Genomic DNA, 72,089 nt, shown 5'->3' with positions numbered 1-72,089 from the left:
TTTAAATAGGCCTAGGTTACAAAGGATGTTGCGTAATAATTCAGTTTTGAAATACTGTAAAATATAATAATATAACCAAAGTTATTAAAAAATAGTAAACTCTCAGAGAACATTTTACCATACACATAAACTTTCATTGTGTAAATATAAATATAAAAGTGCTTACATTAGTGATGTCAGAGGTTGAAGGGTTCTAGAGATGACGGAATTTTCACATTCAAATAACGACCAACACGAACACAGTCCAGAGAAAGCAGGTCCTTCCTCGTCAATGGCTTGATGCAGAGAGATTGTGATGTGAAGTGAAGTAGTGAAGAAGGAGAAGAAGAAGTTAACGAGAAGGGAAGGGGTAAATGTGGCGCAGTGCAAAAAAAGTATGATGCGAGTCAATACTATATTATATGTTTATAGTTTGTATGCATCCTGCGACGCAAATACATTTGGAAAATTGGAAAAACATGCTTCATAAATTTGTAAAGCTATTTAGCGGACATATTTTAAGATGCATTGCTACATCTATTCTCGCTGTTTATATATTCATACTATAAATGTGTGTATTAATATTCTATATATTTCACGCCCTAATCAAAACTAGTGTAACATTAAAATGTGATGATAAATAAAAGAATAATTACTACTGTTTAATAAATTTACTGTATAATTAGTCTGACAATACATAACAGTACAATTAATTAATAAAATAAATAATTATAACGTTAATTCTATGTAAAACATGTTTCTATAGAATCGCATGATTTTCGATTTATTTTATACTACACATTAACATACTCTCGTTAAACGTACACATAGCGCTTGGTTATATCCATCTATAAAAGATCGTCGTTTTCAAAATCAGCAAACCGAACAAGGATCCGCCTATTAGAATTGTTAACAGAAGCGTTATCAAAGAGGATATACCTTGTCAGTGATACGAATCGAAACTAAAACTACTACTGACCGCCTTAAGGTATACAGTAACTTGAATAGTAGCGTCATTAATTTTGATACTGTAAGTACACTTCTCTTCCACTTTAAGCATTGAGTATATTTTTAATCTGTGTCTGAAGACTGTTTCGACGTGTGCTCAATATCTAGAAACGCTTGGGTGTATTGATGTTGACTTATATAATTCCTTAATCAATAAATTGCCTTTGCCAACCAGCTCAAAAAAGGTGTTATGGCCGTTTCAACATCACTGTGTTCCGCACTCGAGCAAGTAGTTGACTAGAGCCATCCTTGCCTTGTCCTGTCGACATTATCACCTGTACTTAGCCTTTTTGGTCTTGGTTCCCTCCTCTGATTTAAAATACTATTGAAAATGAAGTGTCATTTGAATTATAGTGTATCTTTTAAAATAAATACACTATTGTCAAATTTTATGTGGGATTTTTTAATCTAAAATTCTTCCAGGGTGTATGATTTAGTGTCTTTTGTACTGCTGTGAAGGAATTCCAAGATTATTTAAGTCGTGATTTTCATTCATAAGGTGTTGAGAAAATGAAGTTTTTTTGTCGGCTTTCAGGTTATGACTGAATATGGCTCAGTAATGCTGAAACGGTCATAACATTTGTACACCTATTTGGAGCTGATTGGAAATAGCTATTTGTGTATTAAGAGCACAAAGTAAGACATTGCCGCTTGAAACTGAGTGTTGCCATACATTTTGAGAACGGTGATGACGGTATGTGCTCACCATAATTTACTTTTCAAAACACAGAGATTAAATTATTAGAAGTATATACCGGGGACTATATTTTTGAAATAGTTGACTGTTGAGTTGAGTGTTGAGTCACTCACTTTCCAATCGTTTCGTATTTTTCAAACGATTGACAGTTGACTTATTCAACCAAAGCCACTCACCTATAGAGCTGTGGAGTGGACGGTTGACTGCACTTTTTTCTTCCTTTTCTTGGCTATCATTGATTTTTTCGAGTGAACGCCGTATTGTAATTTGTAATTGCTTTGTTTACCAACTTCTATTAGAAGTTTAGGTGGGGAGCGAGCTGGTCTAGTAGTTAGAGCGCGGGACTTCAGTCCCTAGGGTCCCGGGTTCATATCACACAAAATCGCCAATGGATTTTATCTAAGTTTTAATGCCGCAACCACTAGGCCTAGCCTGAAGTAATGTGAAAACCAATCCCAGCCTCGTGCCTAATGGCCTAGGTCAAAAGAAAAAAAAATAGAGGTTAGGTATTTGATGTTATAGCGCCCAATACTTTATTCTATTTATTTTCTGTAAAATAAATTGTATTTATATTTACTTTGTCAATACTAGACTATCAACTCAAAGACTTTTTCCTAGTTGGAAACAGTTATTTAAGCTCAAAGGCGATACTTTGAAATATATTAGGCCTACTAATTAAACTTATTATAAGATAATTTTTATTATGACTTATTAAAGATTGTGGTAAAGATAAACATCATAGTTAGTTTGTTTCAATACCATAATTCACCTAATAAAGGCATACAAATTGTTGAAGTTACGGTATGGTTTCAATGCAATGGCAAATATCCATTAAAGCTTTAACACAAACACAAACACAACTCAAAATAACATGAAACAAACCGATGAAGGGAATTAAGAAAGGTGATTTGTCATTAAATAGAGACGAAGAAAGGTAATAATACATTGTACGTGTGTACCTGTAATGAGGCATAGCCTAAAAAAGCACCCATAATTAATTTTATTTCGAATACTTAAACAATGTACTTTTGCAATTACAATCACTATAAGATATAACCAGACAAAACCTCAATATTTATGGAAGGAGCTGGCAGATTATCTCAGTTTCTCGAAATATGACGGATTCAGTTTAGCTGAAAAAATATCAGAAATGTAGAAGAGAGGTTAGCTGGACTGCGATTGGTTCAAAATGATGTCATCTGTATTTCGTGCGGTGTTGCCGCTTTCATTTCCAAACAAGCCATTAAACTAGTGACTACCAACTCACTTCTCAACTGTTGGATTTCAAAAATACTAAATCCTGTTGTTGGTTGAGTTCAATGTGTCAACCATTTTTTAAATAGGGCCCCGGCTTTGTAGCTGTAGTTGGCGTAGAAACGCCAACTGCGAAATCAGCCGATTTATTGATTTAGCGAATGATCCAGTGGTTAGAGGGAATGATCTATTTCCACTCTAGAGCAGAAATGAACTATTTTGCGTACTTTTTACAGGTGTGGCAATGTGATAATTTCCGTGCAGTGGTGGGAAATAAATTATCTCCCCTCTGAAGGCTTAACCACACTGATTGCCTCCGTCTTGGGCTTTTTGGACGGCGCCTTTTTAGAATGAGGAGCCAAGCCAGGCCCAGCCCAGCTTACGCCGGGGTAGAGGATATCTATTCCCCTGGAATTCTACCCCCTGGGCGAACGTGACGTCACAAACCAGGGTTTCGCGACATCATTTCGATGGATTAAATGCGGAACTAAACGTATATTTTCACGGTTGTGAATTTAATCAGAACAAATCGAATGATAAAAACCTAAAGTGTACGGGTCGGAATTTCACCCCCGGACTTTTACCCCCCAGATTTTTACCCCCAGATTTTTACCCCCGGAATTTTTCCCCATGGCCAGATATGTAAATTAGTGAAAATGGTTAATTATCTTCATTCAGTTTTAATTTAATAGTAAACATTTTATTATTAAGTAGTATCTCTTAATTTATTTGCAACATCAACTAATCGAACAGGTTTTTAAATTTAATTTTGGTATTCGAGTATCAGGATTCGATCTTTGAAGGCAACTGTTGGGTAATATGACGTATAAACAAACATCCGAATGGTAATTGATTCGAAGATTTTTTTAACGATTTATTATACAAACGTGGTAAAACAAAGTGTTTCGTTTGTATTGTAACAATAACAAAATATGCCTTATTGTTTCTTTACGAAGAAATGTTCACCAAATTATCATTTAAATGAGCTACTCAGTTTATCTTACATACTTATTAACCAACAGTTGGTCCCCAAAACGCAAACCCCGAACATCAAAATTAAACAGCGAATTCTTTTTGCTTAGTTGAGATTACAAAATAAATAAATTAAGATAGGCTTCTTAATAATAAAATGTTTACAGTTAAATAAAAACAGAAATAGGAAAATCAATCTTTCTTAATAATTTCTATATCCGGCCAGGGGGTAAAATTCTGGGGGGTAAAATTCTGGGGGTAAAATTCCGGGGGTAACAGTCATGAGGGTAAAAATTCGGCTCGTACCTCTTCAGTTGTCTAAACGCTACTTATATCGACAGGGGGTAAAATTCCGGATTTTCCAAATCCGCGAGGGTGAATTTCCGCCCACGAACAAACCTTTAAGCACTCAGGTTACTACGTCATAGTGACGTCAGCTTTGCCCAGGGGGTAAAGTTCCAGGGGGGATAAATTTCCGGCGACCCGGCCCGCGACTTCACTATTTTAAGCTCAAAATATTTGTTTGACGGACAAAGTTAATTTTGCCTGGACATTAATACAGTAAATTCGACAGTTGTGTAGTTTTTTAAATCAAGTTTTTGCTATCTCTCAATAAAACTTTTGTACGTTTCATTCTTTTCACACAAGAAGTCGAATTAAATCAAATCAAATTATCATTACTGTGCACAGAAAATCTGTATATATCGTCACAAGGATTAAAAGACAGAAGAATAAAATAAAACTTAACTCTAAAAAATACTAAATCTCGACAGAACAGTATGTCTTAATTTGTTCGGCAACTTAAAAACTTTTAGATGAAGTAGGGAGGAGGCGTTTCACCACTCTCCCATATTTGTCAGTGTCTTTCTCCATTTTAAGGTGTTCAGGTAGCAGGTTAAAGAACCTAATATTGTAAAGAGGTGACTTTCAAAGAATGTTGTAAATTTTTAACGGCCCACTCTAGACAAACTAAACTATGCACACCTTCATGGCATGTTATGAAGTACTTTTTGGGCATAACCGCCACTTCGTGTACATCTAAAAAATGGGGGATTTTGGGAGAAACACGAAAACTTTCAAAGGGCAAGACCCATCTCGTGACCTCTCATTTTAAAGGTATTGATAAAAGAAAACCAACAACGCAAACTAGGGGTCTCAACTCAGTAAAAATGGCAGTCTCTCTCAGAAAATTCTCTCAAAAAAATTCTCAGAAGTGAAATTTAACATACTTATTTAACTTCTGGAGACCCCTGTAAATTTTGTAACGGCTCAAACTAGAAAAACTAAATTCTGCACACCTTTATGGCATGTTATGAAGTACCTTTTTAGCCAAATTGCTACCTGGTTCGCAAACCCAAAATAAGGGATTTTGGGGAAAACAAAAAAAATTTTAATCGTTAAGCAAGCCCTATTGAGTGACCCCTCATTTTGAAGGTCATTAGTTTAAAAGAATATCGGTGAAAACTAGAGATATCTTTCTCAACCCAATACAAAATGGTGGTAGTGTTTAGTTTTCATCCACCTCAGAGACCCGACTAAAACATTTACATTAATATCCCCTATTAACATTTTATCGAGTAGTACCAGGAAAGCATATCACTCCATAATAAAAACAGTGTACCCTCTAGTTGGTATCAGGTTTCCTTTCTGGGAACCCAAAATGAAGCATATTGGGTGGGGCAGCTTGAAAACGTTAAATGTAATCTCTAAAAAAATAAAACTGCCGCCATTTTGAACTGGGTTGAGATAGGACCCTTTGGTTTTCACCGATATCCTTTTAAACTAATGACCTTTAAAATGAAGTGTCACTTGATGGGATTTTACATTTCAAATCTGTGAGCATTCCCCAAAATAACCCATTTTGGGTTTTTGGACAAAGTTGTGATTATTAACAAAAATGTTTCTATTATGCTATATAGAGGTGTGCATAGTTTGGCTTTCTTAAGGTAACCCATTAAAAAGTTGATAGTTCAAGTTAAAAATGGTGGTACGAACTGTTCATAATACAAGAACAAACAAACTGGATGGTTTGTAACAGAACAGAGAACAAGCAATGGTGTAAACAACGAGACGGACGATCACGCACAACACGTGTGCATTCCAACTGATAACAACACATGGTGGTGATAACCTCGCCCCACCACTCCCACACACCACACACCACACCACGGCCAGCTAGAGCCAAACTCAATTATACAACTATGAAACATTTCTAGCGAAATTCATCCAATAGCAGAAATCATTATTATCCTTTAAAGACGTACTATGGCGTGATCAAAAATACGATTTCAATGTCTATACGTCTTCGTAATTAATTGTAAATAGTACAAATATTAACTAATCAATTACTACTCTATAAGGGCATAAAGGATAAGAATCGTACGAGTTTAGGCCTATTAGTTTATTAGTTCATTTTCTAATGAAGTAAACTAACTATGGTACAAGCGACATAGTAAAGTTTTGCTTTACGGATATTCTAGGGAACAATCTCTAACTACAATTTCTGGTATGCGAGGTTAGTACATAAAGATAACAACATATTATTAGTTACTATTTCAGAGTCCGGCGCATTAACATAAGTAGGCTTTGTTGATGAATGATGATACATCCACCTTTATTAATTGAGATTACTTTTATCATTGCATTATTGGTTCTATCTCTAATACAGTAGCAAACAAAAACAGTCATAATTTAAAATACTGTAATAACATAATTACAATCTAAAATAAACCTTAAGACTTGTTGCAAGACTTTGCTCTTAACTGCATAGAATATTAAGACAATGTTTTTTTCTCATCTAGTAAAAAATATATATATATTTTGTATATTCATTAACCAGCTACTAATAATGTACTAATTAACCATTTTTTGTCCTAGGCACGAGCCTAGGATTGTTTTTCACATTACTTCAGGCTATACCCAGGGGTTGCGCTTTTATCACTTAGATCAAATCCATTGGTGATTTGGCAGGATTTGAACCCGGAACCTTTTGGGCCGAAGTCCTGCGTTCTAACCACTACACCAGCTCGCTCCCCCACTAATTTACTAATAATATACAAATATATACATAGTCGCATTCTTTCATTTGGATTGGCAGTGCATTAAAAAAAACTTGGCCCTAGATGTACAAAGAGATGTAATAGTTGTTGATTACTGGTTTGACAAACATGCTTTGGCTGTTGCTACGCACATTTTAATGTACCTTTGCGGGTTCCCTGTTCCCACATTTGTTAAAAAGTCGTAAGGTTTTAAAATCAAAGAATTGAGAAAATTGTGAAATCTTTAATTACTCATATAGAAAGAAGAAAACAACTCTTACTCTTACTTATATTCTTTCACAGAAAAATCCTCGTGAACTTATTTTGAATGTTTTTAAAGTTTTCAATAATTGTTTTCAACCCCATTACAAAAGTAAAGCTCTAAGCTGACGTCTCTATTAAATAACACAAGATTTAAGTGAATGGGAAAGGTTGGTTACGTAAGGATTTTTTTTATTAGAATCTTTTTAGATTTGATTTTAGCTGTACATGCAAGCAAGATGTGTCCCCGACAAAACTTCACCGAGGAAAATCTCTAGTAGCCTATTTTACATAGCTATTCGATAAGTGTACAGTCGCAAGCCATGTGCTCAACCGCGGTCTTCATTAAACCTAAAATGTGCATGTTTATTAAACAAAATATAACCAGAAAGTCCTATAACTAATCGATTGTAAACTAAAAACATGTTCGTAAAACTAGAGAGGCGTTGTGGAGCACAAGATTGTCAGTGTAATTTCTTTATAATTTTACAATAGAATATAATGTGTCAGGGAATAACGGCGAGACTGACTACAGAGGAATGCCGCAAACGGTGCAGACACACTCTAACATGACAAAACTGTACTTTGAGGTTGTGAAAGTTGAAGAATTGGTCGTTCGATACAAATTAAAATTAAAGCCTTGCCGGCAAAACGATGGTAGCATATTATACATTTGATACCAGCAGTCTGTACTAAATAAACTACTAGGCCTCTAAGACTATAAGGACCTAAAGGCCTTTTTCTTTTCATTAAAGATTCATCAAAAACATCCAGAACCTTGGAAAAAATCAAAACGAGGAACCAATAAACTTGTAATAAAGAATACTTAAAATATAGCTCGATCTTAAATCTGGCAAAAACAATGTTATGTACCTTAACCACCAGCCAAAGTCGGACTATGTGTATCGTTCCTTTGACTACATTACATAGGGAATCAAAATCAAAATGAATTGGTCAAATCACGGATAATAATTACAGCTTTTTTACCGATGATGCTGGGATTGGGATGTAACAAGATGTATAGAGTAAAGGGGTTAGAAGGGCAAATAAATAGGTTGGGAGGGAAAGTAGCCAAAAGCCTACACATTATTAGGGATGACAATAAATCTACTATTCATAATCTAAGCAGAATATTTTTGATGATTTACAAAACTCCACATAATTTCTTACTACTTGCAAAACATTGGGGAGCGATGATTGGAACCTTACTTTAGTTTTCAAGAACACCTAAGCACTGTTTAAACGAGCCTACGGATTAAAGGAGGAGAAGAAGGAAGGAGGTTAAGTCCTATCTTATAGGATTGATCAAAGCAGGGCCCCAGCTTTGATTGACAACTATTTTTGACTTGACTTCAGCATACGGTTACAATCAATGGCGAGACACGACTTAGGCTAGTTGTGGTTTACGGGGAAGGTCTGTGCTGGTATCTCGTCTGTCCTAAAAATGAACTTCAATATTTTGTGTGACCCATTGCAACACATTATTTTTCACAGCACCATCCCAGGATATTTTGCTGATTCTTTTAAATTAGCCAAAGTATTCCTTCCATCTTTATAAATCAAATTAATTGTAAAACAAAAACATTTTTTTGACAAAAATCCTTGCTCAATGTCTCAACTTAAGTAATCTAGAAAATATTAAATATAAGGTGGTTTCTTATCCCCAAATGGACATCATCCTCAGTGAGTGGCAGTGTGAGTTTCCTGGACAAAGAATCAGACGATTTGTTTGACTAAACAACGTGATCTCCGATAAAAATCTGCCAATGTAAATTTTTCTTCATCTAAAAACATTTTGATTCGGTAGATCGTTCAAAATGACTGAGTGAAATAGAAAGATTTGCAATTCATGGCATAGCACTTTATCGGCTTAAAAGTCTTCTCAATAATAGATCCCAGGTTGTTTCAATTGCTCGTTAATGCGATGTTATGCATTAATGACATAACTAAGTTATAGCCTCACTTTCCTCCAGGGAAAGTTTTCGAGTAACGGCTATGCATAATCTTATAATTAGTAATAAATGGTTAAATCGACATTTACTTCCCCTAAACAAAATACATAACAATGATATTGATAAGATTACAGATTATAATATACATGAAAATGTTATTCACGAGTGAGAAGATCGATATAGCACTGAATGTGACTGCATTTGAGAGCATAGAAAAAGTAAATGTTTACACACACTTGTTGTGTATTTTGACGAGAGTTAAAAATGGAACGTTGATAGGCTATTAATTAAAAATATATATATATATATATTTTTGCTTATAAACAAATTAGTGACATACTAACATTCAAAGAATCAAGGCTGGTACATAACGCGTATGTCATATCGTTGTTGTTTCCCGGTATCATAGCATAGCGTGGTGGTTACAAAACGTATTGTGAAACCTATGAATGTCGCTCAAAAACAATTACAAAGGTAGGATTTGGGAGGTGCATACGATACTCGATACTCGACTGTCACCAGAGGAAACGTCTCTTCTTTCTATTATAACAATTTCTTAATTCATACCTATTTTCAAAAATAGCAAAGATTTTGGTACCATTACATTACAAATATGTATTCTTTTGCTTCAATAACTCCTTCACATATCTCATAAATGTTTCGTAATATCTGTTCTTAAAAATGTAACAATTTTTTATTCTCCTTCTCTCAACTTATTTTAAATCTGGGTCAAAGAATGTCTGTCTAGGGACGGACACCGAAGTTATCACCACAGCTGATTACCAGCTTGTTTGACATGACCCTTGTACTGTGCTGCCCCCCCTCCCCCCGCATAACCACAGCCTTGAGCTCAGCTCCTCGCCGTTACAACTGTATGGTTACACTTGCTCCTACAGAAATTATCACTACACGTCCATCATTTTTAACCAACCTCCGTTTCAATATTCAAATTAACCAATTAACGTTATTAACAGACTGTAGAAACCTAGCAGACGCACTGGCAGAGTTTGTCCATGCCTGCTGAGTTCCAAAGACAAATTTTAAAATTAGCTACAAAATTATAAAGTTGATTTATGTTCCTTTCGTTTGGTTGATAACATTCAACATTTGTTTTTTTATTAATTTCTTACCATTTGTATAATCTTTGTTTAGTTACTTTCTGTTTGTTATAATTATAGTTTTTTGCTAAATTGTCAATTTGTGTATCATGTAGCGATTGTTGTGGAATATTTATTCATGCATTTATTCACTTTACTCTAGAAAATAGAGAAAGTGTAAAATAGAAACTTTTCCGACTGGCCAGTGTTAACATAATTATCATTGCTTATAATAAAACTTAAGTTAGCCAACCTTTCTATTACGTCTCTATTAGTTATGAAAAATGTATTGTTAACATATTTTACAAAGATAATTAAATGGTCTTGCTTGCTATGATAAACGTCTTAAGCGATGACTTGAAGCAGATCGTCCGTTGTGGCAATGCCGAACAAAAACTGCTACAATTTCTCCTGTATAATAAGCCCATCCTCAAACTGTTGTCTAAATATAAGACAACATTCTAAGTCAGGTTTATAGGAATTCACTATCAGCCTTTAATTACCTTGTTCTCTACATATTAAGCTAAACCTAAGCGACTCTCGTCATGTGTAACTTGAATTAAACAACTAACTTCATACAGACTGTTGAGTCTATCGGCATCGTCACTTAGACCAACGTTGTTTGAATCCAATAATACGCACCATCAGTTCTCGTCGATGAAGAAAGACGACCCCTCCCGCTTTATTACTTTGTCAAAAGCAAATTCTGCAACTCAACCCCTTGTTTTCAGTTGACGTTCCAGACATATCAACCACACCACTTCAAAATCTACTACAAGGAAGTGTATATACATAAATATCGAACTTAATAAAATCGTCACAATGTATGTGATTGTCATGTGAACTATAGCTGCTCCCTGGGCACTGGCAGGTCAACGCATTGTATACTGCAGAGCTGACTCAGGCTGACTCAGCGCGTATCGTCTTTCCTCGGCACGCTCGATCAAGTGTGGTGTACTCCTGGTGTACTCATTCTCCTAGTATCTTTGTCACGATGAATAATAATCATTTTTTTAAATAATTTAAGCTTTAATTAGTATCTGATTCATATAATATATCATACATCTCTAGTATTATCAGTTCTTCTATCTCTCCTCTCCAGAAAACTATCTAAATGCTGATTTATAGCTAGGAGTACGTTGTTAATACACTCCAGCGTCTGAAAGAGCCCTCAGCAATATATCGCATTTCATCCTTACTGGTGTACCCTAGGAAAATACACTGTTAAAACTATTAATTCAATTATCTAAACATAGCTAAATTCTCCTAAAACCAGATTCATACTAAAAAGTATGCTGCTTTTAAGACGTGAGGCAAAAGAAGTAAAATATGCAGTATGATAAAAATACCTGGATATTACGCTCTCCTGAAAACATCTATAAACTAAATGGTATGCATTGATACTGACAAAATCAATCGAAATATGATTTCATTATCCCAGCTTAGATATAATTCAATAATAATTGCTTGTAAACTAATATTACAGCTTTAATTGGAAATTCAATATCGGAAATACGCTTAGTAAGCGTCTGCCCAGGGACGGTGTTCATTTCACAATTACTGTAATTACTTTGCTAAATCATTCGCTTTTAGCAAATTACCCATATATGGATAAATCTATTACCGTACCGTAGGTCTCATGGTAAGACCTAGACCCGGGGCTGATTTACTTACTTTTTTGTTTAGATGCCACAAGGGGCAAAAGACAACATCAATTCAATTATATTATATCTGTTAAAAATCCAATTTGTATGAAATACGGTATACACGTGTAAAACTAAATTTATATGAAAGAGTTCGCAAACCAGGTTGATTGGACCACGGGATCGGGATTTATGGGGAGTTTTATGGGGAAAAAGCGTTTTCCCATGTATAAAAACGCTGCAAAATAAAAATGATCGTGTTAAAATCAACATACTTTTCTAACATTTTTTGATCATTAGTAATAATATAAATAATATATTAGTACTATATTAGAAATAATATTCCATACACTCTATATAATACAAAAGTCTAAAATGGTTATTTGTGTAATTAGTGTGCGAATTGACACTTTGCTGCACATGAGAGAAATGTTTATACACGAGCCGCAGTCGAGTGTGGAAAGTTTCTGGAGTGCAGGAAAGAAACTTTGCACTCGCGTTACACATTATATTTTTCCTACAGTTTCTATAGAGCATATAAATAATTAGTCTTTCAAACACGGTACAGCACGTTTTTAGGTTAGGTTAAATCCAAACGCTGAATGATATGGAACACGCTGCACCAGGTGATCGTAATCTACATCTTTGAGGGTTGCTAACTTATTTTCAAGCATGCACGTATTATGTGCCTAATATATATTTAAGTGTCATTTTCTGCACGCTGTTTTGTGTTATTTGGTTTGAATACTAGAGTGCGACAAAAAATATTTGTGCGTCAAATGTAAGTTAATGCAGCAATTAGCTACTAAGCGTGCTATAATCAGTGTAAGAAAGCCCAATTTGTCAAGTAAATGTAGGAAAAAGTCTTATTCTATCAAGTTTATTAGGTTTCTGTTTACGATGCAACGGTTGCAATATATTATTTGAACGTTTGAAGAATGACTAATGGCACTAGCCCATGATAAATGATGTAGCGCTGTCGCTCTTAAGGTAATAGATGTCAACTTAAAGCTACAAGAATTATCTCTAACACTTAGATCGTCTAATACGCTATATGCTTCTCGCCACTGCCTATTCAATAAGCTATGGAAAACTCATACATTTTAGAAAAGAAACACTATAGGCAATACTACATGATAATAATGGTTCCTCTTTCCAATCACAATACGATTTTAAGAAGGGAATTGTGTGTGTTCCAGCAAGTAGCTAAATGCAATGAAAATTCTAGTTTTCTTAAACGTTATCTTGTAATTGTACTGTTTAACTGCGCAGGTAAGCTCCCATCTCCATAGTGCTGAATACTATTACAAGGAAACCAGTTTACAAGGAGTATTATGTACAAAGGGCAAAAGAGACAGTCCAGACCTAAGCTGATTTATCTGTACAATTGCTTGTGCCTAGTGGTTATGGTCACGGACTTCGATGCTAGAGGGAGTCTTTTGAACCCTACCATCCCCACAGAAATTAGTGTAAAGAGGACAATTAGTTTTAAGAGGATTTTGACCATTTTGCTTTGAAAACGTGGATCTTACATAAAAATTCCAGTAGCGCAGACATTACTGACAATTACGTGCAAATGGTTACCATGAGGCCACGTATAGGTTAATTATTTTGTATACTTATATTTTACTAGAATTATCTTGGCCGGAAAGGTGGTGAAATCGTATTTTTATCAATGTCATCTTATTTTAAGGGCAGTAAATTATACAAATATCGTTAAGGGCAAACGGTCCAAGCCCATGTTTTGTGGATATGGTGGGAATCGAACCTGTCCCTCTTACAAAGAGAGACTAACCACTTGGCTCACAACACGCCCAACCTTTTATAGACTGGGACGGGTGGCGTCGTCCTGTAATCTAGCTACTTGGAGGTCACGAATTGTGGATATTTATAGGGATGCACTGTGGATGCAATGCTCCCTGGTGTGGATTAACGTCCGCACTAGTGAGTACTACGACTATCCGCAGTACTATCCTGATAATTAGACCAATTTGTAAATTACAAGGAAAAAATGTGGTTCGGATTCCACTATAAACTGTAGGTCCCTTAGTTGCCATTAGCTGTATGGGCTATTAATTAACAGCTGTGTCTAAGGAACATGTCGGCCTTAGTCACTAACAAGACTGCAAGATCGCGCCACTCATCCAACACTCATCCTTCACTCTTTGGGTTAAAGAGCACTATTTGGGTTAAAATACGCACATAGTGGCGTCCCCATCTTAAATAATTGATAATTGATAATTGATACATACACATCTTATTGCTTAAGATACAGTTTGCAATGTCTCCTTGGAGAAGTTGTACCGTTTACAGTGATACAATAATACCCCACCGCAGCAAACCTGCAGACCAAGTGGATTTTCATTTACTGTACCTGACTGGATTTCTACTAAAATATTCCCTTAAAATTGTCAAATTTACTTTTCTTAGATTTTAAGATAGTTAATTTTAATGAGTGCTTACAGGGAAGGTAGTAAGGAGTGTTTTATTGAAATGTTGATAGCTTAATATGCAGAGCAGCTTAAAAGAGCAGTTAGAGTGATGCTTAATGTTAGATCCAGGACTCATTGTCAGCCTTTGTTTAGGGAGCATAAAATATTAACTGTTGTGTCTTTGTATATATTGGATTGTTTAATGTATATCAGAAATAACTTTGATGATTTCCCTACAAATGAATCTGTACATTACCACAACACCAGGCAGAACTCTTTTCTCAGAATAAACCAGTGTAATTTTAAGTCTAAAATTGTAAGTTTTTGTGAGTTTGGAAAAAAGCTTTTAACTTGTTGCCAAGTAATATCAAATGTCTGAATTCTAAGTCTTTCAAGAACAGCATAGTATCAATGTTATGTAGTTTAGCTGTATACAATGTTGATGAATTTTTAGATCATCTAAGTTCCTTAAAATAGTGTTTAAACTTTTACCTTGACGTTGCTATACAATGTATTATTTGTTTGGGCAATGAATGATTTGATTTGATTTTTTGATTTGATTTTTATGAAATAAACAAATCCGCCAAATTCGATCAAAGTACCCACAAACAAGCAAATTAACAAAGTTGAATTATTCTTCATATAAATAACATAGGAATTTTAAATTTACAGTTTTTTTCATTTTCCCGTAACCGTTAGGCATACAAAACGCTTCAATGTTGGCCTTTTAAATTAATAGATTTTTGGCTCTACAAAATGGTTTAGGAAGACCATCTTCGTTTCGATGGTCAAAATTGGAAAATGTTTAACCCCACAAAAAACTCTTGTTCCCATAGTCCGATAGTGCTAGTTTACGAACTCCTTCAAATAAATGTGGGTTTACACGTTTTTACACAATTTCAGCAATTTAGACAATTTATTATAGCGTTTACAATAAACAGCTGATTCTATTCATCATATGTCTTTATGTAATCTATGTTATTTGTTTTTCTCTATTATTGTTTCAAGTAACTTTGGCAGATGAATGACCTATAATTATTGACTTTTAAAGGTAGAAAAATGTTTCAACAAATGTTTCAGACAAAAGTTATGTATTTTTTAACGTAGAATCCGACTCTGTGATCAAAATTGGTAGTTTACATTAAAAAAAGTAAACTTCCGGTCTGAAAAAGCCACTTCCGGTGTGATTTTGGATTTGAAATTGACACCATTTGGTAGACCGTGCAAAATTTATTTGGTTCTGTATTATTTGTTGTTTGTAAGAAAAGGTTTCTCTCGATTTTAAAGGGGTTTTGGTTACCCTGTATACAGGGTGTATATAAAGTCCCGCATGGGCTTAATATTTTCTAAACGACAACAGATAAATCAATAAGGTTTGGTACATCAACACCACACCTAAAAATCGACTTTTTCAAGGAACTATGAATTTTCTGCCATATCACGGGGATGTCTCGCAAGGAGTCAGAAGGAAATCCTAAATTGGAGCATAGGTCAATATACACATCAAATGAAAGGTCTTTTTTAGTAGAATACAATGCCGCAAACCACACTTCAAAAGGTTGATCCTGCGCAAAATGGCGGCCGTTCAAAGATTTCTTGAATCCGCCATTTTGAATCTTTGAACGACTGCCATTTTTTACTCAGGCGTTCTTTTGAGCTTGAATTTACGGCATTTTAATCTACTAGTGAAGACCTTTAATTTGATGTGCATATTGACCTATGCTTACGTTAACAATTTTCTTCCGATTCCTAGGGCTGTGCCCCCTGAGGAGTAAGCGTATAATAGACATATAATAGACACATAATGAACAACTGTCATTATTGAGTCGGTTGTCCGTTTGAGTTCAAATTTGCGGCATTATATTCTGCTAGTAAAGACCTTTAATTTGATGTACATGCCAACCTATGCTTCTATTTAAGATTTCCTTCTGACTCCTTGCGGGACGTCCCCATGATATGACAGAAAATTAATAGTTCCTTGAAAAAGTAGATTTTTAGGTGTGGTGTTGATGTACCAAATCTTATTGATTTATCTGTTGTCGTTTAGAAAATATTAAGCCAGTGCGGGATTTTATATACACCCTGTATATCAACACCTCTGGGCACATCAAAAAGAAAAAGTAAATTGGTCCCGGGTCTAGATCTGACTATGAGACCTACGGTAATAGCTCATTCTCTATATGATAAATTTGCTAAGAGATGCTTTCTCAGTCTATTAATCCTAATATTCCTGTATAAAATAAGTCCCGAAAAAATCTCAACTATCATCAAACTGTGATTACAATGCAAATATTTTTTCTTATTTTTTACCTCATTGTAAGCATTATAAAATGAGTTCTTACAATGTGCGTACAGTTGGTAATTTAATTTTAAGCACATATTGAATATTTAAGTAAGGATTTGAATATTTAAATTATGTTAGCTTACAAGCTCTTAACACAAAAAGACCTCCGCCGCAGCAAACCTGCAGACTAAAAGAATTTCCATTTGCCTCATTAGCTTGTCATTAAAGTATTTTCTTAATAGTATCTAATATATTTCCAATAAAAATACATAAGGTTTAATACGTACTTAGGTTTGCCGTTACAGAAAAGTTAGTAAAGTGTTTTTTTTTTTTTTTTTTTTTTTTTGTTAGATATTAAATTAACTTTAATTTAAATTTTCAAGGTGTTTTAATTACCTTATGGTCGGTTGGTATAAGGTTAATGTTTAATTACGTCAATAAATAATATATCAAGATCATCGCTGTTAATTACAGCTAAACTCGTTTCATAGCAGTTAGAACTTTTTATAACAGTTTGCTTCAATAGGGGTTAAAATAACGGTTTAAAACTATATTTCAAAAACAGTTTGGTAAAGTTTTCTCGTTATTCATATAATTTAGGTTTCATAATCGATGTCACCTGGCGAGAACTATGGATTATCTTGGTTTATTTCAGTTGTAAGGTCAACTGCCAACACAAATCCATGTCTGGTTAGGACAGATGACAGACATGGACACAAAGGGGTTAACCCTTACTTTTACATCAAATCCGCCTGAATGTGACATAGTTGTCGTGGAGTGGTTTATTTCACTGCACGATTCAAAAATTTTCTGAAAGTACATAAAACGACTTCAAATGTATATTCCTGAAAAAACAAAATCTGTAGATGTTTTAAGACAAAGTTTAATTTAATAAAGGTCTAAATCATCTTTGTCTTAATCCAATCACTTTATCAAGCTATGACTCGAGTTATCCTAGCCACATTAAATAGAAGAACACACAACTACAAAACGAATATCCACGAACTAATGACACTAAAAAAACCTACAGCCAGTTGAGTTTATTTATTCTTTCAAACTATTGAGCACTGTATGACTTTTTGACTTCTAAATAATTAGATTTTTTCATATCTACAACATGGTATAGAAAAAATGCAAACTTTATTTTTTGAGAGTTTATGTTTGTAACTTAGATTATATTTTTATTTATGATTTTTTTATTTTTGATACACTTTTACATGTTGAATTGTATATGTTCAAATTTTAACTAAAAACATTTTTGATGTTGGAATTTAAATCAAACGTTTAACTGAAGATGTTCATGCAATAACTATCAACTCTACGAGAAGTTGTTATTTCAGTCTTGGCCTCATGATACCACACAATGAACGCCACATCTGACCTCGGAGATAGTGGATATCTATTTGATAAACTCCCTGATATTGGTTGACGACGGATATTCAAGTACAACTGTAATAGTACGCCTTTGTCTATTCCTGACTGAAAAACTGCCGATGGACTGAACTCTTACTTTGTCGACTGTGTTGAAAACCTGAGAAGTAACCTCACCTCTTCTAATGGTCCTGAGGAATATCTAAGTAATTTGACCTCATGCAGCGTTCTTCCGACTATTAAGGACAAAGATGCTTTTAGGATTGCACTATTTACTGTAGAGGAGCTGTATGCAGCCATAAACAGTCTTAACAACAACTCTTTTTTAGATATTTAAAGAATAAATGTCCCCATCTTGAAGTTAGCTTCTAGTTATATAAGTGAAGTCTTGACATACCTATGTATAACACAAGGTTGCTACCCAAACAAGTTCAAGATTTTTAAGGTTATACCAGTCCATAAAAAAGGGCCTGAAATGTTATTTGCTAACTATAGGCCTATATCTATTATTCCTGCAGTGTCAATGGTCCTGGAACATCAGGAACGATATGAGTACATCGTAGATTTTCTCAGTATCTTGAGGATAGTAACCTTTTAGCAAATAGTCAGTTTGGCTTTAGGCCCGAACACAGCACTTTCCAAGCAACCCAGGCATTGATATAAAATTGCTTTCAAAGTTTTGAGGCCAAAAGTGGTATAGTGTTTAGATCGTACGACATGTCTAAGGCCTTTGACACAGTGGCTCATGATATCCTTGTGGATAAGCTTTCTTGCTATAATCGTGATGCTGTTTTGGTAAGGTTTTTTACATCTTATCTTAGTGACGGATTGCAAAAATTCTATCTAAACTACACTTATTCTAGCTCTGTTCGAGTGATACACGGAGTGCCCTAAGACTCTATATTGGGCCCTACCCTGTTTATACTGTATATGAATGACTTACCTTGTAATAAAATTACTTATCTGTAAAAAGCTCTCTTTTTGCTGATGACCTAGCCTTGTGTGTAAAGGGTAACTCTTTGAATACCATTACAGATACATTGTATACAAAATTTGCTGTTATTAATGACTGGTGTAATGCAAACAAGTTATGCCTCAATGCTGATTAGACCCAAGACCTTACTATTAGTCTTAGCAGTAATGACAATTATGTTAGCACTCTGAAGGATTTGGGCTTTCACTTGCAGTCAAACTTGAAGTGGTTTTCTCATGTGGATTTTGTAGCATCAACAATGTTTAAAGGAAAATTTATGATAAGAGCACATAGATCCACTGTTTCACTTGATGTCCTTATTTGTATATATTATGGGCACATTCATAGCTATTTATCTTATGGTACCTCACTGGGGTCAACAATTTTTATGCTAAAAGGTTGCTGTTTACTTAACAAAAGGGCGAGGTTAATTAGAAGTGTAAAGAGAAGAACACATTGTAAGCCCCTTTTTGTAGGGCCTTAACACTCCCACATTTTAATCTTTGTATGTTTTGGCAAGTTTGTTGTATTTAAAAGGAAACATTTCTCACTTTGAAAAGATATCTGATGTGCACAACTATTTTAGGTACTAGGTCTAAAGATAATCTGTCCACACTAAGGCCTAAGTATACAGCCACTCAAAATAGTTTTGAGTACCAAGGTGTTAAAATGTACAATTTGCCTGCCTCGACATCAAAAACCTGTTGTTTTAAAACTCAAACATCTCTTGAAAACTCCTGTAACCAATGCTTTCCAGGAACAAAACATAAAAACAATGTTATATTGCTAAATAAAATCAAAAATATCTATTAATAATTGCCACATTCCTAATTACTAAATCATCAGGCATAATAAGAGAGGAGAAACGACATAAGTAATTAAATCACTGTCAACGCTTTTTATTGGCATAAGACAGGTTTTAAGATTCATTTGTAATCTTAGTATAAAATTATAATTCATTATTAAGGTAGGTTCCTAGTCTTAGTAGTATCACAGAACATTGGTCTGAAAATATTGTTAATCCGGCAGACGGTCTTATGGCCATTGCTGTTTAAGTGCTATTTTATATGTATTTTGTTCTTTTGTGTTAATAAAGCATTTTTACATTCATTCATTACTGTATTCTAAAATAGGTAGTTTATACAGAAATAACAAAATTTGATATATATTGGTGGTCTAAAATGGGAAAAAAATTTTAACCATTTTAATAACCCCCATAAGACACCGTCACCTTAGCCAGATCATGCTGATTCACAAACTCGTCCTAATAAACGTAGGTTAACTCGTTTGTCCCAGATATAATGATCCACATCTGATGACTGTTACTTGAGGTAGGGTTCTAATGGACTTCACACAAACATATACCAACACACACTCATGCATTTGTATCTGAATTTGAAGGATGGTCTTTTAGCCTCTTGAGACATCAAACGGTATGTATGTAAATGTAAATTGGTCCCAGATCTAGATCTTAACGCGAGACCTACAGTAGTAGCTTATTACCTATATGGGAAATTTGCGAAAACTTATTATATACAGGTTAAAACGTCTGGGCGTCCGTCCTTCTGCATAGTTCGATCGTCACACTAAAAAACATCCAGTATATATCCAGTGTATACACATCCAGGCCACGCAATACATCCTTTAAAACCAGCAAACTATATAGTCGTTCCTCCCTCAAGATTTACTAAACCTGACTTCATGGTGATACACTTTCATTTAGGGTACATTGAAGCAGTATTTAAACAAAAGATCAAAGGATTAATAAATCAACATCCGATTACTCAGTAGTAAGTGTAGATATATTTGATTATACTCTAACTGGTGCCAACATATTCATCAGGTATGGAAGGAGCACCAGCAGAGTCATTGCAGTGAGGAGGTTGGCACCACTTCCGCTGGGCAATGTGTTTGTCTGGAGGGCTTCAATCAGCTGAGTCTTGTTGTTGGTTGAGAGCCAGCTGACCCTGTTAGAGATCAGACTCCTTGTGGTTTGAACCGCTTCCACCACCACTGCATCAGCGTTTGTCACACTATCCAGCTGAAAGTGAAACTTTGAAAATAAACTCTAGTTTAATTAAAATATATCCAATACGTCTTCATTAGGCTCTACGATTATTCTGATTTCATCTCTTAAACCCAACTAATTAATTCTTTGTCCTTGCAAGATGTACACTTGCAGTAGTCTCCAACTATTATAGATAGTTTGACAGCTTCAGCCATAAATGAGTGCTGTGGAGTAAACAGTGCTGTTCTAGTTGATATGTATCACCGTTTTTTTATCACTACTGTCCCTTTACCATTTCAACATTTTTCAACAACAGTTTGCTGTGATTGATTGCAGTTTATCACTTAAAAGGGTTATGTGTAACAGGGATTTTTCCATTTGATGCCACAAAAATCCCAAAGATTTACATCTTGACATGAAGCGTATTCATGTTGTATTGAGACATAGTGATAATCAGTCACTCAAACGGACGATGAATGCCATTCGACACATCGCGTATTAGTAACCACTGATTATAATCAGTCACAGTGTACGACGTGGGGCCAGGCTTAAGATTGCGCTTAGCCATCCAAAAACTAAATAATAACAAATAGTTGGAATTAACTAGGAGTGTGTGTGTGTTGATTGCTTGGTAATAAATGACCGGCAACTACAAATGAAAAGCGTATATTTATTTCAGTTCTATTCATTTTGCTCCATACTAACAGTTTATTTGTGGAAATTCAGTGCTCGCATGTTTAATGTGTGTTAAATGTATGTGTTTTATACGAATAGAAATTAATAAGTTAACGTGTGTAACAGGTAAACAAATCACCACGTTCAACTTGTAAATTGTACTTCTTAATCGTGGGCTTGTATTGGTTCATATAAAATGTAGGCCTATTCCCACTAAACACCGCTAATGCGTTTATTTCAATTCATACAAACCGATTATACTGCAAAGGGGTCTTAAAACTACCTTTGATGCTGGGTCAATCATTAGCACAGCAGTTGATTAGTCTGGATTACGAATGCCTGTAATGTTAGGCAAAATATGCTTCAGTAGATCTGGTAGGTGACACATTTAACTGTAGGTGACAATATCTATTCAGATGAACAAACTTGGCCACAATAATTATGAGTAAAATTAAACGTTAGAATGTAGTTGAAGGTTGATACAGCCAACACAGGTTGGACCATCCAACCAACGTTAGAATGTAACAATATGGCTAATGGTTAAAATTGTACTAATCGTTTGTGGACAATCTGTATACTTATTCTTGTATCGTCAGTTAATATTAAATCATTGGTACAACGATAAGTATACACGTATTTCTCAGTTCAAACGTGTTACAAATTAAACTTACCACTGAAGCCTGGGTGTTGTTATTTATTTTTCGACCAGCCGTAGTGATCAGAGATGCTACTGACACCGAACCCAATCTGTAAAATTTCATACCGAAATAACAATAAAAGAATTAATATTTGTTAAATAACCTTACCCCTTACAATTTGATTTATTTTTCGTATATAAATATATATTTATATTTCGTATCACAGCATAGTGGATACAACATTACTTCAAAATATGTAGGAAACATTTAAACATAAATCTCATTTATGTTAAGTATTCACTTTTCTTTCGAGTTTACTGGTTCGATGGATATAAAGGGATCGCCCGAGTTTCTAAGCTGTGGCCATGTTGTCAATATTTTCTTTTGTGATTAGTACTTATCTGGTTTTCAGATTATAAAAGAAATAGTTGGATTTGTTCAAGTGGAGGAATCTTAAACAAGCGAGCAAACGTCAATTTTGTTTGAGTATATAATTTTTAATTTTACACTACATTTCCTGTGCATGTTAATAAATAGTTTTTGGCTTTATTATTGAAACTAAACTGAAAATCTTAAACAATTTTACAGTAGGAATATCCAGACTTAAAAACTCAATACTTACTTTGATTGGAACTTGTTGATTCGCTGGGTAAAGTTTGACAAGAAGGCGAATGGATTTTTCTCAGCCAGATTTTCCAATGTGATTTGAATGTAATGTTTAAGTCGGGAATTCGCCTCAGTCATTGTGTCAAAGTATCTAAAAAAAGAGATGTGTCTGAATAAGTAAAGTGATGGTTAACCTAAATTAATAATTTATTATATAAACTGTTAGAAAGTTTAATCAGCAAAATTCTTGTATTGGTTAACATACTTTTGAAATTTTAAGCTTTTAAACTAAATGCTTTTGAAACCAATATTAACGTTTCATACTTAGCATTAGTCATTATAATTGGTCTTTACCTAATTTTTCTTATTTGGATTCTTCAGTTTTTTTATATTTTAAACACAGAAATAACCCACAACATATGATATTATATTTTATAATAATTTGATCCGTCAGCATAATAATTGTATTTTATTCTTAAAATATTGGTGAAGTTTTTATTTCAAATTTATATTCATTCCAATATTACCAGTTCACAATTTTCACAAATTTGTAAAATTGGTTTAACCGTGGGAAATAAATAAATAAACCTGTTCTTCTTGAAGATAATAATTGTAGTTTATTGATTAGGTAAATATTGTTTTATTGATAATGCAAAAAGCAAGTTAATTTACCTAAATCTTATTAACGAGTGTACTAATTAAAATTCAAGATGAAGTTAATATCTAAATTATTCCTTTTTTAAGTTTGAAAATAAATTGAATATTCAAAATGTATAAACCATGTTTTTCTTTATAGCATCCTTTTGAAACAGCAACAATTATAGCTTTCAGGGTTGTTATCTAACCTTTCTTCATCTCTATTGACGGTTATTTGTTTTTTAATGTAATCTACTCCACTAACGCGAATGTTTTTTTCAGACTGAATAGAGGGTACACTTATTTACTCTAGATCATAACGTTTTAAAAGTGATACCTAAACCTAAACATTACGCCACAATTAGTTGTAACTGCTTGTAAAGGCAGTTTGCACTCGTGTTACACATGCTATTTATGCTTAAATGCTACAGTTACTATAAATCATATAAATAATTAGTCTTTCAAACACTGTACAACACATTTTTAGGTTAGGTTAAATTCAAACATTCAGTGAAATGGGAAACGCTGCACCAGCTGATCGTAGTCGTATTATCTCTAAGTGTTGCCAACCTATTTCCAAGTACAGCGTACATGGATTACGTGCATAATAAAAGCACACTGCTTTGTGTTGTTTGGTTGGAATACTGGCGTGTGACAAAGTAAAAACTGTGCGACAAAGTAGAAAGTGTGCGGCAAAGTAAGTAAATGCAGCAATTAGCAGCTCTCTGTACTGTAACCACTCTTGTGCCAGACTTGTAGTTTTTTTCCAAGAGTCAATGCTGTGGTACATACAACGTGACATTTACTTTTCTTTACTAATTTTAAAATATGCTGAGACAGACTGAGCTGTTTTTTCATTGTTACCAAAATATGATTTTAATTAATTAATTTTATGTCAAATTGACACAGTATAGTATCTATCTAGTTATTAGATAATTTAGCCTTCGTTTGAGACCTAGCCAATGCTTCCAAAGCTATAGCATTTTAAAATAAGTATTTCAGAATGGTATTTATTGACTGGGATAACTTATTCCTGAAATAATATCAGCTTATTATGATGAATGAAAAGTTAGTATCGGTGTGTATCCTCAAAGTAGTATCAAACTGAGGTAAGAATGGACTATTAGATTATACCACAGACTAGGGAACAAAATGCACTAGGGAACAAACTTGTATTCCCTCGTCTGTGATTATACTTACTGGACCACGTCTGTGTAGTTAGACAGACAGCCAAGAGCTATAGATGCATATCGTCTGCTGTAGTAGTTGTATTTGGAGTCAGAGAGAATGCCCCACAAGGTTTGTGCCTTAAGAGTGGAATTGTATCTTGCTCCACAGCAAGCTATCCCGTCATATGTGCTACTGGGAATACTTGAAAAACGGAGCTTTTATGTAGTAATGAACAAAATATGTGTTAGTCATTTTATATATACTATAGGCTAATTTGTTATGCTTAAAGTGTCAAAATATACTTATAAAGTATCTAATGTATCTTGATGTGCATATTTTGACCTAACCAAGTTCACTTTCACCATCGAAATAGGTATAAATTGGCACCAACTTCTTGCGTTAGGACCTTTATTCCCAGACAATCAACACAAGAAACAAAGACGAAAACGCAATTAAATTATTTCATTAAACCTCTCTGTATGTTCTAAACAAAGAGGTCTGAGAAAAGAACACATACAAAGCATAAAATCGGAATAAAATGGATTCGACCAAATTACGATTAAACCCTGACTGAATTGCATTTTTATAAATCCCGTCCCTAATATTGACAATGTCTAAATTTATTGACTCAGCTTAATCAGTTAAGTATCTTCTAATTGTGACTGAGAAGTTTATACTAACCTGCTAGGGAAAGATCCTCTAAGAAGGTCGGTCAGGTTACCTATAGCGGAAGTTCGGTATCCTGTGATGTCATACTCACACATGTCGTCCAAGAACAGACCTTGTATTCTTGCCATCTCGAAGGTGTCATAAGAACTGTTTTGGAGAAATCTGTTCAGATTCAGAAAGTATCCGGCAGCAAAGTTCTGAAAATTATCAAAGGGGAGATTATTTAACATGTTTTACTATTCAAGTTGATAACTAGTTGTGAGGCTTTTAATGAATTCTATTCCTCCAAAAATATCTAATAGTTTGTATTCACATCTATATTACTAGAGGTTTATAGGTACAGACTACAATTTTATAAACAAGCCAATATTATGGAACACGTCAAAAACTTGTATTTTCATTCTTGTGGTAAAGCAGTTTTGTATAGAAAAGGGTATGTAAAAATTGGTCACTAGGAAAGCTTTGACGTTGCCTAAACTGAATAGAATAAGTTCCTAGACTGAACAAATATCGGTCGCTCTTCTCACTCTAATATGAAATGTTTCGAATATAAGTTTCTTCTTAATATGTTCCGTATTTCATATTAATTTTCGTGGTTGTTATATTAATTGCGTTTGGTTGTTTTAAAGCCACTCTCCCACAAGGCCCAGTTAAGTAGAGAGCTTTTTATTGAAATCAAATACGTTACTGTCACGCTTTGTGAAGACTTAGTTCCATCGATCTGCTATTTGGTTGGAACAAAATATATTGCAACGGGTTATTGAATAAAAGCTTGATCATCTTGAGAAACAGAAATATCATGGTCAATAAGATAAACTGATTTGATAAGGCATGGGTCGATATGCTTATACTATAATACCTTGTAGGATGTGTATTCACTTAGACCCATTAAATTGTCACCAATTTCTTTCAGGCCCCGCTGCACTGGAACCCAGTTCTTGTATTGGGTATTTCCTAAGTTTGCATTGGCCAGCCTGATGGTGATGCCGTAGTTGAGGGGGTTCGAACTGCTGAGAGCGAGGGCAAAAGCATCGTCTAATAGTTGTGACCGACCCATGATGAGGTTGTCTTTTGAGGAAAGGCTGGTGATGATGAGCTCCCAATTGCTGGTGTCATAATTACTTCTATAGTACCCTAGAAAGAAAGTCTTCATGTAGACTAATTAAAATTCGGCATGCTACATTTTATAGGTATTAAATATTTATTGAAATAGCACAGGAGAAACTCTCACAGGTATATTGTATTTTATATTCATTATTAAAATAATATTACCTCCAGAATTCATATTGGCTACAATCCAATCTGTGTTTTTGACATCGATAGAGGTTGTTATTCGGCTGTCGGAATCAACGTTGTTAGCCCAAATTTCCTGTCGAGGGTAGTTGTATCGAAGGTCTGACTTACTACTCACAGTAGTAGACAAGTAAAAGTTCGGCTGCAGCGTATCTTTGCATGTAGTATTGAATACAAAACAATACCCAGTCTGGAAATAAATTTAATTTTAGATTAAAGTTTTTTGTAAATTACTAAAATTACTAATAAAATAAACGTATAATATGTTTCTCGCTCGACGGCCTTGTTTTAAGTGTGAAAAATACACCTACTCATAGTATTTACTGTTGTTTCGTTTACTCCTGCATATAGGATTTTTTTTAAATCACAATTAAGAAAACAATAACTTTCAACGTTTTGAAGTTCTACAAATTGATAGTCGAGTGCTATTTATTTTTTTTATAATATTCCGTTACTGTTTGGTAAGTTTTTAACGAAACATTTTTAAAACATGTGGATTATCAATGACTGCTGAATTATAAACCTTTTTAGGAATTGTGACCAAATTATCAATTATTTACTATTATGATAATTTTTTATCGTCTTCGGTATTGTACTGACAAATAAAAAATTGCAGACCGAAAAATATTCGATACTATATATTTTCGATTGATTTAAATATTAGTTCAAGGTGTCAAAATGAATTTAACTGTTTTAATGAATTTAACTGTAATAGGTAAATATTTAACCTATTCACCTTCATAAATATGTTAAATGAAATGCTTATTTGTCATTTATGTGATCTGAGCAAGGTTTCCCGTCATTTTCAGACCTACTGCAGAAAACCTGATGGTGACAAGCTTTGCTGTAAACAAATATGGTTTACGAGTAACCAACCTACCTCTGGCAAGTTCTGACTCGCAAATTTATATACACTATAGTTTATAATTACACTATAATTACTTTAATTACTCTATAGTTTATATACACCATATTTATATACACTGTATACACATTTTATACACCCTAAAGATAGCAAAATGTAACCACGAATATGTTCTTGTAAATACCGAAATAAAAAAGACTTTGGGTCAAAGATTTCAAAACAGTATGGCTACTTTATGACTTTGGATTGTACTATGTAAAACGTAATCTTGCCTACGATAATTCAAATTTGAAATTGCCATTATCAAATTTAAAATTTAAATTTAGATTTAAAAAAGTATAGAATTAAGTACTCAATATCAAAATACTCATAAATCCTTGACTATAAAACCGTACGAGGGGTCATGTTTAAAACTGATAACTGTTTTGAACAAAGAATTATAACAATGAATAATTATTATTGAATTCTGGGTTTTCCCCCCAGTTCATTCAGAATAAACATTAATACAAACTAAACAGTTATCGTAAACATTTGCTGATCATTTTTAGATTCCTGATCAAAAAACAAAACAAAAACTGTACACAAAAGTTTATGACAACAGTTTAGTCTACTTTAACGTCCCATAAAACACATGATTCACACATCTCGGCGTACATTTGATACCTTTGTAATACCTCTTGTGATTTTTGTTGTAATTTGTTGGAATTTTTCACCAAAAATGTCTATGTTAAAAAACTCTTTTATTTAAAACTACGTTTGCTATAAATAAGAATTAAATTCTAGTACTGTCAATTTAAAATAAAATAACTATTATAACCTTAAACATATTAAGATTTTGTTTATGCAATATTGTTTAGGATTTATTTAGAAAATTAACTTTCCTTGTACTATTTTTTTCCAATTATAATAAAACATTTTGAGTGACAACCAATACATCGACTTTCTTTACAAAGCCTTACTTACAGTTGTGAAGTTCACGCTGCCTATGGCTTGGCTTGTATATTTATTGATCTTGACCGTTTCCAACGGGTAACTCGTGAAGCTGATCCAAGAATTAAGGGTATAAGTCAAGGACAGTCTTGCATTCGAAGACAAGAGGGGGTTGTTCCCAATAGCTTGAATAGCACTGATGAAATTTGCACTAGACACTGGTGTTTCCGAGCTGAAATGATGTTTAAGTATATTAGTGTTACAAATATATTTAGGTTGACTGGAAGGGTATCACATAATTTTAAAGAAAAATCAACCATAGGTAAAAATGTTATTAAAGGGTTTATAGTGGATATTTCCCAAAAAGATTATTTAATAGAAAAAATCGTTTATGAATTTCTGCGATATGGAATCTGCTGGAATATTACTCGGTCACTTGGCTCAGTCTGCGTGTAAACACTATCTAGCAGACAGGTCTATTGTGTGCTTATTCTCCATTTGTACTAACTATTGTTTTGTCTGATATTATTTTGGAGTCTTTGTATTTAATCTACAGTATTCAGCTCTCTGTGTGGTTTACCTTTTGTGATTTTCCACCTTAGGTTTATTTACTAACCTTGATCAGTTCTAAGCACTGATGCCTTAGATAAAGGTTGCTCTTGCACTTGCAATTGCTTTATCTTGCACTTGCAAGACAAAGGGATTCTAGATCTTGGAACATCAAAGAAAATTGGTTTTCACTGATCATGATGGATAAATTCCTCAATAATCCCATAAATAGCTTAAACTACTATCACCTATTATAAACTTCAAACAAAGAACACTGGGTGTTATTGGGTATGTTTAAGCATTTTGAGACCCTGTTTATTTGGAGTAAAATTTCGAATTTCCACTTTCCTTAGTCCTAGAAGATATGTGAAAAAGTGAGGTGGTGTTACAAAATAAGGTTATGATTTAAAAAAAAAATAATGAGTACTTTTCATTTTTTATTCTTGACTCATAAGATAAATGAATTGAAAGTCTAAAAAATAACGTGATTACAGATAAAAAAGGAATTATGATCTTCTTTTTCATAGACATATGCCATTGACTATTGGATACTGAATTAGACATCCCATCTATATGGACCAGCTGTAGCCAATTTTTTTGTTAAAAGAACATAGTTGTGTGAGCCAGTCACAGAGACTAAAACTCTATTTTCTACCTTAGTTTTTGTTGCTGGCCAAGTGGGTGGGTCATAACAGTTGCTATAGCTCACAATAAGTCATTCCATTAGTTTGTAATTGTTAAAAAAGATTGTGTATTCAACGGAAATCAGTAATTTAGATCAGCACAATCTGTTGGAGGCTCACATCAACTACGATGATTTTGGTAAAAAAAAATGCCTACAAATTCAACATGGGGATGGAATATCTAGTTGTATTAATAGTCAAAGCATATACTAAAATACAGGATTTTAATTAGTTTACACACGAAATGTTTTTTGGGAAACCATTTGAAAGCGTCAAGGGCTTAATCACCAAGCGCACTCCTACTGGTCACCAACCAAAATGGCCATTACATATATACATCATGTCCTTACTTTGGCTGGTCGCCGACCCACGTGTAGAGAGCGGTTTTTTCTAGAATACTTCTTACCCTGACAGCCTAGATTTGTTTAAGTGCATGGCTTATCCTGTTTGTTTCTATAGTACATATAAGCCTTGGATATCGTATATATAAATAGCATTTTCAATTTCTAACTGAAGTTACTTTCTCTTATTTTGTTATTTTCTGTATGAAGAGAGGCCTACTTTAAAAAAATATTAGACTTATGGTTTATTTGCTCTATTTTGTAAATTATCACGATAATTTTAAACCTGAATATGTACATTCTCTCTTTTATGTAGGTTTATGTTCGTAAAAGTACAAAATAATGTCTCTCTGACGGTCGTAATATAAACTTAATAGCAGCTGTAATAGCAGGTCGTTTAGTGTTTCTATACAAGATTTTATTTCTAAGTCTATTTCTTATCATGTTTGTTTCAATAGTAAACTAAGCCTCGGAGATAGTATAATATATAAATAACATTTTCAATTTCTAACTGAAGTTACTTTATCTTATTTTGTTCTTTTCTGTATGAAGAGAGGCCTACTTTTTGAAAACATTCGACTTATGGTTTATTTGCTCTATTTTGTAAGTTATCTCGATAATTTTAAACCTGAATATGTACATTGTACATTCTCTCTTTTATGTAAGTTTATGTTCGTAGAAAGTAGAAAATAATGTCTCTCTGACGGTCGTTTAGTGTTTCTATACAAGGTTTTATTTCTGAAATGTTTTTTCTTATAAATGTTTTATTATTTATATATTTTTGTTTATAAGATACCTTAAAAATTTCAGTTATCTTAAGTTGTAAACATTTATTAAAAGTACAATTAAGAAAATAGCATTTGTTAGGTAGTGCAATGGAACATTTTATTTTATACGTCACTCATACAATGTTTATTCATATGAGTAGTTAACAACAAAATAGATTTTTTTATACTTAATGTACATGGGTACAATAAAAATATCGTTATGGCTCGTGCCCAGTGAAGGTAGTATAGCTACAGCTGGTGCACAGTAGAGGTGAGCCGACATCACCAACCACAGATTTGATTAAAGGCTAGTTAAATATTACAAACGCAACATATTCTTACTTGGTGTTGAGAAAGGCTTTGATGGTGTCAAAGACAGTTCCTGCAGGTAGAGACTGGTCCAGCATGTTTAGAATTGCAGCTCCTGCAGGAAAAAATCACATATCCTTACTTTTGCCTGGATAAATAAATAATATTTCATTTCATTTCATTTCATTTCATCCTTAATATGTACATTGAACTCAGTTGTATTACCTTATACACAGCTTTTCAAACCTAATGTAGACATTATTAATTAACATAATTAAATTGAGCTTTTGAAAAGAAAAAGAAAATACCACACCCAAGAATAAGAACAAGAAAAAATAATATGTTTTTTGACGTTACATACAAATTACAATAGATAAAGTCAGATCAAATCCTATTTTCCATGGATTAGATATATAGTTTATTGATAGAAAAAAAAAATACGATTATGAAACATCTGTAGAATGTATAGAATCTTTTTACACTAAAGTTTATTCATAGAATAACAAGGTAAATAATGTGTACTTCATGTGATAGAAGAAAACATTACAATAGATTGAAATATTTACTACAGTTTTTAGCTAAAAAGTTATAATTTTTTGTAATTACTTTAGAAGCAAAATTTAACCATACCTTTCAGGCCTTTGAGAGGATCATCTACAAGAGCTTGGATGGATGATGACGAGTTATAAATGTCTGAGTCATCTTTGAGAGGTTTTGCACCAGGCTGAGCGTCCAGATAAAGGGCTTTTTGACGAGTGACGACTTCTAGGTCAGTTTTGAAGTCGAACGTGGGCAACACCTGTGTTGGTATACATGCAATGACTTAGAATGGAGCATGTCTTTATGTAGGAGTTGTAATTTTACTAAAATATCTAACTTCAATCACTAGTGTTAATCGCACCATAGAAGACCTAAAATTGGTCTAAGTTAAGATTAATTCAATTCGTTAGATAATCTTTTAAAATTATCACTATAATTTTTTACTAATTATCACAGCTTGTTAGTTTTAGTTTCGTTTGTGTCTACTACAATAGCGGATTTAATTTATTACCTAGGCCAAAATTTACAAATACACAAAACCAAACTTTGCTAAACAAATAAGCCATGTCTTGGATGTAAAATGTGTTCATGATCCTAAACTATTAAGTTGATACTTGCTGTGTTTAAGATGACGAACTCCAAGTACTTTCCAATAGCCTGGGAGACCCAGTAGTCGGCCCACTGAGCGGGGCGTGTACTGAACTCAGAATACTGCCTGATAAACTGATAGATTACTGGGACAACGGTGGATTTAAGCAATCCCTCTACTTGCGGGCTGGTATAGTCTTTCGCGTAGTTCTCCTCCCTTAAACAAATCAGAATTAAGGCTAATACATGTTGACATTATATGTTTGACTTCCTCCGAGATCGATTAAATTGTCAAGCAGAATAACGGGAGGAGGCAAATATTGACTCCGCATTTTCAATTCATTGCACTAAATCAATCTAAAAGAGAATGCAAAGTGCAGCAACAAGCGGCAATCGCACCTTGAGTTGGGTCATACAAGTTTTCTATTTGGGATGTTGGCGTCAATCAGAAAATACCAATCTTATTGACACAACCTCAAACCAATAGTGAAAATAAAGAGAATTGCTACATAAACAGTATGCCTGGTTCTATTAAGTGGGAGTTACACGGGTCAACCTGAGCTGAACAGTTGGAGTTGAATCAACTACAGTTTAATCTAAAGTTGATGATTGTGTTTACACCTAGCTACATAGTTGAAGTGAACTACTATAAAAAACTACTTTCAAAAACCATATCGGTAGATTGTTATGTTTTCCAATTATGTGTACAAGCTATTGCAGGAAGAATAGACCACGTGTTATCAAGAATTCTTAAAAATCCCTTAAACATTTTCAACAATTGACTGTTCAACAATCAACTTGAAACAAAAATATCAGACATTCTGTAAACTTGGGTTGATCAACTTTCTTTCAACTAGTGTTTACGCGCTTCAATTTCAACATTAAACTTGAAACAGGTTGCTCAACTCAAGTTGACCCTTGTAAACCCCGTTTTAGTTTTGGCGAATAATATTTCTGAACTTGTTCAGTTTCTATAGCATAGCATAGGATCTAGAAGATCTTTCGATGAAGTAAGTAGCAAATGCTATCTGAAATTTAGAGACTGACCATTCCAACGACATTCAATGTTTACATACTTAGGTTTGCAGTCTTGTAAAGCACAATTTTAAAGTTAAGATAGGTCATAAAGTCGATACGGGTATTTTGTATTATAAAAATTAATTTAGAGTGCATTTTCCTAGGAGATGATACATCAGTTTTGTCGTTCGGCTGAACTACCGAAACCCATTGTCACCATATTTAAGAATTAAAAAAGGTTAATATAGTTTATTTATTTTTAGAATAAAGTTAAAATTATCAAATGCTACTATATTATAATTTGGATATTTACTTCTTAATGCAAATTGATCACTCCTAGATTCTTCATTCTACAACTTAATTTTGATCATATTGCGACAAGATTATATTAAGCACCTTCATCTATATTTTGAAGAGTACGTTAAAGTTTCTTAAGCAACCTAAAATTTGCATAACCAATTAAGGTATTTTTTTAAAATAAATATTGAAAATTTAAACCTAAAACTTTTTGAATATCCTATATGTCATAGATTTTCTTTTACTACGATAAATATAACTTATGTTACCTGATGAAAATGACTCCATAGCTTGAGAAAGGTTCTTCCAGTCCAGGTACCATAACTATGTTGAGCTGACTGATTTTCAATTTGAAAGATAACGTGTATTGTACAACGTTGAATATATCTGATAGGAATTTGGCATTAGCAGAAAGGGTAGTCGTGTCAAGACCTTTCCTTGCCCAAAACGTAAGCGTCATACCAGCAACTGGATAGTTTGTTGTACTCATGTTCGTTGTTAGAAAAAATGCTAAATTGTTCGTTGAAGTGTTAAAGGAGTTGAAGAGAACCGTGGTAGTTCTGAAAATTAACACTGATTAGTCGGATTATAACAATTATATTATTTGTACAGTAGCAGACGTTAATAACATCATTATGTGCTATCATTTGTAAGGACATAACACCAAATTTTAAATGTCGATAAGTGGCAAGTGGAAAATATATTACTAGAAACATGAGATGTTCTCACACTCTCCTTGTTAATGGTAAATATCTTAAAAATATACATATGCTTAAATATTTTAGGGAAAGTAATTCACATGCTTTTATAAACGACAAAATAAAACATTATTTTTAATTTCCTTAAAAATAAGAAAGTAATTTCAATTTATTGACAGTGTATATGCTAACTATAGACTTTGTATTTAAATTATTGTAATCAGTCGTTTACTTCTTTATGACAATAGCTTTAGGCCAAACTTTATTATAAGTAAATTAAAAAAGGACCAGCTGCTACCAAGCTTTAGTACCTTGCACAAAACAAAGGAAATTTCACTTATAAATAATTCAAGTTGAGCAAAAAGCTTTGATATATGTAGAATTCTTATTAAATACTAACCCTTAGTTCTTAGTTAAGGAAAACCCCTACTATTGCAAAGAACATTCTTCAGAGTGTATTATACAGTGTAAATACAATTATTCATTACCCAGCTAACTGTCCTGCAGCAGATTTCTCCACAGCTACTGTCGCCCCAACACCCCATGTGTTAGGGTAGGTTAAATTGAGCTGAAAGAACCCAGGTAGCTGAGGTTCATCAAGACAAGGGAAAACTTCTCTGGCGAAACTTGGTCTTAAATTAGTCATGATAACGGCACTACAACAGAATATTAATGCTTGGTTTTAAAATCACTAAACCCATCATAAATAAAGTTTTAGAATCAATCGTTTGGATATTGTTTGTCAGTTTGCCCACAAACTGAGACTTTTGAACTCGATGTGGATAAGTGCCATCTGGTTTTGACCTAGACGAAACAAAAAAAAAATACATTTAAACTAAATTACATCCTCTAAACATATTTTTATTTTTTATTTGTTTCTTATTTCTGCTTAGGTTATTTGAAGTTGAGTTGTAATTTAAGTGACGTCCCGTATAGGGAATAAGCTATTATCTTAAGTCTCATGATAAAACCTGGGCACGAGACCGATTTACTTTTTCGTTTTGTATCCCTAGGAGCCAAATACGCTATGCCTTCTCATTCATACATATGTATATGTATCACGTAAACATATAAAAGTATAATGTGTCCGTTAGTGCGATAACTTAAGCAAAAATCATCCAATTTTGATGAAATTTCGTTCAAACGTGTAAACCAACGTTTATTCGAAAAAGTCCGCGAACCAGCATGAACGGAGTTTTATGGGATAAAACCGTGTTTTCTCATTTTTGACCCTCAAAACAGAATTTCTCAATTCTAAAACATGTTTAGAGCTTAAAAACAAATAATTTAGTATTTTGAAGCAGTTCCGTACGATTATTCAAATAAAATAAAAAATAATTTATTCCAGGAAAATATGGTTAACAGAAATTACAATTTAAAAAAAAACTGGATGATTCCATCCACATTTCTTAAAAAAACGTGTGTTATTTTGGTTTCAATCCTGTGCGTGAGGAACGAGATATAATCAGTCTACAGACTTAAAATCAAATTTTTCACCGTTATACTAATCTACATACGAATGCATATTTTACAAAGGAAGAAAACAATTTCACTAGGGAGCCACAGGAGATAACATTAACCCTATGAAAAGAGCTAAAAAGTTTGCTTTTTATGGTTTTTTTTTATCTTTCGATCAAACTTATTAATTTATTTTATACAGAGCTATTAAAATATAGTTCACTAAAACCTCACTTTACCAACCTCTGTCTAGTAGCAAACTTAATTCCTCGCTAAACCCAATGTTTTATAAAATTCGGGAATATATCTAACATGTTTGTTTTAGCAAATATCAAAGTGAAAACCCAATCAGGCAAATGTAAATTCGTCTAGTCTGTAGATTTGCTGTTAATGGGGTATTGTTTTTCAATAGCATTTTCATGTATTATATCTTTATATAGCCCAAAAATTAAATACTCACTTAATTTGGTTGTTTTCAATCGGATACTGTCTGTAGAACAATCCTTTATTGTCATCGTTTAGCTTGGTCAGAAAGGTCGCAGTTACGTTGTAGAATGTACCGGCAACAAAGTTTGTATCAGCCTTTATGTAGGTTATATTCCATTGTTGAGTGGTTGCGTTTACACTTTGACTCAAGTCGGTACTTGGAATGGTTGTTGTTGGGGTTGTTTCATCCGTATCTGCGTACGTTACGAACATGTCCATGTATGTTAGAGAAGGCCCCCAATTTAACAAGATGTTTTTCTAAAAACAAACGGATACTTAACAACTATTTGAATAACTAATGAACAAATAAACCTTAAATTTGTATGAAACTGAACTGTTTTGTCTATTGTGTCATAGCCACATTATCATACGAGACTAATAGACGCAACGGAGCGTTGGTCGTCAATTCTCGACAATATATGTGTGTGTTGTCGTGGCCATAGCATCTACTGGATCAATATCACTGTAACACTCACATGCCACTTGCAATCCTTGGGATAATTTGAAACAAAATATGCACGAACAGTTGTATATTACTACTAATGGTATAGGTACAACAACTAGGCCAAATATAATGTCACACTACAACGATCACTTACATCAACCATAATGCTAATGACTCAATATTATTCATCAAACTGAAAAGATTTAACTAGATACAAAGGCAATTTACGCTAAAGTCCCTGACAGATTCCAGATACATAATGGTGTAATGCCCTGTGCTCATGCGTATTGGACGTATTGGAAAACTCTTTAAAATTAATCCTTAGTTGACATTTTATTTATCCAAGCAATATTAACTTACCTTGATACAAACTTATAAAATGGGATTAATTATGTTTTAACATAATAAATAAGATTTGGGTGATATTGTTATTTTACAAAGATGGGATGACAAATCGTCAACTTGAGGTAATTACAGAAGTATACGAATGCATAAGAATCATAGCCTCACAAATGCTGTTAAGTTCGTTAATATGTTTCCTTTGTACATCAATGAATTATACAATTTTTCTAACCGAATGTAAAAATAATCAACAAATCGTCACAAGGTTGACTATCTTACAAGCAAAATTAAATACCATTCTTCCTTATCGTATTTATACAATATTAAATTATGTCATGGCAAAGAAGAGAAACTTACCGTATTAGTTGTGCACCGTAACCTAATGATAGCGATTCCATCAACATCTGCTGTTAAGTTTGAAGTTATCGTCAAAGTGAGATTGTATCCTAAGATCTGGAAGTTGTTCGGAAGGGCACACAAGGCACCGGGAAGAAGTAACACCCATAACAGCAAAAACTTATCCCTTTAAAAATAAAACAATAGTACATGAAGTAATAGAAATCTTCTTGTATAAATAATTTAGTTTTTACCTAAATATATTTATACTATAGTAATACGATTCTGTTAAATATGATGACGTTGATAGTAAATACCAAGGAAGGCTCCAATGGAATGAAAACTTCCATGAAGATAGTTGTTTTTTTGTTGTTTGACATTTAGAAGCGTTAACGTTTTTTATTTCTACTTACAATTTAATTGTTATTAAAGCACTAATTGGCCATTGCCTTTGTACTTTAAACTAGTCACAGATTAGTTTTAAATAAAAAGTTCATGTCAAAGTTAGTATTTAGGGTCTTCGGTCTTAAGTCATATTTCCGAAAACCTTAAAGATCCTTCTATGGACCTAAGTTTGCAATGAAGATCCAAAACATTCTACATGTGTATATTGATGAAAGTACTTGGTTTTTGTGTGTCTTAAAATGTTTGAGAATAATGTTGTTCTTAACCAGAAAAGAACAATATGTTTAAGAAAAAGTATTTATATTTAATAACTTATATTTACTTATATTTACAACTATTATTTTAATGAATCGCGCTATAATTATTTCCATCGTCTTTTATGCATTTAATACATCAGTTATTTATATTACGTTTAAAATTATAATTTTGATTTTCTGAAGATTACAATAACTAAAAAATAAGGAATATTTTCTGCAACTTTCATTCAACCGCCAAGAACATTTGGAGATAACGAAGCAAACAAAATCATAAAAAACAGTCAGGCCAAATTAGATCCTTAATAGAATCTATTTATATAGAATCAATTTATCACTTTTAAAGAATGTGCTTTGTGTTATTATTTCCAATATTTGTTTATATTTACCAAACATACATGCATTACAATTCCAAGTTTTCATTTACACAAAATTTGGCACTTCGATTATTTATATTTCTGGCAGTTAGGTATTCTATGGATCTTTCCTGTAGGTCCGATCGAATTATAAAATTTTATTTTATAAATCTTTTGTGAATACTGTCTCTAGGATGCAAAATAACCAACACAATTCAAACTCTAGTTTCCAAACAAAATAGTTTCATTTCCAATTATCTTTAAAGAGTTCCTCATTAGAAAACCCACTCTCACATTTTCTATTAATGAATTTAATGTTTTGAAGCGATTTGGTGTATAATATTTAATATCATATCCTAACCCATACTTAACTATAATGTATTCAAATGACCCTTGCCTCTGTACCTTCAAATTCCAAGTACAATGGTATTTTACTGTTTATAATTTCTTTATACTGTACTTCTAAACATTTATAACTTTTATTTATATTTTACTTAAGTATGAACAATAACAATCGCTTAATTATGGTTATGATAACTCATCTGATGAATAACTACAATATGTAAAAATTAATAAATTAAAGTCGTTGTTTATTAAATAATATAATAACGTTAGAAGTACGAATGTCATTTAATATTAATGCGAATTGGAAGTAAGAACGTATACTACTGATTGGATAAACAAAGATTGAGCAATCAATACTTGTGCTGGTAAATCTGATATTCACTGAGCGCAACTTTTGTAATCTTCTTATTTGCTGATGCAAACATTACATCAAGCTAAGCCTGAATATTTAGGCCTGATAAAATAATCGATTTTCAACTTACTGGATTAAAAGAAAACTCCGCCACTGACAACTTGAACAATATAATTACTCTGATTAGGTATTCTTCAAAATGTTCATGATACGATTTGATTTCAACAAGTTTCGGTAAGTGAGCTACTTGTTCTCTCTCTCATAAAAGGTAAACAAATTTAATTCCTTATTTTTAGTACAAGTATTTCTAGTGTAATTACATATTCTTATAACCTTCTTTCATTGTAGCAAATACCAAAATAACAATTTTTGCCAGTAGTTCTAAAATAGTTTTTAAAATATGATCTAATCCCCTTTTAGTCTCGTAATTCAAATTTAATTGTAATAAAAATCCACAAAATTTCTTGTGTAAAGAAAAACAGTTTAGTTGATGATATAATGTGAATTAAAATATACGAATAAAATATTTGGAGATTCAATCAGAATTATATTTATTGTTATACCAAAATCACACGATTTACAAGACACAGGTGTATAAAATAATTGCGAATAAAAATCTTTTATACATTTAAGAGGTAAGCCACTAAAATGTTAAATTGACATAAAATCTTTAAAATACAAAGAATACAAATTTTAATAATTTCTATAATGATATTTTAAAGGAAAACTATATATATTTTACTAGGAAAGTTCATTAATGTGCTATGTAATGCACTATATAAAATGCTTGTTGAGTGTGCAAAGATTATTTTAACTAAAATGATCTACAGTACACTGTGCCTAGACTTGAGTTATCAAAAACATTATCCTTATGTAATTCTAAGAGGTAAAATAATTTGAAAATAAACTTATTTTGGATATTTATTCTGTTTTTGACGTAGCTAATGCATTTTATGTTAATTTTACTGAATTAACGACTTATGACTTAAAGAAAGTAATTGTCTATTTAATAGGAAAAAACTGGTGATAAATAATTTATTTTTGTTAAATATTTGAACATTATTTTAATATAAGTCCAGCGTAGTATGAAAAATAAATTATCCTACTGATTATTGTACTATATAAAATACCCGTTGACTGTACAAAGTTATTTTCATTAACCGTAAAAATTAGATACTTACATTGCACTGGGTCTGGTGCGAGTGCGTCTGGATCCTACCCAATATTGATTATTTGATAACCGTGGCCTGGCGTTGATATGGGACTAGAAAGGCCGAATCTGCTCCACTTGAAACTTTCATTATATCTATGACTCAAATGGGCGAGGAGTCGATAAGACATTCCTCAGGTTACGATAATTATGGTTTTAACTTGAGTGTCATTTCGCCTGCGATACCAGGAATAACGATGGAATCTCCAAAACTTGAGAGTATAATTGAGAATTCAATTGAAGGTGTTCTTTACTAATCTAAGATAACAAATGTTGAAGGAACCTGTTGTGATTCTACAGTCAAGTTACTCTGCTTTTCCTCAGAGGTTTCAACCCTTAAGGTGAATAGAAAGTTATTGAAAACTCTTCATCGCTTGTGTTGAAAAGTCTAATAGACGGATATCAAAGAAAAATTTTTCAAAATAAAATTATATAATAATTACGGTCGCGTGGTGTGACTATATGACTCACCATCGGGAATTTCTATCTTCTTATTTGTATGCATAAGCATGATCCAAAGGTTAAACATGATGATCAAGGATGTTGAGAGCTACATTTTGTAGCTGAGGGTTAAAAATGTATCCCATAAACCATTTAAGTTGCATTGAATAAAGCTTTAGGCGTTTACGAAACGTGTATTGTATCCCTTATAGTGAGTGCATTGTGGTATCTGTACATTTCTAAAATTCTGTATACTCTCATGTACGGTGCATGAGATTTCTTGGATGTGCAAACTAATGTTCTACATTAAGCTAAACATAATTAGTTATATTGCGGATGAAAAAGCTTTCTTAAAAAGTCGAGAATATCTAGATATTTTGACTTTAAAATTTTTTTAAATAATATTGAAACTAAATATGTTTTGTGAAATGTAGGACAAACTAATCATTTTAGTATAAGACGTACACTAAACCTATAATCCTACATTTAACAAGTTCATTTCTCCACATATTAAAAACATGATAATTGAATTGCTTGAAGAAGATTACATCTTGCTACCTATTTGATGTTGCTCGGATGCAATATTAGCAACAGTTTTATCTTTTTGAGGTCAAAATAAAAAGATGTTGAGATTTGTAAGCTCCGTTCTTTCTTTTGACAAGTATTTGAGTAATGCGATAGTAGTTAATGTGATTATCCAATTTCACGATGTATAATTAGATATAAATGTGTTCTTTTTATTTCTTGGGGTTACACTGGTTTTATTTTTTTTTGCGTTTAAGCGAATTTACCAAATAGGGAATACGCTATTACAGTAGGTCTCATCGTAAGACCCAGGCCCGATTTAGATTTCGTTTTGAGGTCCCAAGAGGCCAAAAAAACACTCCTTAAAATACACATGTATGTCCGTTGGCGTGATAACTCGAGCAAATCCTAATTCCTTCTATCTAAGTCGAATCAGGTGTTTTAATTTGATCCGTAACACATATAGTATATTTCTGAATACATTGCGATATCACAAATAGTTTTAAAAGAACACTGCTTGTAAAGAGTTTAGCACAGCACTTCTCTCTAAAAGACCGTATCCAAATCTTGCAAATCCCAATAACTTTCCTGAGCGATAATGCCAAAGGAATTGATTTAACGACATCAAACATTCTGCTAGGTGAGGAGAACTGAACTGTGTCTGTATTAGACACCTCTTCACGAAAAGCCGTGTAACAGCTACCAAATATCATAGAAAAACACCGGTCGTTAGTAAAATATGCTTATTATTCCAAACTGTTTTCAAAATTTAAATTTTAAGCTATCAGGTCATTGAAGCCTGGTTATTAAGCACTTAAATTCTAAATTGAAATACATTATTAAATGCAATGCGCTATATAACTGCTCAGATAGCCAGGAATTGCTTCTTAGACGTTTCTTCTAACTCCCGCAAACTGTTGTGGGAAGGGAACCAATCAAGGGAATCAAGACCACAGGCCAAGATTGCCAATTTAGTATGCCATCGATTAGAGAAGGCTTGGGTCAGCAGGCTCAGCTCCCCAGATTGGCTTTTTATACTCACCACCATCTTGGAAATCTCGATCAACAGTTTAAGTGCCAACCCTTCTTTTATAGCAAATGAAATATATATCCTCTTGCTGGAGTTTCTTTAAAAACACGACATGCATTTTTGCTGGTGGGAACAGATACTGAAACAAGTTGAGTATTGATAAGTTGTAATTCAAGACTATGTTGTAAATATTTTGTTTATTACAAGCGTTTTTTTTTGTCATCAACGAAATAGGATTTTTGTGATTTCGTCCAATTTGAAAAAGTATTTTCTTGCTCATGTAAAGATACTTTTAGCACTGATGTAAATATAAACAACTGTACCTATGTAAATTCTTTAGTACGATACATATTACCAAAAGAATTCTTGAATCTACTATGGTTTACTCGCTTTATAGCTATGCACTTTATAAACTACGACACAACTAATATAACAGTATTTAATGACATCACTGGGTTAAATGTATAGGCTACAGAGAGTGCTCACAAATGATCCAATAAAAAAAAAATTAATAACGTTCTAAATGGGATTTTTAATCATTGAAATTGCTCATTTACATGTTTCATTTAAATAAGCCGGATGCAAAAGTCATTCAACTCCATTTCAATTGTGCTGAAAGCTTTGTGAACTTTTCATCTCTGATTAAGGCAACGGAATTGAAGGAACGGATTAATAATGCTAGAGAGCTATTCTAGACTGGTTTTAGTAAAATAAAAACATATGGAGACATACTTTATAAGAGGCCATTAAAAGAAAGGCTTAGTAGTTTACATTAATTCAACTATGACCAGGGTTCATACTTGTTACATTACCGTGACATGATTTAATTGTAAACATTTTTAATACGCACAGAGTGATAAATGGATAAACGATGTATCCGATATTACTACCAGCTACGATATGATTTTTCATAATATATCCTACTACTAATTACTAATGTTAATTACTAAAGACAAGTCGACTACTCTTTTAGTAGATTATCTTTACATTGCATAGAAAAATACAACATTGGGGTCCCACCAACAACATTCCCTTACTGAATCAAGCATCTATATATAATTATATAATACAGTTTTAAAAATCTTTGTATAACTAAATCTAGAGTTCTACTGGACTAATTTTATTAATTAATGTGTCGTTGAAAGCTTAATTTGTGTAGATCGGGAAATAATTATGAATGTTTCTTTTTGTTATGGTGCATGGTGAATATAAAAAACACACATTTTCATAAGAAATACATAGGTAACGGGGTTTTACACATTTCTTATGCAATTTTTGGATTTGTTCAGTATTTTCAGGAAATGTATGGTATAAACCTTTAGAAAATTCTATTCTTTTGCAAAATATTCCACCCACTTTGGTCAATTTCGCTACCGTTTAAAAGTTATTTGCAAATAAGCTAAGCTACCTCCAAAATTATAGTTGAAAGAAAATACTGAATTAGAGATATTTGTTAAAGTTTGTAACAAAACTTTGTTAAATCTAGACTTTTGCCGGACAGTTTTTGTTAATAATTGGGTCACTGGAAATTATAATTCATGTAAGTTTGAAAATAATAATGAAAGTTTGATTTTATTAAATATTTGTGGTGAAAGAAACAAGAATATATTAAAAAAGGTTTCTTTAAAATGTCTATTTCCGAGTTTCTATTCATAACCAACTTTAGGCTGCCTTTATTAAGTATTTTCAAGAAATTTTTAACAGAAATGTATGGGAAATTGTATTCTCTTTCAGAATATCACCTTATACTTCAGTCTATTTCCTCACCATTTAAAAGCTATTTGCAAAAAAGCTAAGCAACCTCCAAATTTATAGTTGTTAGAAAATGCTAATTAAAGATATTTTTGTTAAGCTTTGTACAACTAAATCTAGACTTTCACTGGACCGATTTTGTTAATCATTGGGTCACTGGAAAACCTAATTCGTTTAAATTTGCAAATAACTATGAACGTTTGATTTTCTTTTTAAATATTTGTGGTGAAAAGAATACACTAAAAACGGGGTTTTTAAGTTTCCTACAATAACTTACGGCAAAAATGTAAGAGCTGATTAGTATATTGTTATATAATTAGGGGTTCTTTGTTCACATGTTGTTGTACACAAGTTGCATTTGTGGTTAAAGAGTGTTCTGTATGTCATGTGTGTGACTCTAAAGTTGTGTGCTTAATATGTACAATTAATATTAGTGAGTAAAGTGGTATTTAATTTTATTAGATACCCTTGTATTTAACGACAATGGGCTTTTTTGCTAGTATTTAATATTTAAATTACAATCCGGCGCGCTTCCAAAAACCTTTTTAATGTATTAATACTTATGACATATTTTAATAATGGGATTTTATTTTCGTAGTAAATCAACTAAGTGAATTATATATTTTTGGCTGTGTTGGTTCCATTAGCGTACATATTGATTAATATATAAATAAATTTAGTACATCGTAGAAGGTAGAAATGTATTAGATTTCCATACCGTGTTAGTGTTTGTACATATTGCGGGTTGATTGTTCAGTAAGCCACCAACATCACGAATATAGAATACAAACACATACGGTTTGTACAGTTTAATTAGTAACATTTTAGATTCTGATTAACTTTTATAACCGTATGTTTTTAACCGTATCCCGAATGTCTCTTAGATATAGCTAAAATCGTTTAAAATCAAGATTTGTTGGACTAAAAGTAATTTTCGGATCGAAACTAAACTTGCAATTCTGTAGCGTAAACCGTAGTCACACCATGAAAACTCTCCTGCAAAGGAATTTTTATCATACGTTATCCTTTAGGAAAAACTAACAATTTAGTAAGAATTTCAATTTAATTAGTCTGGTTTGTAAATGACGGGGTATTCCCTCTACTCGATGAAATTACCAATTATTGATATCTCATCTGACTAAAACATCGATAAAGTGATAAGGCCCATGTAATCTATAGACGGGTGTGCCGGCTTTGTCAATTCCCAATTATATCTATTGCAACATGTATTACTAAAGGGGAGATTAAATGTTGGCAAGGTCATAAACTATTTACAAACCATTTAGACTGTCAATCATCCATTAACAAAACATTTTAATATATAATATAAATGCGTGTTTTATGATTAAAACTACCAAACGACGGAATCTATATGTTAATTTGAAACTGTTATTCTTTGTCTCCACTAATTTGAGAGAAAGGCTGGGCGTAGAAACTAGGTAGAGGTGTCTAAAGAAAGGTCTTGGTCTGTAAAAGAGCCATCAAAAGAGAAATGAGATAAATTTCTTTGGGCTCTGCCTCAGTAGTCTTTAAAATTCCCTCCCCAGATTTGTTTACATTACGACCATATGGATAATTTTACTCTACTTTTTAATGAAACAGCTGATAAGATTTTATAAGAATTTTCCTGAATCTGTCAAAACAATATTACATAGTTGTAAACGTATTAGTTTGCATGATTACGATATTTTTATTATGTACTAAGTTGTTGTGCAGTTAACAGTTTGTATTTAATTTACCCCGTTAGGACTTATTTCTCTATCTAGACCAATAACAACGAGTTTTACAGGGCTTGATGATGAATCGCAACGAGAAAGGTGAGAACATTTGAGGTAATTATGAACTTAGGCTAATCATGCAATTTTGACAGACTTTTGGACTCTTCAGCTAAATTAGGCAGTTTCAGGCGCTCTTTTTCTCTGGTACTATTGGGGCAAACGCTGTTTTGACGCCGAAATTCGTTTTAAGGTTATCAAACACGTTAACGGGATGACCAAAATGCTATTATTTTGTCAACTTTAGTTAGGTTATGTGGGTACTTTAACCTACAAAAGTGGGACACTGCCAATAACAGCTAACCGAATGGAAACCGACCTAAACTGAAATATACTAACATAACCAAACTTCTACTACGTTGGCAAGTTCCTTTGAAGTTATAAAAACCATGTAGATGGTTACGTTCTTTATGCAAATTCGTGACTGCATTAAGTCCTTTGAAAGTAGGTTGGACTAGGTAAAACCAATCTTCCAAATCTTAACTAACTTAAAAACCCTTAATACAAACCGAATTCGCATATCGATCGATCAATTTTACTCACATGCCTAAATATAACAATCTGAAACGGGAATCTCGGGATGAAAACCTCATTTCCCCCAAAAGTACCTACCATCACCTTATTTAGCTAAAGTATGCAGAATGTTGTAAACATCGCTTGAGAAGCTTAAGTTTATAAATACCAAATTTAATTTATAGCCAATCAAAGAAACTCAGAACGTCCAGCTCTCAACCGTCGACGTCAAGACAGCCAACTGAAATACATGGATTTGGATTGAGACATTCCGGTTATTGCTTTTGAACTAACAGATTCCCACGACGAAGTAGATGTTTATTGTGTTCCAATCGTGAATTATAACCCTATACCTCAAACTCCAAGTACTTTGACACGTTTCATTTCATTTATTTCCAACGGTAAACACAATCTATACAATAATAAATACATTTATGATACAGAAAATTCAGTCTTATAAGTAACAATAATACCAAGCAGATTAGAACTTGAATTTGAAAACAAAGGATATAACAAACAAGAAATCGCAATGTGAAACGAGAATAGAGATTAAGAGTAGAGATAATAGAGATGATAAAAATGTGAAATAACAACCAACAATAAAAATGAAACAACAACAATAATGAATAACAGTGAATATAAATATGGAACAGCAAAAAACAGCATAAACAGATAATAAGCAGCAATAGATGTAAAGTAACAATACCAAAAACAGTGTTCATTTTTTTGTGGCCCATTAGTGGAACCACCAAGGTAAATTGTTGCAACGAAACGTTAACGTAAATTGTTGCTATAACGTTGCAACGAAAGCCTTACCTACTGGAAAACGAGAGCGATCTAGAAAGCTTAACTTTTTCTATAGTATGAATGCTACAGGAAGCTGGATTGACGTTATTTAAACATAAAAGTTACAGTCAATTTTGACGGGTTTCACCTAGTTCTTTGATGGATTCAAATTTAAAGATCACTAAATACCTTTTGTAATTGAATACAGTAATTTTGATGAATCCACAAGCTTTCTTGCTCTGCGTGAATCAGAATGGAAAAGAGGCAAATGAAACTGCTATTTTTGCTATGTTCAAAATTTCAACTCCCACGATATCTTTAATCAGAAGCAGCATTGCATTTTATACTATCAATATTTTATTATGAAATTTAAAATGCTGTTTTTTCATGCACTTGTGTCAGAAGTGAATCATTTTAGCTACTTTTTAATTGATACCACTGAATTTGTTTGAATACCTGACAATTTGTCATTAAATTTTGTCCTTGTAAACATGTTTTACCATATAACATAAAATAGAGTTATTAAACAATTACAGATGACAACAGCATGTGGAACCGTATGTACCATACATTACCAATGTGAAACTGTTTATGTTAATTCGTTATTGAAAAGGTCTTTAAAATATTGGAAATAAACATATTACGGTACTTATAAAATATTTAAATAAACATACAGTACATCAACTCTAAAGTTTAAATTTGGGAAGGGAAAACAATTGAATACATAGCCTAACAAATATAAACTCACAATGAATTATTCAAAATACAGTATTGGACGAACAAATGAACAGGTACACTTTAAACCACCTGATATTTGGGGTGATAACAGGCACATTATTGATGTTCTGAAATTGTGATCTAATTGTTGTGTATGTTCTAATAACCTGTTAGAATCTTAAATAAAACTCTCCTTAGAAAACATTGTCAGCCTTTATTTGTAATAAGTAAGCCGATGACTGTGAAAGATTTGTATATTTGTTTGATTGCTCAATGTTAAGAAACACATTAACACTCATGTAGTTAGGTCTATCTTACACAATCACAAAAGAAAATAATTAACATTTTTTCGATGTACCATACTGCCGGTTAAGCATAAGTAATTACAGCTACCAAGTGGATTACAGCTTTTTAACACATTTCGTATCAACTCTAGAAAACTGGAGATATCCTTGACCTGAACATTACATTGTGAATTGTATCATACTGTTATCTCTGTAAAGCTAAATTATTGACTAGTAATTTGTTTGTAATTGCAGTTTTACTTAGCGAATCTTTTATCATGTAAATTATCTGATTTTCTTTAAAATCCGTTGTGACGATTTTAACTTAAGAGTAACACGTTATTTTTTTTTCAATGTCAGTATGATTTTAAAAATCTGTAACTTCCAAAGTATTTTGACCTTGTGTATTACATTTTGTAAAAATGTTTACTGCCAATACAGATTATGTTACTGATGCGAAAGAACATTTTACTTACGACCGTTTTTTAAAGTAGCCATTTCAGTCCAGTTCTTAGAATTGAAAAGTTTCACTTTACAGCTGTTTACTTTCATATCCGCATAGTTTCATTTCATATCCGCATAGTTTTCTCATATCCACACAGGTAACTGACCAATGAGGTTCAAGTATTGAGAGAAAAGAATTAAAATTGTAATGCTTCGAACGTCAACTAATCAGCTGATCAGCTGATCAGTTGACCAATTTAATTGTTGATCCGACTTGTTCATGTTGATACCCGCGTATTCTTAATTAAGATGGTGTAAGTCCAAAAATAAATGAAATATTTGCCGAATTGTACCTGATACAATATTATTTATGGTAAGAATGCTGCTAGCAATGTAATATTTAACGAAGTTTAACAAACACGTAATTACAGGAAATCAGCTGATTATACAACAAGTCGTTGCATCACTTTCAGTGGCAATGACAATACACGAAAACATAACCTCTCTAAAAAGTTATCATTAGTGATTGTTAGTAATTAAATCCAGCTTGATAGTAATTAAAAAACGGTCGTAGGTAAAGTTGTGTACGCAACTCGCGTTAAAGTCTTTACGACACTCGTAGAAGTTTTTAAGGCACTCGCCAAGGCTCGTACCTTAAATTTTCCACTCGTGTCGTAAAGACTCACTTAACGCAATCGTTGCGTAAACTACTATTACAATATAGCTTTGTGTTACAGTACGGAAAACTCAGAGAGCACAGAATAGAAATTCTATTTCTCCTTTTTGATTGGATAACCCTACAACACATTATCAAGACGACGTCTTCAATGGGTTATTATATAGCCATATTAGATTACCAAAAGACTTCTAAATCGAGTAAAACAAATCAGTTCCATCATAGCCTACTTAAATCCACGAGTAAATGTCGTCGTGGCTTGGCGACATGGAAGATTTCTAGTCACTATCGCAGCACCACGCACCGGATGTTTGCAAGACACGGAATGTGCTAACGCTGTGGTAAGCGTCTACAAAACACGTGTAGGTGCTCGAGCTCGACTCTGCGCTTCCTCAGTTTCAGAAATGCTCAAAGTGATCGTTATGCTTCAGCGCTAGCCGAGACTAAGACTCAGAACACAGCACACAAATTGAATTGTGAGACACGCTACTAATACACGCTGATTGGTCAATACATGTCACATGTTCCTTCCTCTGTGAAAGAAATGTCAGCGATGTAAATTCGAGGGTATTTAGCATTTTGAAAAGGTATTTTGGACAGTTAAGGGTATTTGTAAAGATTATACATTTTCAAACATAAAAATCGGTAATTTGAGTAAATACCGGATAATTTATAATGGATTACTTCTTTAATGTATTACGAGGGTTTCAGGGGCTTATGAAAGGCAAGGTATAAATGAACATAGTTATGGAAAACATGTATTCACAGGCTCACGACTTCGTACCCCATAGATTCTTTAATGAAATAAAATTATTAAGTATTCTGTAGGATTGGACCTGAGTGTGCGTCACCATCTTAAAAACTTATTCTATGGATGTTGCAGTTGCAGCAAAATTATGATTTAAGTATCTTTATTTTATAAAGTTATACAATAATATAGTAGATGATAGACACGTGTTGTAGTTATGCCATAGTTGTAGTTTATAACTTCTTTATCAGCATTGTATGTCAGCATTGTATGTCAGCATTGTACGTCTTATAACACTTAAAACATATTTTTACGCTTAAACTGTTACTCACAAGACGGTAAATATACAAAAAAGATGGTAAGTGGTGATCGATTTCGATTGGACAATCCAATCGTCATCAGACACAATAGGCGAATGACAATGATGATGATTGGAATGTCCAATCGAAATCGATCATTTTGTATATTTACCGTCCTGTGAGTAACAGTATAAGCGTAAATATATGTTTTAAGTGTTATAAGACGTATCTTTCATTTACTTTCCGTTGTAGTTTATGTAAACTTGTTAACGAGCCAAATTTGGCATAGTGTAAACAATATTTGGGCCATGAGGTAATATTTTGAAATCTTATCTACGCCGTCGACTAAACTTGTATAACGCTGATAACGTAACATATTTCAATGGTTTACAGCATGTGCACGTTTAAATAAACCAAACTGTTCTTTACACAAACTTTGTATAGTATGAACTGCGAGAGTTCTTTTACATGTATTTTAAAGTATTCTTTAGTTTTTCCATAAAATCAAGTTTGAAGCCACTAAATGGTTAACGTATAGTGGTTTAAAATGCATTGTTACTGTCCAAAACGATCCATTTTAGTTCGTAGTGACTACAGCTGTTTCGTGATACAACAGCTGTAGTCACTACGAACTACAAAGGACCGTTTTGGACAGTAACAAGGTATTTTAAACCACTATACGTTAATTCAGACGAACCAGAGGCCACACCATCATGACACTAAATGGTTGGCTAATTTCTTGGTGATTACGGCATTTACATGCAGACACATTTAACAAGAGGAATTCGATATTGTGTGAAAGGGTTAGTTGATGCATAAGTAATTATAATCAACGGGGCTAAAACAAATATTTTAATTTATCACTTAAATGAAAATTGTAAACCGTTTACAAGAGAAGCGCTAAGCCCTATACATATAATATTAGGATATCAAGTGAAATATCACTAGTGTGTAGAAACATCGCGTATATCATTTAAAGCAATTATGGCTCAAGTTCTGGAGACCAGAAGTTAAATTTGGGAGACTTGCATCTCCCCAACCTCATTTGTAATACAGACTAATGCCCCTCCTAATTAAACTGGACTTTGTAGCAGCAAGACGTGTTTTATGAATATTTTATATTGCTTCCAGTGAAATTTTGCCACTAATATACTTGGATTTGCTCGGGCGTACTATTCATCGGTGGTTTTAGGGCGTTGCGTTTCCCGAGCGCCGAGGTTGATGAGTACAGTATTCCCAGCGCCGAGGCAATAGGCCTAACTTACCAAAGGGTCTGCTCAGTGATGCAGAAGTGACGAGGGTTATTATCTTCTATTTTAAAATGTCATAAATTAGTTAAATCTGTACAGCAGTAAAGGTTAGGTTAAGTTAGGTTTGGCTAGGTTAGGTTAGGTTATCATTCAAAATTAAGTGCGAGCATCTCAAAAGTACGAGAGTCGGTAAGCTGACTTAAAATATTCATTGAATGTTAATTTAGAATTCTAAACATATCAGAATAAAATGTATGTAAATTTAACATCATTCTAGTGCTGATTGTCTACACTTGCCCAATTGGGCACACGCCTTTACCGCAGTTCGTTGCTTTTGTGAATTCCAATTCGGCTGTCAAACTGTCAGATTATGCCAAATAGCCTGCTCGGCGATGGGGAGACGTGGCGCTCGGGAGACGGAATCGTTTTAGGGTCCGTCCAAACATACAGATTCGCCAATCCCCTTCTTAACAACCCCGGACAGGTACAAAAAAAGGAATAACAGAGCTTTATAGCTGTGATGGTCCGGCCTATAAACACGTGTTTCTCAACATCATAGTAAAAATGATCCATAATAGTTAAGTAGGTAACATTAGTATCATGTAATTCTTTAATGTAGTTTGCAAGACATTTTTAAATTTAGGTTCCTAAGAAATATATAACGGAGCATGATATGCTTAATTTTCCTTTGCACAATCGTGTTTACGAGCGTGAACAACCATAAAAAGGCTAAACGAAATATTATAAACAGGGTTGTTGGGATTTTATACTATATTGATAGATCATTTACAAATAAAAATCCAAACTATATTTATACTTTAAAATTACTTTAGACCCTCAAAACATATTTTGGGTATCATGTGTAATGAATAATAATATTTCTTTCATAAAAACTGGTGAAATTTACGTGCCACACACCGTCCTTACACTAAGCATTGTATTGTTAAGCCATGTTTTTTTTTTCATGACAGTTATTTTTATCATAAGGTTAGCTAAAGGTAATAAACACCGTGTCAAGAAAATAGTGTATATTTAGTACGAAGAAAACAGTCAAACATCTACAAACACCTAAATATGCGTAAGAATACAAAATAAATTCCATATACTTTTTAAAGTGTTTGAAAAATATTAATTAGTAGTCTAATAATACCTGTCTTAACAAAAAAAAAGATACATTCCAATATAATGTAATATGTAAGGGACAACACTTAGTAGCTTAATTTGTGTTACTGCATGGAATCGGGCCAAACAGTTGCATGAAGCTTTTAAAGGCTTTCAAAAAATGGTCCAGTTTCTTTATTGAGGAGTAGGGGAATAAAATAAAATAGAATTTTTTTCACACCAATAAGGAAACAACATCTTGTTTTATAAATAAAATTAAATGTAGATTATTAGATTTGTTGTAGTAGTGTTGGGTAGTGGATCTTGGTTAAAATTTCGGAATTTAGATTGTCTTTCTTTATCTAACTTTAAAAGCCCCTTGTTGCTCTCCCCAAGCCTACTATCTTCACCAAACCTGTGTCCATCACTTCAACAGAAAGTGCAAGTCTACAACTGTATGGAAAATCGGAAACTATTGTACTTGTATTTAAAAAAAAGTCCTTCTCTTGAAAACTGACCCCAGGCTCCCTCATATTACACGAAACCAACTCCACAATTACAACCTGGGCTCTGCAAGGAATGTGGATGTCCCGAGGTGTAGGCTATCAAAGACCAAGGACTGCTTTCCAGTGTTAGCACACAAGCTCTACAATAGACTGCCCCTTCACATTAAAGAACTCCTTCTTGAACCTTTTAAAGTCAAACTAAAACAATGGCTGAGTAGGAAGTGTTTTTATTCCATTGATGAATACTTTACTACTGCAATGGACTTTTGAGTATGAATCCGGCCGTCATGGAGTGTAAATATTGTAAATATTAGTTTATTTAATTTTTAAAAGTAAACTTTATCTGACAAGATCAAACCAATAATCTGGTCAACGATCGCCAGTTGCTAATGGTAATGTCAATGGTTTATGGTACGGGATGATTAAACTTCGGTGCTGGTGGTCCGCAAGGAGAGGATCCTCTGACGTGGCAATGACAGCCAAGAAAGAGCTGGGTGACAGCAAGAACCTCCCAAGAAACATGCCGATCACTGCCGCGTTTACACCAAAGTTGACAACCAAAAGTTGACAACTAAAAGTTTACAACTAAATGTTGCTCCTCACTAATTTAGAGCAACTAGTGGAAAACTTGTTGCCAAAGAATAGGCGCGAAATGATCAGTACAGTTAAACAGTGTCAAGGATGTCGTCGGACGAAGAAGACGCAATAATTCCAAAACAGAAAATAATGTTTACTTTAGTTACATTATTATTAAGTAACAATAACTTTTGAACCGTAATTTTACAGGAATGGGAGTTATACTATTTTGTTCATAGTTTAAAGGGTGGCTACAACATACTAAATCTTTATTAAAGTCGGTTCGGCCATTTCCGAAAAAATCTAATGTTCCGTCTTTTTATGGAAAGATCACCATTAAAAATCCAAATTTCAAAAAAATTCAAAAATACCTGGAGATATTATGGATTAGTACATACATACAAATTTTAATCAAAATCAGACCACAGGCGTGGTCTATAGCTCTATACACATCCAGAGTTATTATGCCTAGTTAAGATATTTAAATATAAAGATAGTTGACATTTACCCTATTATAATAATTAAAATAATTCAATAATACACGTTTACAATATGTGTACAATATGGGAGGGGGAATAGTTCTCCACTAGTTTTCAACAAGTTGCTTGCGCAAAGGTAGCAACTAGTCTTCAACTTTTTGTTGTCAACTTTCTTTGATCTTACCGACTCTCCACAGGAAACAAAAATTTAGTGGAAAACTTGTTGCTCCACTAGTTGACGACAGAAAAAGTCGCTGCATTTTATAGAAAAAGCAACAAGTTTCCGAAACTAGTCGAAAACCTGGTTGTCAACTTTGGTGTAAACGCGGCTTGAGGTCGATGGCAAGGAGCTCCGGATTACTCTAGAATGGTGGAGTCCGACAGTAGAAAGCGGAGCTAAAGTTGGCAAGAGAAGTATAAATGTCCCGTGTCGTAAATACAATGTATATATAACTGTTTCTATTTATTTGCTCAAATGTATAAATGCTTAAGATAATTATTGGAAATGGGTTTCTCTTTAATAAATGCAAGCTAATTACAATATATGACCTTGTAATTTCAGTTTGTGAATGGGGTTAAGTTAATTTCCTTCTCGTATTCTGAATAACTAATTTAACAATATATTATAAGAGTTCATGTGTTCGGGGTAAAACATATTTAGTACGTGAAGTTTTTTTATTGTAATTATGTTGTAAAGTTGATGTATAAAAGAGGAACAACAGTATACAAACCATTGTATGTGAACATTGACCCAAGTGTGTCTTACTAGTGAAGGAAAGAATTCTTTTAAATCCATGGGTTAGTATTGTCCATCTATGATTTATCCTTCTAAACTTGGTGTCCTAATATGATTTATCGTTGTTTAAGTGACGAGCAGTTGGAGCGAGAGTGGAGGTGACATGTGATCGAGATTCAGAGCCTAGTCCGCACAGCTGAGAACCCATGGACAGGGTCAAGTTCAAGGTGGAGCCTCCGTAGCAGTAAACTGCGACAGCGATGCTATTCGTTGTCATACGCCAGGACCACGTGGGGTAATCAATATCCAAAGTTGTGAGTTACTTCAGTGTGTCAAAAAAAGATTACTGACTAAAAAAAAGCTAGTTGTTTCATAAAAAAAAACTGTGTAAATGTCTAGGCTAGATAAGTGAATAATTAAAAATGATTATTAGGGCAATTATAAATTAATTACTTGTGTAATAGAATAATAAACTATACTGTGTACGTAAAATAATGAGTATGAATGTGGTGGCCACCCGTGCGTGTGTTATTTTTTATGAAAATATATATTATTGACATCTCGTTTTGGAATTATAAGTGTCTCCAAACAGAGGACAAAAATGTTCATAAGGGTTATTTAATACGTGTACGATTATGTAATAATTAGCTCAGAATATCGTGAAAGTAAGAATAATAATATGTATACTTTCACTCCTCATATACAGTTAAATTAACCAAAACATGTTAATTTGACGTGGTATGACCATCATGTACAGTGGAATTTTTAAATTGCTGCGTCAACAAAACTTTTTTTGTTCCGTTAATGTATGGTTCTAAATGTTAAGATAAGTAATGTATTAACTATAGAAAACTGAGGGTTAATACTGATTATGTACAGAGGATCGAGTGTTTAATTAATTATTCACATTTAAATATAGGTTATGAACAAGTAGGTGTATCGTACAATGTTTTATTTTAGCTAATATAAATAGTTTCAATTACTTTTATGATTCTTTCGCTTTGCTTTAAATGATCTATGGATTTAGGGTGTGTTAATGATCGTTGATTGCTCGGACAATGTGATGACTAATGTTTTGTAGAATGAGAAAGCAATCTCTATCTTAATTGATTAAAATGTAAAAGGTTGCGATTGGACTTAATGGTAAGCCCTCAAGGGACGGGTTCATAGGATGTCATACCCTCGACACGCTCGTGTGCCGCGGTGTCAGCACATTCTCGCACGTAGGCCGCGATGCTTCTGTCGATGTTTGCGCGCACATGTGTACTGTTTATATCAATGTGTTACAAGTAAACACAGAATGCCGTCTGTTAGAATTAGGTACTTGTAATTTAGGTAGAGCTGAAGCGGATGCTTCTTCAGGCCTCCGCGGCGTTGTAGTTGGAATACAGTTTTCCTGCACCTCGCTCGCGCCTGCGTTGGTTTTTTAGTGTTTTAAGAGTTAAAGATATAGAAATGTTGCATTAATTCAGATTGCTGAGCATTGCATTCCTTTCCATTAATGTCACTTTCAATCAACTTATAGATATCGTCAAACTGTTGTTTGTACACAAAAATATTCTCTAAAAGACCGGTCTGGTAGTTTAATAGTTAAAAAATACTCTCAATGGCTTAATATTTTTTTCGTGTACTTGAATCACATTTCCCAAAACAGTTTTTAATTTTTTTTTTGATAGCGAATAGAGTAAAACTAAATTTTAAACTTACTTGCAGAAATAACAAAGGTTCAAAATATCTTCCTCCTACTCGCGACAGAAGGGCCAAAGCTAGGAAACCTCTGTCCCACCTCGCTTCAATGTGCGGTGACACGAAAAAGTCTTCGCTCCCGCCTGCACCTAGCCTGCATCTCGCCTCGCTCCAATGTGCGGGAAATAACGGTGAAATATAGTACTGGGACAATTTATCAATTTGTGTTTGTCTAGTTGACTGGACATTCGAGTCCAAAATGTTGTTAAGTTGTTAGAAAATATTTAGCACAAAGTAATATGTTCATTAGCACAATGTAATATGTTCATAACGTATTACGGTTTAATGATGTTAATGTTAATACCAGGACATTGCATACTGTAGCATTTACTTGCAAAAGTAAGGTTAAAAAAATCAGTGATGTCAAATATTGTTGAATATAAGAATGTTTTATAATGTAACGTCCTTGTTGCAACATAGGGTTTCCATGAGAAGTAGTTTTGTTAGTTAGGGAAACCAGGTATATACGCCTATGGTTGGATTAACTATGTAATAGCTGTCTTAATAAAAAATACCCCGCCGCAGCAAACCTGCAGACTAAGCGAATTTCCATTTGACTGATTGGATTTACACTGAAATGTCTACTTAAAAATATAACATTTATTCCCGATTTAAATAGAATTAGTTTAAAAAGTACTAAGGTTTGCTGCATCAGGGAGGGTAAAACTGTTTTTTTAATGTAAATAGTTAGTAAAAAATAAAAACATTTTCCAAATTTGATCAAAATATGTTCATAAACAAGCAAACTACAACAGTTTACTTATTCTCCATAAGAATAACATGGGAATTTTAAATTTATAATTTTTTTAAATTTTCTCCGTAACCATTAGGCGCATAATAACGCTTCAATATACTAAATTATTTGTTTTTTTAAGCTCTACAAAATGGTTTAGAAAGAAATTGCAAAATTTTATGTTTTTTGAGTCAAAAATGGGAAAAACCTATTTTTACCCCATAAAACCCCCCATAAACCCCCGTTCCCATGGTCCGATCATGCTGGATCGCGAACTCGTTCGAATAAACGTAGGTTTACACGTTTGTACCAAATTTCATCAAAATCGGATCATTTTTGCTCGAGTTATCGTGCTAACGGACACACATATATATATATATATATATATATATATATATATGAATTAGAACGAATGGTATTTTTGGCCTCTAGGGACCTCAAAACGAAAAAAAAATCGGTCCCGCATCCAGGTCTTACCATGAGTACTACGGTAATAGCTTATTCCCTATATGGGAAATTCGCTAAAAGATCTTGATTTACAATTTTAAGTGAAGTTGACATTGTTTGCGAGCTAGAACGTAGAGCTTAACGTAGGCGAGGCAACGAGACCGGCGTACCGGATGTAGGCGTAGAATGCGCTGAGCTAGCGGCGGGAATCACGTTACCAACTCGCAAGTGCGACATAGATGTACACCAAGGCGACTTGGTTAATAATGTAATGTGTATCTAAACCTTTTGCATTCAACTACATTTAGCTATGAATTGACTACTAGAATCAGGCAAACCAGGAAAAAACATAAAACTTTATCATTCTTTTTATCACCAATGGAGAAGTTGGCAGTAGATACAAAGTCTGACCTCTCTATAGGAGACTTGGTTTTTGCAAAAATCAAAAGCTTTCCGAACTGGCCAGCAGTGATTGAATCCATAAGCCTGGAAGGAAAACACAATAAACCATAATACAGCATAAACGTTTTTGGAGACTACACAACAATAGTAGTTAATAGAAGTGCTCTAAGTTCCTACGGTGAGCACAAGGCTATATGCGGGATACCAAAAAAAGATAGTTGTTAAAAACAGAAAATTCAATGAAGCCCTTAATAGTGCAGTAAAAATAAGAGAAAAATTCCATAAACCTAAAAAAAATTAGCACAACCGGGGAATTTGGTACAGATGTTGGGTGTACCTTCCTTTCGAACATACTAAAAGTCCCCTAAAATTGAAGCTGTGCTACGGCCGTCATATTGGAAAATGGCGGTAAATTTCTGTATTTTTCGCTATAGTGACTTTATTATTAGAGATACAGGAAAAAGCTAAATTTACAACATGTAGTCCATCTAAAAATACACATTTTTTGTTTTTATCATCTTTCTCTAAACCCAACGGTTTTTGAGCTATTTTTGATTAAGTATATTTAGTTTTTTCTATTTATCAAAAATAGGTTAAACACATGGAAATTGACGGTTACTTTCAAGGTTTAGGATAATTCATCCCATTTAGTTAAATAGTGTGATACTATAAAATCTTTAAATTTAACTTTTAACTTTATCTTATGGGTAAAACAACTCCGCCACAGCAAACCTGCAGACTCAGCAATTTTCCATTTGTTTGGAAGTTTTATTAAATATATATAAAAAAAATTAGGTTCAACAGGTAACTAGGTTTGCTGCTACTGGTAGGTTATTATAGTGTGTTTTTTAGTAAAATATCAATGACTTAGTATCAAATAACTAATTTTCCAAGTTTGATCATAATAAAACTATAAGCAAGCAAACTACAACAGTTAACGTATTCATAAGAATAGCATGGGAGTTTTAAATTTACGATTTACAGATTTGAATATACAAATTTTGGTTGTGTTTACTAAAAAGATGGCGATTATTTGTCACGATTCGAATATTAACCGAAGGGGTTTTCAAAAGGAGATGGAGCAAATAATTTAAGTAATATTAATTCGTACCAAGTATCGGAAATATTAATTGCAGTGAGGTAATGAACCATATTTTGTAAAGTACGCAATAGTCGTATTAATATTTTATACTCATTTTTTACCAATTACAGACTTTACAGACTTTAATAATAGTGAGAATGCCAAACCGATCATGTATGCTGATGATACATCATTGATTATTAAGAATGATACAAGTCATGGACTGTACTCAGAGATCACTGAACTAACCAATAAAGCAACAACGTACTGTCTTCAAAATGACTTAGCAATAAATCCAAAAAAAACTACGCAAATAAATTTCAGCAGAAGACAGCTACAGTCAACTGTAGCTTCAAATATCACCGTCAATGAACAGTCCAAACTACTAGATAAGACCATCGATGCTAAACTCTCTTAGACAGAACATGTATATAGCCTGTGCAAACAAATAGGATCAGGAATTTATGTAATGCGTAGAATTAAATGGATAAGAGGACAGGAAGCAACTAAGACTGCATAATATGCCTTAGTAGAGTCCCACATAAGATATGAATTAGTGGTCTGGGGTGGAACCACGGATCAGTACCTTACAAGAATACTGCAACTTTAGAGAAAAGCTATAAGAACACTAGCTGATCTCAGCCCTAAAGAAAGCTGCAGGGACACTTATAAATCACAAACAATCATGACTGTGATATCACTATACATCCTTGCAGTTAGCATACTGAACAGAGTGAGCTTACAACAGGAAAAGATTCTCACTCTCACAACACTCGAAGAGCTATAGACTACCTTTTCCCAGCTCACCATACAACTCAATAGAGCAGGAAGCCTCTGAGAAACACTATCTAAATAAAGACCTTTTTATTTATTTATTTATTATTACCATCCATGCCAACAATGGGACCTCCGTAGACTAGAGGGGAGTGGCATTTGATGCGATTCATAGAACAAAAATACAAGACGAAGATCGGTTTGTAAAAGTATGTTTACCAAATATACATAAATAAGATGTATGCGCTTTTAAAATTGAAAAAAAATATATATGAGAAATATTTGTCTCAATAACTGAGTTATAGATAAACCACTCACACTTCAATTTTTCCAACAAGCTTGTTAAATTATTTTTAGAACTGTGAAAACGAATCCAATCTATAAAAGAGGCACTTTATAATGCACTTTTTGATGATATATTTTTTAATAAAGTAAGTAGAGTTTTACATGTAACAGTATCCCTTTGTGCTTATTTGTTTCTCATGTAAGTAAACTCACCCTGCTCTAGCACTTAGAAATATCTGTTTCATACCAGGCACGAGGCTTTGTTTTAACAAAGTCAATAGAGCTTTCCTGTTTTAAAAAAGTACTGCATGTGATTAACATGTCAGGTTTTTGTAAAATTATATAATACACAATAAATGTTTGTGAAATTTAAATAAATTATCAAAATCACAATAGATATACGGAGTGAGTCACGTTAAGTGTCTACTTATTGATTTTAGACAAACCATTGATTCCACTATAATGAAATGGAAACATTTTTGACTAATACAACCCAAGGAATAGCTTTAAAATATTTAAATGTTTTTTTTTTCAAATACAGAAAGTACCAAAACCAGAGGTTCACCTGTTCAAACAACACAATTGTCAAATACAAACACATGTCACATTATACATTACTTGAAAGCTCTCTACAAACAATTTGGTGGTATCAGAATTTGACTACTTTTATATACTTTTAAAATGGTACTTTTAAAATGGCTCTTTATGTGAAATGTTTGGTACTATTATTTTTAAATACCCTACATCTGTTTGAAAAATACATGTATCTTTACTCTGATTAGAATTTTGGATTCATTTTACGTCATGCAATATTACAATAATATATCACACAGAAAATAATTCTTTTTCAAAAATATTTAAGTAGTCAAACCCAAAAATTTCAAGTAGCATCATAATATGTCAACCAGAATATTATTTTAAACGTTTTGTAATTCCAAGCACCTTTTTTATTCAAACCTTATACGTAACTCTTTTAGTTTTTGTGCTACGAACTATAATAATGTTTCCCCAAACAAAACACACGTGGTTGTTAAACATAATGTGTCACAATGTCCTGAGAGATGTCAACGGCTCTGCAATCAATTAACATTTGTGTGTATGGGGAAACCATGTTTATTTTAGCCATGATGTTTTAGCTTTTTATTACAAGAGGACTTTGCACATTTTTAGTTCAAAGACGGCTGTTACCCGTATAGCAATATATTGCCTCTTTTAGTAGTAAAATCACACAATTCTGATGTTTTGTTTTTGATTGATTGATTCCAACCACGGGGGACATCTTGGTGCTGATAAAATGTTAGGCTCCTGATCAAATGTAAAGGGACTACTGTGGTGAAATTTTAAATTATGGTCAGTGATTAAAATTCAGCTACCCAAACGTCCCACCATCAAGGAAGAAACTTTTAGTCACCTTGTATCATAGTTTTCATACTATATTTGACATTTCATTGCATTATAAAAGATTCTATAGTTTGGTTAGACAACTTTAGGTACTTAATTTTTACACATATGAATATTGTTATGTTGTTATATCTGAAGATGTGCGTTTAGTAATTGCAAAGTTATAATGTTAATACAGCGTATTTAAGATCAATAACAATCCAACAATCAACCTTTTATTCATGTCAACACAATAATGACATTAACAGATTATTTATCTTTACCTATTACTCTTTGCCAAACAAATTACAAAGAAACCAAACATATGAATTTGATGAGAGCTTACGTGTGTTTCCATGCAGATTAAAATGCAATCCCGTATCATGCAAATCGGAGCAGTGACTATTCTTACTCCTTTTCCCTCGTACCTCGGGCTATCACTTCTATATCTCTAATTTATTTATCATCACACAAAAAGCAAAACATATTGCGTCTTGAAATTATAAACTAACAATTTATCTGAATGTTAATGCTATAGTATCGAATGAAAACTGCATTATTTTATAAGAAGTACTTAATACAAGTTTGAGAATGTTGAACGAAGTGGAATTAGTTGAGTGGTAAGTGAAATCTTAGGTTGATCATTATGCCTATAGCAGTTTACGCAACCATCGCGTAAGAACACGAGTAGAAAATTTAAGGTACGAGGCTGCGAGTGTCTTTAAGGCTAATTACGCGAGTTGCGTACACTACTTTACTAACGACAGTTTCTTAATTACTAAAACTACTACTCATAACTTACAAGAGTGGTTGTGTTTATGTTTATAACCTCTCATAGCCACTGATTTGATGCAACGACTTATTGTTCCAACCACTGACTTATTGCTTAATCAATTAAATTGGTCCTAACAGCTGATGAGTTTACATTCAAAGTTTTACAATTTTACTTATTTTCTCTCAATCCCTGATTCTCATTGGTCTGTTACTCTTTTTGTAAAGTAAAACAACAATGCTGTTAAGAGAATCTTTTCAATTCTAAGAACTGGACAGAAACGGTTAGTTAAAAAAAAACTGTCGAAAGTAAAAATAATTAAATGTATTATTTATTAACACTTGATTTATTGTTTCACATAATCTGAAGCTGATACCTAAAACCTAAAACATTATAACATTAGATGGAGAGATGTTAAGGTTATACTTTAAGGTTGGTAGGACTTGTCCTACACGAATGCAAGCAAGTTTTAGTGTTACTCAGTTTTTCCGGTTATTGTTGGTAGTATTTTCTTGTATTATTTACACATTTAAATTACCATAGCAAACAAATTAATATTGCAGAGCGTTCCATTCGGTGTTTCTCTGTTGACTTTCTTCCGGTGGGCATCCAGCAATTTGCTCCTCAGCCAAGTCTTGTTCACAATTTAACAATCGATACGTGACATAATATCGTCAATGGATGAAGTTCGCGCATGCGCATTATGGCACCAGGCTGAACACATTAAGAAGAAACTTTACATGCAGGCTACTTTCCCAAGCCATTTTTCCGCACGGTTCAGTGCGACAAGGCGACTTCAAAATACAGAGGCAACCCGCATTTCATACCTGCAGTGACTTAGAGTAATCTAACCAGAAGGCTTTGCATCTGAGAAGATAATTATTAAATACCTCTTACCACTCAAAATAATATTGTTACTAGGATTTTATATTTACATTATTTATATTCATAGGTGGTACATTATTACACCCTATTATATATATTCAAAGAATCTGGTGAAGTGGCTTTAAAATCTACCGAATATCAAAATATTGTACAGACCGACATTGCTTTATAATTCCGTTATAGACGTTGATAATCTTATGCTTATTATGACTGAGCTAGTAAAATCTATAGGCTTATCAGGGCCGAATTTCACGTTTTGGCGCCCCTAGGACCAATAATGTTTATGTTTGCCTATATGTCAATATTGCTTAAACACCATCCCACAATGCAATTTTATAATTGCAAGCTCTTTGAAGAGTTTACTTGGTTCTCGCCTTGACAAAATGACGTCTTTAATCTCGTTTAGCAGTTTTATGTATCAAATAGTGAGCTCACGTTTGTGTGACTGAAACAAAACTATCTAACCCGCTGAGCATTCCTGCAACAAAGCTTGGCCAGTGCTGCCGTAGTTGCTTAAAATTTCAGGCCCAAACTTAAACTCCATACAGTACGTGATACCATAGATTAAACACCCCCATTAGTATTTGGGATGAAACATATGATCCTTTGAAAATGTTAAGAAATGCATCTCATCAACTCCAGTTCTTAAATATTTTGATGTGAAGGAGCCAGTAACTATTCAATGTGATGCCAGTAGTACCGGTCTTGGTGCAGCGATATTGCAGTTAGGTCAGCCCATTGCATTTGCACCTCGGACATTATCAACTGTAGAAAGAATATATGCTCCGATTGAGAAGGAATGCTTAGCTATTCTCTTTGCTTGTAGAGGATTTCAATGTTACATCAATGGGAAAAAGATGTAACCATTCAAACTGACCATCGCCCTAACATCAAAACATTTGGATTACTTGACGAGGTAATTATACCACAATATTATAGTCATTGAACAATGCTCAGCCTGTTTACTTAATTCTCCAAATCAACCACATATACCAATGCAAACACATGAAGTACCTGATCTACACTAGTAGCGTGTAGCAATGGACATTTTCACGCTAAGAATTAATACCCCCGCCGCAGCAATCCTGCAGACTAAGCGAATTTCCATTTGCCTGGTTGGATTTACACTAAAATGCCTCCTTACATATATCTGTCTGCTGCAACAGGGAGGGTAAACAGTTTTTTTTGTTGTTTTGTAAAATGTTAATAGTTTAGTAAAAATTTAATGTATTTTCCAAATTCCATCAAAATATGTTCATAAACAAGGAAACTACAACAGTTGATTTATTCCCCCATAAGAATAACATGGGAATTTTAAATTTACAATTTTTTGGAATTTTCTCCGTAACCATTAGGCGTACAATAACGCTTCAATATACTAATTTTTATGTTTTTTAAGTTCTACAAAATGGTTTGGAAATAAACTGTGAAATTTTGTGTTTCTCTGGTCGAAAATTGGGAAAAACCTATTTTTACTCCATAAAACCCCCCATAAACTCATCAACCAACCAAACTCAAACTCAAAGCCAAACTCATCCGTTCGCTAGACGTCAATACTCTACCCAGTACATATTCCACAGCACTTTTCCCCGCATCCAACTCTTGGCCAACAGCTTACCAGATGATATCGACCTCTTCTACACCAGTGGCGAGTCGTTAAAAAACAGGTTATTACTAGTTGGTCTGTGAGGTGCTGCCTTGATTTGTTGTCTGCAAGTTATAAGTTAATATATCAGTTATTTATTTATTACAATTGTTATTTATTTGTATTGTAGTTTATTATTGTTGTTATTTATTATTGTCATTGTATTTGTTACTGTTGTTGCTTGTTGTTGTTGTTATTATTTTTGTTATCTTTTTTGGCTACACAATTTTATTCTATGTTAATTATTAAAAAGATTTATCATTGTTAGTCTACATTTGCTCAGGTTTTTAGTTTGTTGTTGTTGTCAAGATTTTTCTGTTAAGTAATAATCATATGTCCCATTGCATGTTTGGCTTGACCCTTAGATATTAGTAGCATTGAATATTTATTGTAAACATAATTGTAAATTGTTTTTTTGGACCGTTGGAAGCAAAATATGTATAAATAAATAAATAAACCCCCGTTCCCATGATAGTCCGATCATGCTGGTTCGCGAACTCGTTTGAATAAATGTAGGTTTACACGTTTATACCAAAATTCAACAAAATCAGATCATTTTTGCTCGAGTTATCGTGCTAACGGACATATATATATATATATATATATGTGAATTTGATTTTTTTTTATGGTGTTTTTGGCCTCTAGGGACCTCAAAACTAAAAAGTAAATCGGTCCCGGATCCAGGTCTTATTATGAGTACTACGGTAATAGCTTATTCCCTATATGGGAAATTCGTTAAAAAAAACTACCTCGTCAAATTGAATACTATTCGGACTTTCGGGAACTTGACGAACTAGAGGATACAACATCGTCAACATTGATTGATATCCAAGAAGAAATTATGGACGATGTTATGCATAAAGGAACCAAACGCCATTATAGGCTAAATTGAGATATGACTGCCATCTTGTAGAGAAAGAATTAAATTTTCTTATCCATAAAATATCAGCATTGTTACTCTATGCTTTCTTATTTATAAAATACGTTTAAAATTCTGATGTTTTTCTATCTCAGTTTTGTAAAAGTGCATAAGGGAACCAACTGCCAAACCTTGTTGCATTAATCTCTATGCAGAGTTATGAAATCCGCATAAAGGAACCAAAAGCCACAGCTGACTGTTGGTTCTTTTATGCGCTTTTATATTGTATGGTTAGCACAACACTAATCAGCTGTTTGTGTGGAGTTGTTTTCATACTTACTGACAATAATAATGTTATGAGTTTTTAAACTATAATAATGAATAGAAATATAAAAAATAGGACAAGACTAATATTGTCTTTAGCCAAAGAAAAGGAAGACGATGAAGAGCGACACAGTGAAGTTATGGAAACAGATCCAGTTCAACCACATACCCTAACAAACCAAGATGCAGAATTTGAGGTTAGTAAACATAATTTTCTTAGATATGTTTGATTAAATATTTTTGTTAAAACATAAAATAGTATGAATTTTATAATAGTTTTAATAATTTGGATATTTTTTTAATATTCTGTTGAAGAAGGTTTATATGGTACACTAACCTGCATTATTTGGTTTCAGGCTGAACCTGTGTTAGACATCCCAAACATGCCTAGGCCTATATTAATAGAAATTCATGAAAATGTAATGGAAATAGGCACAACTGAACATCGTATAATAAATAACTATGTTGAAGAAGATGGTCCATATAATTCACTAGGCGTAGGCCTATACAATAACAACGATACCAACTCTACAGGCCTACAAAGTGAAAGCAATGAGGAAGACCAAGAACAGGTACTGTACGCTATATACTTAATGACTTATTAACAACCAATTACTTGGTCGAAACATATTATCCACCGTTCTGCCCTAACATTCCTGGACGGAATAGTTTCGTCCTCTATTCCTGCCGACCGGGTTGAGTTTTTTAGTCAATCTACATTATAACAAACAACCCCTGAGATGTTCTAGATTATATTAAGGTAAAAAACAAACCTCACAAGACAAAAATGCATTAGCAAAATGTCTTAAAATCGACCACAAGACTAAAAATACTGAAGATAGCGAAATTCCTAAGCGGCAACAGACCCTGGAAAACTGGTAAGCTTAGTTGCATGTTAATAAGCGATGCAAGTATCTTTTGACTGGTGAAAGAAAAAAAAGTCTCCTTCTTTGCTTGAAACTAGAATTACTGGATGAGCTGTTTACACTAACCTGCATATTTTGTTTTAGGTTGAACCTTTGTTAGATATCTCAAACATGCCTATAATAATAGAAAGTCATGAAGATGGAATAGAAATAGGCACACCTGAATATCGTATGCCCATAATGAACTCTGATGACGAAGATGATCCAGATATTCCAGCCATTGACGATTATACAAACTCCACTGGCCTACAAAGTGAACAAAATAATTCTTATTTTGAAGATAATCAATCAAATATCGAAAATGATCCGAACAACAGAAACATACAATGCAATGAGGAAGTCCAAGAACAGGTGTGTTATTTTAAGCTGTATATTATACGGGAACTCATTCATTGCTTGAAACCAGGATTACTGGATGAGGTGCATCTTTGATTTATCACAAAAACTAAAACTAGTTTTTACAGCAATATTTACATGAGACTTTCGTAGATGGAATGAACTATTAAGTAAACGGGGGTGAACTATTGGTGTTCACTAGGCCTACACAGTCGCCCTCGAAGAACTCAAAATGCAAGTAAAACGGTTTAGTCTTCATCCAGTTTTTTAAGGGAGCTGAGAACTTTCTAATATTTTTCATGATTTATTGTACATCTTTAGGGCCATGACTGGGAAATAATTTTATTTTTTAGTAAGCCTATAATAGGGGATGTCGAAATTGATTTTGCGCTTGGAGGAACAGGCATGCACTTGCTCCATATTAGTAAATTTGTGCTGGTTCAAATGGACATGGTTGGCACAGGTAAGAATGTAGGCCTAATAGCTGTGTATAGTCATGATGTCCGTACCTGTAAAATTAATAGTGGCTTGTAGTGATCGATCCTACAACTTCCTGTGGTACAACAGACCTACTAATAAAATGTATTAATAAACTAACTGTAGCACACCATATTCGAGTATAATGTATAACTACCGAATATTTAAATTTGTTCGACATATTACTATGAATTATTGTGTTATGGGTTCGGTCAAATATCTATACAGTTCAGTGAAAAGGAGAAGTGGACAAGACTACAGATTGATTTATTTTTCTAGGTCAACATGGAGTTTCTGATAATATTAGTTTTTCAATTTTTGGATAGCCTAACAGTTAACCTATTGTTTGTTTTACAGGATGAAGAGGAAACTACTGCAACGCACCTACTGCAAGGAAGACCCAAAAAGGGAAGAAAACGCAAACACCCAGAGCAAACTAGATGTTCTCGTAAAATATTAAAAAATTCAAATCAACCGTACATTAACCAAAAAGGTCAACTAGTACAAAGCAAGACATTCACTGATTATCGCTGTAAGTGTAACTGTAACACCAAAGTTAGTTTAGAATCAAGGAAGTTGGAGTTCAACAAGTTTTGGGAACTGGGACATTATGAAGCACAAAATGCTTATATATGTGCTCACATAACACAAGAAGAAATAAAAAGGAAACGCAATAAGGAATCTGAAAAAAGAAAATATACCAGAAGTTACTTCATTTGTGGAAAATTAGTGTGTCGTAACATGTTTGTAAATAATTTTAAAATTTCAACAAAGCGAATAAATACGGCACTGTGCAAAATGCGGCCTGAAACTTTAAAAGACAAAAGGGGATCACATGGTGGTTATAATGCACTGAAACAGGAAAAAATTGATGAGGTTATATAGGTATGTAGAACATATTAATAAATTTCCAACTTACAAGTCACACTACGCGAGATCCAGTACTGACAGGTCTTACCTCCCAACAAACACTACATTAGCTGTTATGTATGACACATATAAAAATGAACATGAGAGAGCAGTATCATTTGCCACTTACAAACGTATTTTTTATGAGAACTTTAATTTGAAAAGAAAACCGCTTAAAAAAGATACCTGCAGTGTATGTGATGTTTATGCTGCAAAAATTGGTTCAACCAATGATGATGAGGAAAATGAAAAACTTAAAAAAGAACATGACGCACACTTAGTTCAAGCAGAAAATGCTAGAGAAATGTTAAAACGAGATGTACAAAAGGCAAAAGAAAATCCCAACATAGAGACACTAACGTTTGACCTCGAAAAATCCTTGCCGTTACCAAGAATACCAACGAATGTCGTGTACTATAAAAGACAACTAATGTTTTATAATAGTGGCGTTCATTCAGGCAAGACAAACAAAGGATTTTTTTATACTTGGACAGAAGGCACTGCAGGGAGAGGTGCCCAAGAAGTGGGATCTTGTCTGCTAAAGCATATTTCAGAGGAGTGTAAGAACATTACAGAACTAATTTTATGGTCCGATTCATGTGGGGGACAAAATCGTAATATCAAAATCACCCTCATGATTAAACACATACTTGAACAGAACCCTACGTTAAAATGTGTCACTTTGAAGTATTTTGTTCCTGGCCACTCCTTCATGCCCAATGACTCCGACTTTGGCGATGTAGAAAGTGCCTTAAAGCTGCAGCAAAGAATTTACACTCCGGACGATTACAGAAATGTCATGAAACATTGCAGAAAGAAAAATCCATTTGTTGTGAAAGTCATGGATAGTGGCGATTTCTACAGCACCAGGGAATTGGAAAAAGGAATAGTTAACCGAAAAGTAGATACTTCGAATGAAAAGCTAAACTGGTTCAATATTAGATCCATAGATTTGAACAAAGACCATCCTTATTCAATTTTCTTTTCGACAGAGATGGTAAAGCCAGAAGAAAATGTCCCTACGGTAGCACTTTTTCGAGAAATCGATATAAAAAAGAAGTCGCCCGGAAGACAATCAGTACACTTGTTTTCGAACGCACTGCCTACTTTGTGGCCTGCTGGAAAGCCAATATCTGCTGAAAAGCTCAAAGACCTGAAGTCCCTATTGAGTCTCATACCATCAGACGCAAAACAGTTTTATAAAAACTTTACCTCGAGTGACGACATTGTAGATGACATCGAGGGATTCAATGGCGAGCTAGATTTTGAAATTGAGACTGCTGAAGGCTAGGATAGCCGGAATCGACATTAATGTGTGTCATAGTTAAGAAAAAAACTGTATTATATTAGCTTATTGATTTTATTTAATTAGGTTATTTTGTATTACAATGTTTTATTTTATGACCTGTTAGTTTATTTATACCCATATTCTAAATTGCATAAAAGAACCAAGTGCCATGGTTCCTGTATGCATTTTGCAACCCAATATTTTGATAATGCATAAAAGAACCATTTTAGGCTCTTAAATAAAAATTTAGAGATAAAAGTATATGTTTTACTTATATTCAAGTGTAGAAATATATCATATATACATTTAAAACTTTATTTGGCTGTTTTTGTAGTAAGATAATTATAGGCATACAAGCAACTAAAATGGACCTTAACTCAGTTTTAGGTTAGTGGCGTTTGGTTCCTTTATGCATAACACCGTTAGCCGATGGGGAATCTCCAAAACATTGGTTACAGATAACCCCAAAAATTTTATAAGTGAAGATTGGACTAAGTTTGCCAAATAATGGGAACCCTCCCATGTAACATCCTCGCCCTATCATGCCAAGGGTACCAAACCTGATTAAGGTGTGTTAAGTTGTACCTGTTTGGTGTTAAAATTAAATTCATAATAAATCATTTCGTCCTATTTCAACTAATTAGTTTGTGGAACGGTGGATAAATCATTCAGTTGAGTTCTTGCTTGTATAGAACTTAGTACATGGAATTTTGCGCTCACCGAGCAAAAATAAACCTATTTAAACCTTTTTTCATCGCCTGGGAGGAAACGGAGGAGGAAGATGTCATCCTGAGACTACGGCAACCCCCAGAGGAGAGCAGAGGGAGAGAGGACGATGGGCGAGACGACAGGAAGAGGACCTATCTGTCGCGTAAGCTGAGGGCAGTCGGATTTTGTACTTAGGGCAGAACAAGGGAGGACGAGCGTCAGGGACCAAGTAACAGTAAAGATGAATGTTAAGGTAAGCCTAGTGTATTTATTCTGAGCTACACCACCCCCCCCCCCGTTACTACCCCTTTGGACGAGGGGTGCGTAACAAATTTGGTGGGGTGGCGCCGGGTATTCCTGAGGTGTTTGGATCCTGATACGGAATACGGACCGGTATATAAAGGAAAAAGGGTTTGTAAGAGATAGAAGGAGTGTATGTTAAGGTTATTTTAATTAGAATTTAAGTAACGATGGTGGATGAAGGTCATTCTTGGTACCGGTAGGGAGGGGCAGTATATAGCCATTTAGTTTTAAATTTGTAATATAAATTTGAGTTGTTTGTAGTTAAAAAGTTAGATTGTGTTGTTTTGTTGGTGCTGATATCAGTTAGAGTGGCTTATACCCAGGTCAAACTCCTTGAGAATGACTGCAATCTCCATCTCCTAGTAAATAGCTAAACCGCACGTTATTCATTAGTGTTGATTGAGTTATTTAAGTATAAATTGTGTTGATTTTGATTCTGAGTAGTATATTTGGTTGATATTTTGTGTTTGTATTTCATAGTGGTTGTGTATAAGTAATATTGTCTAACGCTTTGTTTGCAGCTGATATATATATACAAATATTTAGAAAGTGACTTAAAGGGTATAGGTGTAAGTAATCGTTCATTGTATTGGGTTGTTTGCTAACTTATACTTTTCAGGTTGGATCGCAGATAAAGCATAATTGATTGTCTTGTTCCATTTTTTTTTGTATATAAATATTTGTGATATTTTGATACTAGGTTAGGATAGATAGGTGTACACAAATTTTGAACTTTTTCCTGTGTGCTCCATTAGTTAAGTGGGTCAGGTGTGATGTGGGACATATTAAGAAGACGCCGATACGTTTCACAGTTGTTACACGCAGTAGAAGTCGGCAATCGTCACTCTCAAGCGATGAGATCCTGATGTCCTCACTTGAAGAGAACGCACAGATAATAGTTTTGGACGATATTCCTGAGACACCGGTTGGCGAATCGTCAGA

At 33.4% G+C, this 72,089-nt stretch overlaps 1 protein-coding gene across 1 annotated transcript; it reads right to left on the bottom strand.

The window, feature by feature from the left end:
- Nucleotides 1-20,741: 20,741 nt before the first annotated feature.
- On the bottom strand, nucleotides 20,742-40,339 carry LOC128998644 (aminopeptidase N-like). The gene is made up of 16 exons (XM_054424868.1): nucleotides 40,201-40,339; nucleotides 37,329-37,494; nucleotides 36,159-36,442; nucleotides 34,729-34,896; nucleotides 33,812-34,102; nucleotides 32,259-32,445; nucleotides 31,731-31,899; nucleotides 31,134-31,215; nucleotides 28,485-28,683; nucleotides 26,636-26,846; nucleotides 26,223-26,497; nucleotides 25,376-25,560; nucleotides 24,725-24,895; nucleotides 22,905-23,039; nucleotides 22,316-22,391; nucleotides 20,742-21,002 (listed from the first exon to the last, which is right to left on the bottom strand). Coding segments are annotated over exons 1-16 (2,832 nt in total). The 5' UTR covers nucleotides 40,203-40,339; the 3' UTR covers nucleotides 20,742-20,771.
- Between the last annotated feature and the right edge of the window lie 31,750 nt (nucleotides 40,340-72,089).

This window comes from Macrosteles quadrilineatus, unplaced genomic scaffold, assembly GCF_028750875.1.
Source record: "Macrosteles quadrilineatus isolate MER2022 unplaced genomic scaffold, UCM_ALF_1.0 Scaffold_7__1_contigs__length_78375512, whole genome shotgun sequence".
In the NCBI taxonomy this organism is placed as follows: Eukaryota; Metazoa; Arthropoda; class Insecta; order Hemiptera; family Cicadellidae; genus Macrosteles; species Macrosteles quadrilineatus.
The sequence above is the reverse complement of the archived record's forward strand: the minus strand, read 5'-3'. Positions and strand labels throughout refer to the sequence as shown.

Excerpts from the sequence above, each read along its gene's own strand:
- LOC128998644 (XM_054424868.1), bottom strand. Across the intron at positions 31,900-32,258 it reads AGTTCGTCATCTTAAACACA|GTGTTGCCCACGTTCGACTT; the intron begins GCAAGTATCAAC and ends ATACCAACACAG. Across the intron at positions 24,896-25,375 it reads AGAGGATCTTTCCCTAGCAG|TATTCCCAGTAGCACATATG; the intron begins GTTAGTATAAAC and ends CCGTTTTTCAAG.